General features: G+C 39.5%; 1 protein-coding gene across 2 annotated transcripts; it reads left to right on the plus strand.

Moving 5' to 3' along the window:
* The first annotated feature begins 14,093 nt into the window (after positions 1–14,093).
* LOC127623726 (forkhead box protein N3-like) lies at positions 14,094–60,535 on the plus strand. 2 transcript variants are annotated; one of them, XM_052098205.1, is made up of 6 exons: positions 14,094–14,266; positions 33,040–33,593; positions 45,495–45,643; positions 51,941–51,999; positions 52,919–53,027; positions 56,769–60,535. In XM_052098205.1, exons 2-6 carry the CDS (start codon positions 33,054–33,056, stop codon positions 57,271–57,273), a joined length of 1,362 nt encoding a protein of 453 aa, XP_051954165.1. In that variant the 5' UTR covers positions 14,094–14,266; positions 33,040–33,053; the 3' UTR covers positions 57,274–60,535. The 2 variants fall into 2 exon arrangements, with proteins under 2 accessions (XP_051954165.1, XP_051954166.1); XM_052098206.1 differs by lacking the exons at positions 51,941–51,999; positions 52,919–53,027; positions 56,769–60,535 and adding an exon at positions 45,741–46,724.
* Positions 60,536–71,325: the final 10,790 nt, after the last annotated feature.

A 71,325-nucleotide genomic window follows, 5' to 3' on the forward strand; every position in this document is an offset into this window, starting at 1 on the left:
TCAGGTTGAATGAAAAGCTGTCAGACACATCTATTAAAGTCAGGCTGACCATATTTGAGCTTACAAGATTTTGTCTTGTCCCTCTCTGTGCTGTAGAGCGCAAGTGGGCGCCTGATAACTGTAGTGTGGAGGCCTGCTGAACACAATATCCTGCCATCACTACTGTCATTTTCTGCTTCATTAAGGCCACAGATATTCATTTGGTATGACTCCTCCATGAGCAGCTGGGTCTCTACAAACTCATTACGGCTCCTGGACACCAATGACACCATCAGATGAGCCAAAATCCGCAAGCCTGTCTTCAGGATTTAGTTACATGAGTGATATCACATGTTGAAATATAAGTAATGATAGACATACTGTTACATATGACATTAGACATCTCAGGGTGTGTTTGTGCAAGTGAAGTCAGCAGCTCTTAAAATGACAGTCAGTTGTGCAAGCAGAGAAGGATCAAATGTGAATCTTAGGTCAAGTCACCAAATGAAATTGCAAAAATAATGACCCAAATAATGTTTCCCAAAACAGCCGGCATTTTACACATTAATCCAGTGTCATTAATCGCACTGCAAATAATGTGTTCAAATATCAGCGTAATTAATCATACCCCCTGTCCCATACATAAATTGAGTACAACAGGAGGAATTTAAATTCCATCAAATGGAATTGAGGTATCTTTATTAAATAACATTAAATAAAACTGACTTTATTGATTTAATTTAGTTAAACATTACACAATTCAATTTAATGGAATTATGCTATGAAATTTAAATGTTTAAATAATTCGTTTTTTTTCAGAATGGACATATAACAACATTATTTTAGTTACATTACACTATAATATCGATATTAAAGATCTCCAAACCCAACCCATTCCTAAACCTAAACAATTATCAACAATTTAAAACAGGTAACAGACAGATACATATTGTCACAATCGTTTTATGTACATGGCTTTTACAGTTTATAGATATTTTTGAGCACCTAACCCCAGCCCTACACTTTAACCTAACCAGTTCTCAACTACATGAAAGGGTTAACAAGCAGATACAAATGACAAAAATGACACAAAAAAGCACTGTTAAACTATTCCAACAACTTATGTGCATTCCAACTCTTCTGATGTCACACAATAGCTCCTTGAAACGTACGTTTTTAATTGGTGAAACTTGCTCTTTGTGAAGGCAATACAAAACCAGTCACAAGAAACCCAAAAGCTAATGACACTTGACATCACTGACGTCAAAGCTGTCGCAACACTTCTTGAGGTGGTAATTTTTGAACGTTTAAATGAGAGCGGATCGGAATCTGACTGTTAAGGCCTCGTAACAATTACCATTTCACGGCGATATTCCGCGGGTGGAAAAGACACGGGCTGACGTTAAGCACGTAAAACCAGAAAAAACAAACTGTTAAGAAGCCTTCTTTTTTAATGCTGCACGTTACCTACTCTGTGGAGTTTAGTTAATAAGAAACTCAAGGCTCTATTTTCGTGACCGGGCTAGGCGTAGCACTAAGCGCAAGAACTGTGCGCTACGTCTTATCCAATTTTCATGAGTGCGCAGCGTTGGGAGGGTTACTTTTGAAATGTATTCCACTACAGAATACAGAATACAAGCTGTAAAATGTAATTTGTAAAATATTCTATTAGATTACTCAAGGTCAGTAATTTATTCTAAATACTTTGGATTACTTCTTCAGCACTGGTTGATTTTTTTCACTTGTTTTGACTATAAAAACTCTGCCAGTACAGAAAGACAAAATATACATGTTACAAATACATTCTCTGAAAAACCAAAATATATTATGCAGTGTTGTTTCTAAAACAAGAAAAATCTAATTGATCTTGTTTTAAGGATTTTTAGATATTTTTACAGGAAAACAATGTAAAATTATTGTCAAGAATATGATTTTTGCCCTAATATCAAAGGTCTTACTAGAAAAAAATAATATTTTATTGGATAAAAAATAGTCAAAATACTTTTTGAATGTAACTGTATTCTAATTACCAATTATTTAAATTGTAACTGTAGTGTAATACAGTTACTTATATTTTGTATTTTAAATAAGTATTCCTGTTACATGTATTTCGTTACTTCCCAACCCCGTGAGTGCGCTAATTCTAAGTGCTATTTTCATGTCATCGCAAAGTGTTTGTGCCATCTGTGGGTGTACGCATGCAAACTGTGGGTGTATTGTATGTTAATGTGTCAAAAGCACAATTGACTATTTTCCTGAGAAATAGTTAATTGTACTAAGATGTCTAAGCAGCACGTCTGATCTCAGCACAAAGTCTGAAATCAGTTACTGCATTTGCATTTTGAGGATTCAACCAGTAGATGGTATTAAAAAGCTATCATTAACTTTTAATACTAGCCATGATTTGGGTGTCAGTAGATAAATAATAATAATAATAATAATAATAATAATAAATTTTGTATAACGTCTTTCCAAAGCTCAAGGACTCAGTACAGAAATTAAACATAAAACAAATAAAAATAAATATTACAAATATACATTACAAATCAATTAACAAAATGAGAGAAGCAAAGCTTACAGTTTTTCAAGCAGGTGAGATATGGGAGAGTGGGATGAGAGCCAACATTCCCAGAAATGCCAGTACATGTACAACACCTGCATCGCAGCCAGCAGCGCAGGCGGCAAATAGAGCAGTGGATGCTTTGCATACAGACCATTTACACTACCAAATTCTTACGAATAAGTGGCTGTCTTCATTTATATTGACATTGCTTGACAGCAAATTAAATATACAGCATAATAGGACACAGATGTTGCAATTACTGGAGAACCTCAGAACTGAACTGCATTTGGCCCAGCCCATTAGTGCTTTGCGCACGGTTTCACCAACCCACTTGCGCCTAGACTTAGCTCTAGCATGCAGGAAAATATCAAAGCCTCATGGCCATGCCCACTGACTTTTCACATATAATGTATCGCATTGCGCTGCTCTTAAGGAATTGCACCCTTAAAATAGGGCCCAGTGTGCTGATCGCAACTCAAGAGCTGTTCATCCACAACGTCAATTTGTAGGTCAACCCGGAAGGCTAATTTGCCATAGGTCCCCACTAAATTCCGTATGGGATTTCAGACTAGCAATTTTTGATTTATGAGTAAAATAAGCATTGTGGTTAACATTACTTAAAGAGACTTTCATGTTTTGGTGTACAACATAAATTGCACACAGTCATAAGTCCCATGTGATTTTTTTTTTTTTTTTTTTTTTTGTTAAAAGTTGCTAACAAGTTGCTTGATTCTAAAACCTGATTTTTTTGTTTGTTTTGTTTTTACTTTAAAAATTCTAAATTCGAATCAATTGCCAGCCCTACTATTTACCCATTATGGTGGCAAGCTCTGTACAGTCAAACACCACTCACATTTTCTTTAGAAAATAAAAAATGTACTTGTGTTTATGGTTGGTGATTTGTAAGTCCATTGAAGGTCTAGTATTGTCAATAAATCATATCTATTTCTACTTTGAGAGTAGAAAGAACAGCTGTAATAAAGTGCATTTAATTATCGCTCTCATTGAATCCGTTCTGATGAAGGATCTCATATAATGCTGAATGATATTTAATTAATGGCATAAACAGGAGCAATGTTTCTGCTAGGGGATGATGTCATCCCCTTACCATGAAATGAAGCGGAGGCGGAGGGCAGCAACTTGTATTTATATTTTAAAAGCGTAACTTGTATGAGAAATTGAGCATTATGCAATGATTATGTGACATCAATAATGAAAGCAATCCTCTTTCCTGTCATTATGGCTGAAAATTTCTGTCTATGAGATTAAACAGACCGATTGATTCCAGTGATTTCAGCTTCAGCTTTTCTGTGTAAACCTGTTCGGTCAAACCAAGGGGGTTGGAGGGGTCTTAAAAGTTTGATTTTTCCTTGTCTGCTGCTTTTGATTTCTTAGCTCAGCAATAGCTGTTAGTGTAGGACTTGGGTCGATGTAATATGTCATGATGTCATTTTCCTGAGGCTCCAGAGTAATTAGTCAAATGGCATTTACGGCTCAGGTGATGGGCTCAATAACTTGAAAAGAGTTCATGAGCAAATGGCAGCAAGCAGGTTGCATATAAACAGGGGTGCATGTGCCAGCAATTGCCATTGAGATGAATGGGAACGCTAATGTATAGCTTTCTGCAAGTATTATATATCTCCTTGATTTATACAGTACAGTCTGGTTGAAATGCATCATCTTCTAGAGTGATCTTGCACAGTTTATAGTTATTAAATATAACTCACATTAATTTTATCGGTAATAATAATAACTTTATTTTTATAGCACCTTTTAGCAATTTATCACAAAGTGCTTCACAAAACATAAAATCAAAACACATTCACTTAGTAGTAAAATCAAATCTGTACAAACATGTTTTTAGATGAGACTTAAAAACAGAGATTCGGCAGATCTAACATCCCAGGGCAAGCTGTTCCATAATCATGGGGCCTTCACCACAAAAGCTCTAGTTTTGCATCTGGATCTTAAACCAGCCCACAGTTCATGACAAGAAGACCTAAGAGGTCTAACTGTTTTAAAAGGTCTTAAAAGTTCCCTAAAATGAATTGGTAACCAATGAATAGGACTTGAAGACCTAGTTTGTGTCAAAAGTCTATTATATTAAAGTCTACAGTATGTATTATTTAAATTGTCAAGCCGGTTCTCGCCTCCTCCTTGCCCATCTTAACCCCTTTACAGCTTTGTATATTAAGGTATGCAAAAAATGTTCCTACTCCCTTAAAGATATAAATTAAGTTCTAAAAGATATAAAGTGTCGTGAGATATCTCACCGGTCTCTGTGACAGCTGTAGACTTTGTAAACAGCAAACAAAAATAGTTTGATGCGTTCCACCTGTCAATCATTTTGCTCGTTCTCATTTGGAGGGGATCATTGAGGCTATGTTCCATGTTTGTCAGTTGAGAGCCCTATTGTGCCACTGTTGAATTTGACAGCCATAGGAACAAACAATGCTGCTCTTTTGCTCGGTTTTGGTCACAAAATGATCTTTGGAGGGCGGGGTTTTAGAATGAGGGGGCGTGGCTAATTCAATGACTCAGTCATGTGAACGCTTCAGAACACTAACATCGCTTACAGCATGAATCACTGTAATGACTTGACTCACTTTTGTTGTCAGTTTCTTTGCCTCATCAATGTCAAAAGAATTGTGCTACTCCGAACAAGTCCTAATTACCTAATGTCCTCTGCAAAAACACTTTTGAGCTCTCTATGTATGTTCACATCATGTATTATAATATATATCGATCCATTAAACCATACTTTATGTGCATAGATTATTAAATATATAGATTATAGATATTGGCAACTCCTTAATAAATTATTCATATGTGTCCAATTTACATTAAGGTACATTATCTTAGGTTACTAATGTTTTTAAGTGTTATTAAACATTTATAACATGTAAGGTAAAATGGCTGACTAGTTGGCAAGCACTGCATGACAGTCGCCCTTTATACTTATGTAATTATAACCACATATCAAAGATTTATAAAGCATTTGTTACTTAGTTGTATGTCATTAATGAACCCCTTAACGAAGGGAACATTAATGAAACCTTTTTTTACCTTACAAAATAAACTTGCACTCATAAGACCAGCACAAACAAGACTCGACTCTTAAGGATGTCAAAGAATACAAATTGTTGTATCCACATGTTTTTTATAGAAATTTGATAGCAATTAACACCAGCTGAGTGTTTAGCAAATAAAATGGGAGAAACAAATAACTAAACAAACAGCAAATGACATCAAGCTCTGCAATTACATGTCGATGACCAGATTGGTTGTTCATTACTCCTCCTGCCATGCCCATCTCAGCAGATGGAATCATCATTACTGAAGCTTCTGCTCTAAGATCGCTTTCACACACACACACACACACACACACACACACACACACACACACACACACACACACACACACACACACACACACACACACACACACACACACACACACACACATGTTGTGTTTCCATGTTTTATGGGGACTTTCCATAGACATAATGGTTTTTACACTGTACAAACTTTATATTCTATCCCCTAAACCTAACCCTACCCCTAAACCTAACCCTCACAGAAAACATTCTGCATTTTTACATTTTCAAAAAACATAATTTAGTATGATTTATAAGCTGTTTTCCTCATGGGGACCAACAAAATGTCCCCACAAGGTCAAAAATTTCGGGTTTTACTATCCTTATGGGGACATTTGGTCCCCACAAAGTGATAAATACACGCTCACACACACTATTCCCTTCTCCACAAGATCTGTTTGCTTTTTCCTGCCTCATTGATTTTGTTTATTGTTTGTCTCGCGGCACAGGGAGGACTTTTTTAATGCACGTTTTAGAAGCATTCCAAATTGTTCTAATACGTGGGTCATCATTTCCTTTGGTTAACTGAAAGACAAAAGAGCCTTTGTGCATCTCTTCCTGCAGGGCAAAATCCCCCTGCCTCTGTTGTCCTTCTCTAAGCACATTTACAAGCATTTCTGAAATATAACCTAATGTCTATATTTATTAATGTTAGATTGGGAGGGTGTTTGAATACGGTGAGTTTATATGGATGCGTACCCTTGTGATGAAGCGTTTTGTGAATCTGAGCTGAGTGTGTCTGTATGCCACAATGAATAAAGTCACGTTCTGTGTGCTATCTGGTTTGAAGTTCTGGTTTGAGTGTTTAAAATGGACATTTTTGCCCCTGGAGCTTAAGTCTGTGGCAGTGACTCAGCCCTGTAACAATTACGTGACTGGAGTAGAAGCGAGGGGTACATGTGCTAACAAGGGCACTTCACTGTAGAGCAAAGGAGAATGGTTTCATCGAAACACAGTTCTTGAATTTCTAGATTGCGTTGGAAGATACAATCTACAATGACTGAAACTGGCTTTTGTGAAAAATGGCTTAACACGATTTTGCCAAGTAGGACATGTTCAAGGATTAACATCCTTGTTGCTCCTGGAACAACATTCCTATCAATCAATCAGATTTCAGGATTAGTTTTGGGGTTGAGCGTCCGCTAACATGACGCGTGACGCAAATTTCGTCATCAGCAGAATACTCGAGCATTGACTGCACGCATCCTCTGAACTCACAAAAGGTGCATGCACCTGGAATTATTTGCAATAATTAGTGGGTCCACAGTTGGTGGTGACACTCACAGTTGAGCCATTGCTGTAATCAAGAAGCTCTAGAAGAAGATGTAATCGTTGGTAACAACAGGAGATGAGGCTGTTGAAGCATACTTTAAAAAGGCTAGCATTCGCCTGTATGCAGATGCCTAGCGTTTGCATTCAAATCGAGGAATACTTAAGGCTTTAGGCTAAAGGCTGGAATTAGACGCCTTGTCAATCTTTCTTTTCTCTTATTTTAGGAGTTTATGGCTAAATGGTTTATGGAGCATGTCTTACTTGGCTAAATCACGTCGAACCTAAACGTCAGCTTTCTTAGTTGTTTCCAACCTGATCTTGAACCTGAAAATGAAACGAATGTGGGGACCTTTTTGGAAAACGATATTACGTTGTTCATTACACGTATTGCAGAAGAAGTCCAAAGGCGATGCGCTGAATCCAGTGTGCTCCCTGACGGCATATAATAGCATTGTGTGAGGTGGAGAGTAGAATTTAAATGATTAATTGCTATAAATCTTAAAGTGATATACTCCTTTAAAACGATGTATAGGGTTGCAGAATTCACACAGAACTGAATGAAACCATTCAGTCATATTATAATGTCAACTGTGTTAAATAATGGGATGGCATTTAGCTACTCTCATTGATTATAAATGAAATGTAATTAACTGATTAATTCTATGAATTATAAAAAGCAAACGTGACGTGAAAAACGCAACTGCTGAAGCAATCACGTCTTTTTGTGGTGCTTCTATGACACTTTCGGCGCACGTATCATCTCAAGTGCAACACTCTATTAGTTGAGCAACTGTAGAATTTGATCACACTCGAACAAGCTTGTAAATGTAGTTGGTTATGCAATGCAAACTTTGAAATGTATCGGTTTACAAGTCATGCACTAGAGTAAAAGTGTTTTGATGTAATAATATAGCATTGTTTGAGAAACAGGGCTAAAATAAATGTTTATGAACTGATAACTTGCCCTTATACTGCCCTTATATGGAATAAAAATACATTTTTGTAGAGCCTCTAATGTTAATTTCACCATACAACACACAACGCCACGTGTAAAAGTCATTTAGTAAAAATTTAGTTATAGTAACATGTTTCCATGAGACCAGTTTGCTTAATTTACACCAGCACTTTTCTGTTTAAAAACAGTAAAGCTCTATGCAAATGGGATAACTGCAGAATTGGCGCTTTGTTTCAGCATCCATGGATGAAGTGGTTATCCTTAGCTTTGATAATGTTATGGGTTAAATGACTTTGTGGATTCAAAATTGGAGTTTTGTGGCTTTTAGTAATGCTCATGTACTACTAAAAGTTGCCAAAATAAACTTAAAGTAGATATACACCTAACATTTTGGGGAAATAAACGGACTAAAACTAATGAGGATTCATATTCTTCGCAGGGACATATACAGTACAAATTAGCCTTAGAAAGTAGCAAATCATGATTTTGCCAGTTATTACAATTTTATTATAATGAAATATTAAATAGTTAAATATCAAATTAGCTTTAGAAAGTAGCAAATCATGATTTTGCCAGGTTGTGAAGTAAATTAAAGGCTAGTGTTGTCTGTTGACAAGCATTGAAAAGCTTTTCAATATGTCCCGCCTCTACCGATTTCAACAGGAAATACATCAACACGGGAAAGAACATTGCGTTTGTTAAACCATGATTCTAACCATGAGGAATAGTTCACCCCAAAATACAATTGTATCATTTACACTCATGTCAATCCAATTGTACTAGAACCGGTGAAGTTGTGACATGACTGTGGCAGGGCGGAGGGTGGGGCCGGGTCGTGATTCTACACACCCGGTCCCTTTTCAGGCTAATCAAGCCTCTGAGAGGGATAAAGGTCGACTGTGGAGGATGGTGCGGGAGAGAGAGATCATTTACGGGCATGTGTGTGTGTGTGTTTGTCTTTGGTTTAAGTTAATCATTAAAATATTATTTATGTCGTCATGCCGGTTCTCGCCTCCTCCTTTCCATTGAACTGCTTTACACTGGTGCCGAAATCCGGGAATGAGGAGGGATACGCCATAGTAGAGTTCTCGCCATTACTGTCCACCCCAAAGGAGCAGCCATCTGCCGGGGGATGAGGAGCCCGGCCGCCTGGAAGCAGAGGAACGGCCGCCGACCGCAAGGGGAGAAGGGACTCCTAACCGACCGCCTGGAGCGGTCAGGGTCGCTGCCAGGGGCAGAGGAGTCCCCTACCAGCCGTTGAAACGTGGCAGGGTCTGAGACCGCGAGCGGGGAGGGGCTCGCTGATGACCGCCTGGAGCTGGAGAACCGCTACCAGGGGCGGGGGAGACCCCTTCTGTTCCCCGAGAACGCGGCGGGGCATTCCGTCCGCCAGGGGCTGGAGGACTGCCTCTGATCTGCCCAGAGAGGCGTGGCTGTTGTCCGTTAGAGGGTGGAGGAGTGGCCGAGGAACAAGCTATGGCGTATCGGAGAACTGGCGAGTAAGTGTTTTTTTTTCATCTCTCTCTCCTCTCTCTCTCTCACTGCCGCTCTGCAGCCTGAGAGAAGGAGGGAGGAATGTGGCAGGGTGGAGGGCGGGGCCGGGACCTGATTCTACACACCCGGTCCCTTATCTGGCAGGGTGGAGGGCGGGGCCGGGACCTGATTCTACACACCCGGTCCCTTATCAGGCTAATCAAGCCTCCGAGAGGGATAAAGGCCGACTGTGGAGGATGGAGTGGGAGAGACAGATTGTTTACGGACATGTCCGTCATGTGTGTGTGTGTTTGTCTTTGGTTTAAGTTAATCATTAAAATATTATTTATGCGTCAAGCCGGTTCTCGCCTCCTCCTTTCCATTGAACTGATTTTCAATGACATCATGACGTTTGGTCACCAATGTTCTTTATTATTGATTTGATTTGAGAGTAACAACGTTTAATGCTCCTGAAGTTTCAAACACAGACGCTATTAAAATGTCTGTCCGAACACTCTGAAGAACGATATAGGATTGCTGTCTTTAGGGAACCTTTTGGCCAAATAAAAGCACATTAAAATAATATAGCTACTGATATTGGATACCAATAACTAAGCTGATCGAGAAGGCAGATAATCGAACAATTGACCGATAGTTTTTAAAACCGATTTATTGAATGTTTTGAATGCAAAAATTCACAGACTTTCTATACTGTGACAGGCACAGACAAAGACGTTACAAGAATCAAAAACTAATTAAATCCCATTTGCATTTCATTGTGCAACCATAGCACCAAAAAGCAACTGATCTAATCTACACCAATAAATTGGTAAAACCGATATATCGGTCAACTTCTAATTCAATCATCGCATTATTCATACAGGTTTGGAAGGAAATGAGGGTAAAGTATTATATTCCTTTATATCAAGGGCACAATTCATTGTTTCAAACACCAAGGAGAGTGACTTTTTGTCTGTGTGGCCATGCAACATACTGTGCAGTATCTAACTCCAATAAATGTCTTCGGGTGTTAATTTTAATGCGGATCTCGATTATGATCTGTGTGAGTGATTTCAAAGGATAAATGTATGCATCAACCTTGCTGTGTAAGCCACAGCTTTGTAATGCCTGACTGCCCCCACACACGTAAAAAGACACAACACAGAGATGTACGCTGGTTAGACTACTATAAATAGGACACTTAATGTTCAATTGTGCTATGGGTAACTTCAGTTTATATACAGTGCAATGCACAATGTAGCTTTCTAATTCAGTAAATCTACAGATAACCTTCATAAAATGAAAAAAAATGGTCTACCTGTCAGTGTACCCAAAGGACTGGTCGCTCTCACTACAAGATAACCTGATTACTTGCATGTCATGTAAGGTTTTCACATTGTTTAAGCTGACTGCAGAGGCTTTCAACAGCATACAGCGGTGAGGAGGTGTAGGGCTGTCCAGAGGGTGTGTGAACTATGACTACAGTAAGTCAGTGATGTGCATCTGCTGTGCGGTATGTGGACAGGCATGTGGGCACTGACACGCTGGTTCCTCCCCTCTATCTGATTAATGGCTATGTGAGGAGGCAGCCACCCTTTCAGGCCCCTCAGACTTTCCAAAATAAACAACTCCCGCTCGCTGGATTACTATCGATCGGAGCCGAGCTTTCTACCAACGTTGAAGACGTGCAAGCTTGCTAGGGCAACATCACTTTCCCTCCTTATATGCTTTCCTTGTAATCTCTTCTTCTTTGGCTTTATCTCCAACCTTTCAGATCATCATTCTGTCTCTGTAATTGTAGTTCACCAGGAGTTGATGTCTTTGTCATTTGAAGGTCCTTTTTTAATTTATATGATGAATGTTGTCCTTGACTACTGTAAAACCATTTAAAAGCACTACAAATAAATTTGGACTTCCGGTGGATTGATCGGTTTAGTAATGTCAGGATGCTGATCTACAATGCACTTGGTATCTTCTCAACAGATTGGTATGCCATCCTCTAGTGAAGCCTGTTATTATAGTCTCCTGAGAAACACAGAAATGCAGTGCAAAGAGAGCCCTATATGTCATACATGATGTTCAAAATAGATTGTTTTTCTACCCATTCGTTGCATATATTTCCCCCAGCCATTGTCTGAGTGTTCAGTTGACTGCTAGTCTCGTGTAGTCATATTTTTGACTATCAGCATAAAGTCCGGTCTGCTTTGCAGTTATTCTGCAGAGTTATTGTATTGGAGTACCTGTATAAACTGAGCTTCAGATGTCCGTGCATCTTATATGTGTGCCTGCATGTGTATATCAGGGATTAAAGAAGTTCTGTGAAGTGCATGTGCATCTATGCACTATTTTATGAAGAGACAGTGCTTTCAAAACTGCATGTAACTGACTAAGTTTAAACTCTTGTTTTAGTGCCATGATTGATTGACAGGCAAGTAGGCGGTGCTTTGCTGCTGTTCGGACACATTAGAATGAATGATCATTTACACTATGAGCCCGATGTGGTCACCAGTAAATCACTACAAATTACTACCACTCTACAATTTTATTTAGATTACTGACTTTACTGATTATTTCATGGAAAAAATAATCACATAACTAATTGATTTTCAGTGACTTTGGTTTTTCTGCTCAGTGAATCCAAAATAATATATTTCCTCCTTGTTCATTGACTCGTTAGGGGGCGCACATCCTTCAGCTGTCACAGAAAGGCAAACAGATGTACAGTACATATTGACTTAATTCATGTTTTAAATGTATTATGCATATACAGTATAGTAATATTAAAAAAATTTGTAACTGAAGTAATTAAAAGTAATTAACCTAATTGAAAGTCAGTAACTGTAATCTGATTACAAACATTTGAAATGTAATGCACTTAACTACTTTTTAAAAACGTAATTAGATTACAGTACTGTACCCAGCACTGGTGGTCACACAAGTTTTTAACCACCTTTTGTCCACCTCTGAATGTAGATAAAGTGGACAAATCTCAAAACATTTTGGATGTTCAGCGTCATCCCATTTCAAACGGACTGCCTATAACGCATCTTAATACCAGGCATAACGGGGCTGTAGATAGGAATAGAACACGTAAAGCAACCAAACAACCAGGTTTTATAAAAATACAGACTTAATGGCAAAGCTGTGTCAGTCCATGACTAGATGTCCAGAAAACACAGAAGTCGTTAACAGAACATTTTACAGACATAACTCAGAAAACAAATGTGGAATATAAATTGAGTTTACTTAAGCCTCACTAGCAGACTTCAAATCAGGGCTGGACTTGTAATCTGGCATACCGGGCATTTTCATGGTTGGCCGACGCACACAGGGGCGGACTGGCCATCTGGAGAACCGAGAGGGCCGGTCGGTCGTCTGCGAAACGTGCCGAATGGGCCGTGATAAACTCAAATGTGCCGCCACACTTTATGCAGTACGGACCGCAGAATGGCGCCACGATATGCAGATAAAGGACAATGAACACCCCCCACCCCCCTTTCAACTTTCGGATCACCATCAACAACCCCCCAACCGATTTCTTTTCCCTGTCCAGCCTTGCTTCAAATAACTCTATTTTGGCAGAAGCTGTCACAAATGACTGTTTTGCTTAGATCTCGCTCTCGCTTTGAAGCCATCAATTCATCAGGGAGTCCCGATGGTCAAATGATTAACCTCCCACTGGCAGACTCTGATGCGCATTTCTTCTCCCACTGCCTGGGTAGCGATTAAGCTCACACCTGAAAATCACTGGAAAAATCAGCTAGTGTGGCGCCGGCTTTAAGTGCCTCAAACTAAATACTGGCAAATGATTTGCTCTTCCTCTAAAGTGCTCCCCAGTACCTGGTCCGAATGTATTTCTAGGCAGACTGATGAACAAATGTACTATATTTTGACTCCAAGATTTAGTTTGAAGCTAGCCAACCGGATAGTGCTACGATGTCTGGATTTCGCCCGCCAGAGATAGCGAGCGTGCATTGCTACGGCACTCCAACATATACAAGTATGTGCATACCCTACCGCCCCACCCCCACACTCAGCCAGACTGTGGTGGGCCCATTAGGTATAATTTTTCAGGGACCCATTTGGGAGTTTTGGTGGGCCTGCGGCAGTTACAACAAATGTTTCTGTTGATTGTGCAAAACCATAATTTTGCTAGAAAGCTATTTTGTTGTTTAATGCCCCAATGCCATCACATAATATTGCAATCAGGACCTAAAATGTGTTCTCTACTTCTGTCATCTGCATAACTGATTGTACTCAAATCAAATCTTGTAGTGCTGGCACACCAATGGTAATGCCACCTGCAGTCACTGTAGTAGTGACTCTAGTGAGCAGGGCTTCCCCCTGAGCCAGAGACAAAGGCATCTGTGAGTGTATTTGATGAGCACTAGGACCCAGAGAAAGATATATTTTCTTCCAGGGGTTGCCTAAGCCTCAGTGCACACCCCTGCCTAGGAAAGCTGAGAAAGAGAGAGAGAGAGAGGAGAAGCAAGAGGGTGAGACTACAGGAACAGCTCTGTTGTTGTGGTCACTCCAAGAAGCCTGCTCCTGCAGAGATGGAGGGACTGAAGTGTTGGAACTGACACTCTGTTATCAGGAGGAGAGGAATACATGTGGTAGGGCTTACTAGTGGATCAGCATTAAAAGGTGACCTGATTGTTGATCTTTAAGGAACGTATGCATGGGCAAGATTGTATGAATAATAGTGTACATGCTTTTGTGAGTGAGTGTGTTTATTGTACGGGCTTCAACAAAGGAGTCTGGATGGAGTGTGTTTGGGTATTGTGGCATAGGAATTGTCTTCACATACGTCTTCAAAGGAATGTGGAAGTGAGTCATCACTATACATGAGGGGAATACTTGTGTGTGTGTGTGTGTGTGTGTGTGTGTGTGTGTGTGCGCGTGCGCGCGTGTGTGTGTGTGTGTGTTTGTGGGGATTTTTTGCTGTCTGGACGGAAATATGGCATTGTTTATAGGGGAAAGAGTTGTCAGAAATTAACTTCCTCAAGTTAAGTCCAATATTCCCCCCCCCCTAAATTGTTTTATCAGGGGCATTTAGAGATTTTAGAAGGGATTTATTTTGACCATACTAAAATTAAATCAATGCTTTCTAAATCAGACTAATCACAATTTGGACTAGAATAGAATACTCAAAAATTCCCCTGAATTTTGTATTTAAGAGGCATTTTTGTCACTTTTCGTGGCATTTTTGCCCCCAAACTCCCGTTCATTTCTGACCTGAAAAGGAAGAGTCTGATTTCTCCATTGACAATTAGGAGAAGAACTGGAAGGGATGAATGTTTGCAGACACAAAAGTTTGCTGTGGCTATAAAAGGAAATTCCACAGTGAGTTCATTAACTTATCATCTGTTAGACCATCTGAGGATCCTCAGCTCTGTATCAACATTCAGAATAAGGAGGGTTTCATTGGGGAGAGACTGTGGCGAGGGCAAGTTTATCTCAGACTGCTTGTGATCTAGCTTGGACAGATGGCGATAGGCGTGTGTAAGCGTGTGTGTATGTGTGCTATGTTGTGTCTGTCGGGCGGAAAATTAGTTAAGAGAGGCAGATCTGATGCGGAGCACAGAAACAGAAGAAAGAAGCCTCAGTCTCTCAACACAGATGATTACACACTTTTTTAATCAACTGCCACGTGTGCCTGTCTGTTTGAGTGTGTTTGTAGAGGCTGTTTGCACACTTAGCGTGTAGACTGCACTGAACTTAGTAGTTAACATTGTGATGCATGTGTGACTGATTCAGGCGTTGTCATCCATAAAGAATGTTTTCCATTCTTGGTATTATGGCTGTGTGGATCGTTTTGTTATAGGCTATATGAAGTATGTGTGTTGGAGTGTTTTTGTGAATGAGTTTGTGTGTATTTTAGTAAAGTAAAACAAGATTTTTCCTTCGACTGCCACTGTTTTCTGAAGTCATACAAAATTCACCCCAGAACAAAATATAAGTAAAAAAAATCAAGAATTATTTGTATTATTATTATTATTTGTAATTTTTTATCAGTGGCTTCCTTAAAAACACAATCAAGAAGGAATAAAAACTATTGCTCATCAATCTTTATATTTGGGTCTCTGATTAAATAAGATACAATTACTTGAGATGTAAAATTGCTGGCAGAGAATATAGAGAATATATTTTGATTGAGAAGATAATACTTTATTCTTGTTTTATGTACTAATCTGACTAAATAAAATCTGACTTAATTTTGTAAACTTTATGCTTAAAACAAGAAAATGAAAAACTCTGCCAATGCTGTAAGAAACATAAACTTATTTTCTTTTAGTAAAATAAATTTCTTAGCCCAATGGCAAATTTGTATTTTATTTTTCCTATTTTAAGCATAAAAAGCATATTTCTATGAAAATAAGAAGGTATTTTTATTGTCAAGTTAATTTATCTTGTTTAAAAAAATTCAGATATTTTAATGTTAAAAAAGACAAATAGTAAAAGAGAATTTTTATATATTTTTTTTTCTAATCTTAATCTGTTACATTTTTGCTTAAAACAAGATATATAACAACATATATATTTTCTGAAAACAATTCTTAATATCTTATGCAGATTTGCCTCTCAAATAAATTCAACTTTTTAAGGATGTTTAGATATTTTACTGAAAACTAGACAAGAAAATATTTAAAAAAATATTTATTATTATTATTATTATTATTATTATTTATTTTATGAAAGGTTAGTTATTAATTAGCTTAAGTTTATTGTTGAATCTGAAGCTGATTCTGGCACTAAAACCAAATCTTTCTGTCCCATAGAGAATATAGTTTTATAATGTCAGGATAGTGTATCTTAAAGGTTCACTCAGTAATTTTTATTCTTCATTTAATTTTTTTCTTTACTTATAAAGAAAAGAATAGTAATTTTGAAACATATGTTAAAAATGATGACCACTCATGTGAGTTGAAGAGTTCATTCATATCAGTAACCTTTTAAAAGCTCTTTTATTCTACATGGGGGAGAGGCACCCTCATAGGGGCAACCAAGTTACGATCACATGACCAGCTGAATAATACTCCCTTAATCTCAGTAACTGCCCTGTTATTGGACACTTTAATTCATGGATTAAATGTATCCTGGTTTAATGTGCATAGTGAATTTCTACAATGGCATCTGTAACTGAAACCTACTGTGTTGGAATGATGCAGCATCCAGGCCACTAGGTGTCAGTGTAAGCCATACTTCGACATACTTCAAAAAATGACTGAGTGCACATGTATTATGAACAGATTCAGATCGAACTGAATCAGAATTGAATCAGAACTCAAGTTGGTTTACTCATAAAGGATGTATAACAGTGCTCCAGTGTGTCTGAGTATGTGAATTCAGTTTATCTTAAGACACAAATATTGTGTAAAATACAATGAAAATTAGGGTGACATTGTAAATATTTGGCTATGTATTTACTGATTATGATGTAATGCTCCACGATAATGAGTTTCAGACCACAAAAACCTGCTAAACTGATTATAAACAGTCAGAACACTGTTTCCTTACTGTGTCCTTGAACTTGCTTCAGAGAAAAGAGCAACGTGCGGTGTTTAATTTCAGGGGGCTGATGTCATGACTCATGATGTCATGCTATATATAGTCTGACTGATTGCTCTGCAGCTCTGCCTCCAATTGGTCGACTGCCGCTTTGGGAGCGTGAGTCAGTGACTGATTTTGTTTGTATTTTTCATAAAGATTTACTGGCCAGTTGGTGCTGAAAATCGTTGGCACTTTATGAGTGACTGTGTATGCATGACTTGGTGTATCAAGAAAGCTGTATATTTTTAGGATTTATTGCACATGTTTTACTCAAAGTCCTACTCATAAACTTACCCTCAGTCTGCAGGAGATTGTAATGATTAGCTGTAGTTATCTTTATAATTGGAGCACACGCAGCAGTAAAACCCCAGGATTTCATGCGCCTGCGGCGTCTCTGAGTGATGATGTCATACTTTGTCCCTCATAAGTGATTGATGGGATCGTCTTCGCCACTGGGTGATTATGTCATTTTATAAAATAGCATAAACAGGATCCTGAAAATAATTCACATTGCAAGGAATCTAAATTGTTCATTTATTTGTATTTTTGTATTGATATGGGGTTAAGAATGACCACAACATTTTCTTAATAGGTTTCATGAGAAGAAATAGGATAAGTTGCTTTGGTAAAATGTTCTTAAGTGTCCTGAAAATAAAGCACAATGCAAAAAAAAAAAAAATGTATCCTAAAATTTGTCCTAAATTTAGGATTTTTTAAAGATGCTTATTAATGGTACTGACAGTGGAGTAGGTGTGGCCTTGGCAGACTAGATCTTCTTTACGCATGCTGCTGCTGCTTGACATAAGTCAATATGCTGCTGGGACAGAAGAGACATGTGGCTGCAACTGTTCAAACATCAAGATAAAGCCTCAGTAAAGCAGATCTAGCAGGTGGTGCTGGGTAAGTGGAGGGAGAACGTGGGACCATTGGGGAAGCCAAAGCGCCAACGTGGCAGCCGATGAAAGCCACTTGTGGACATTTTTGATCACTACAATCCTGCGATCCAGCTCAACTATGGATACTTTCATGGCATCATTGCTGCAACAATTGATCATTATTTGAAGATGTGTCAGGGTTTCGCTTTATTACCTGGAGGAATAGATAGTACCGTAACCGTTGAGGTGATAGCGCATTTCCTTGGTTATGGCTGTGCGTTGGCTGAGGCCGAGTCAGAACTGGAGTTCTTGAGAGGATGAATTTGAACATATATTTGTGGGACAAACCGGCTGGCAGATATATTTTCTGGTAAACAAATCCTCCAGGATTCTGGAAATTAGCCAATCAGCAATGGAAATGTGCTTTTGGGCCAGACGAGCACTCTGGCATGTTATACCCAAAAGATTTACGTTTCCCTCGTTGTCCACGGGTATGGAATAAATCCCATTGAGTTATCTCAGACATCTCCCATATCGGCTACAAATGTAGCCTCTTCTGGCTCAGAAATTTTGAGGTGAGACATTGTTCATCAAAGGAGAAATACAAAGGAGATGAAAACGGTGATGACTGTGACAGTCAGCATGTAAATACTGTATGAGATTGCGCAGAATGCTGCTGTATATAAAATAGTTTTATGTATTGTCACTAGAGGGAACATTTTCTGAATGGGTGCATAGAGAGAGGTGTGCCTGTACGACCTATAAGCTTGCACTATGTAGAGTTTCCAAACTGAAAATAATTGTCATATATAGAACTATAATATATAGGATCCAGCTCTTCTTGCACTATTTGTGTTACAGGTATGCATGATTGCTCAAATTTTGCAGCTTTGTTTGTGTGCAGTTGCATTTCTAAGCGATTTGACACAAGAGTTTATTGTTAAAGTAGCTGAAAAAATCCCAAAGACTTGCATTGAAGGAGGGGCACATTCCTAGGGACTAGAATAGCATAGAGAATTAGGCCAGTAAACAACCACCTGACATCCAGAATGCCTTAACAACCGCATAGCAACACACTTAAAAAAAAACACTCCGAAGGCCCAAACAACCACATAACAACCAACAACACCCTAGCATCATGGCAGAACGTTTTCCATGGGGAAGGACCACCTACCTTTTCTTGAAAAATGCAGAAATCAATTTATATTGTAATATAATATTTAGAGGACATACACAAGGGCATGATTGTGATGCTACCACCACAACTAGGCTCCTATTTTGGGCTTATGCGTCAGATTATTGTTCTAGGAACCATTTGAAAGCTGAAAAATTCCTTCACTGCATTCTTTTCTCTGTCCCTCAACTTTATTTTTTCTTCCCTCTCTTGTGGACTGTAAAAGTGAAAGTGTCAGCTCACTCTGAGTGCACCGTATGGCTGATCTCTGAGAATCTGTACTTTAAAAGAAATCCCATGGGCGAAAGAACAGCTTGGGCTGAACATTTCAGTTTTAATAGTACTATATTATTAACTTTTACATTTTGTGTGGCTTTTAGTCTATGTATTCCAGCTTTGAGGCCATCTACTGTGCAGCATGGCACTTGAAAGTACAGCGTGTTGTAAGAACAATCATCTGCTTCCCAATGTCCACTATACGAAAAATAATTGCACGTATGACTTTTTGTTTGGTTCCAAATCTATTATTACCTATGTACTGACAGTGTTGGGAGGATTACTTTTGAAATGTATTCTACAGATTACAGAATACAAGCTGTAAAATGTAATTTGTAGCATATTTCGTTAGATTACTCAAGGTCAGTAATTTATTCTAAATACTTTGGATTACTTCTTCAGCACTGGTTGATTTTTTTCACTTGTTTTGACTATAAAAACTCTGCCAGTACAGTAAGACAAAATATACATGTTACAAATACATTCTCTGAAAAACCAAAATATCGTATGCAGTGTTGTTTCTAAAACAAGATCAATCAAATTGATCTTGTTTTAAGGAATTTTAGATCATTTTTGTATTTTTTGCCTGTGAAATTATTATCAATAATACGATTTTGGTCCTAATATCAAAGGTCTTACTAGAAAAAAAAAAAATTATGATCCAATGTGAATTTTCTTGATAAACAAATATGATTGTGTCTGGAAACATGTGCATGTAAATGGCTAGAAATAACATTTTAGCTTAGCGTAAAGCTGACAATTTACACCAAGGTTTATTTCTATTTCTTCTGCTCCAAACTTACTACAAACTTTCTTCAAACGTTCTTCAAACGTACTTCTCTGTCTGCTCGTATGAATGTAACACATCATAAGAAAGTGTTTCACCTCTGTTCACTTTGGATCACATCATTTATATGTATAAATGTTTTCCATCTGAAAGGACTAAATATTAAATAAAACAAATGACAACAAAATGCAAAGTAATCTCTTCAGTAATCAAAATACTTTTTGAATGTAACTGTATTCTAATTACCAATGATTTAAATTGTAACTGTAGTGGAATACAGTTACTTATATTTTGTATTTGACATACGTAATCCCGTTACATGTATTCCGTTACTCCCCAACCCTATGTACTGATTACATCTCTGGGTTCTGAAGTGCACAGTTTCAAGGTTCTGTATGATAACTGCGAGCAACTGTCTTCCAGATCTCCATATCTCTGCTGCTGGCTGTCCCTTCGCTCTGTCTGGACCATGCGTAGGCCTGTTCTTTGGCAATGCAAAGGGGAAAAATTCCTTCCTGTATGATGTCAGAGTTTGAACACTAGAGTAAACAAGAACACAGTCTGAGAGGGGCCTATCTCACGCCTACGAACAACAGCAGGAATGAGGATCATCTTTTTTCTACGTCGCTGAATGGCTTAAGAGTAGTGTGGGGTTCATACTTTAATGGTCTTTTTGTTGAGGTTGTGTCTGCTCCAGAAGAGTACAGTCATCTAATTGCGTGTGAGTGTGGTCCTTTCCCGCAGAAGTGTTACTAGGGCCAGTAGCATTTCCCATGAGAGAAACTAGAGCTATGGTGCACTCATGACTGTCACAGCTGTTCTTTAAGGTCCGATCAGATGCCACATCTCAGATGACCAGCGCCATGAATGGAGTGTTGTGACACTCCATTCAAAGAAGAATTCAAAAAGTGCCAGCAGGAAACTAGTACCGAGTATGTTTTACAGAAGATACCAACAGCCATTGTCGCCAAGTACATTCATATGTAACAACTAAAACATAAAAATATTTTTTCCACACTGTTTATCACTGAATAAATCCAAGGATGAACTACTTCAGGGGTCGGCAACCTATGGCTCGTGTGCCAGCATTGGCACGTGGAGGGGTAATCACTGGCATGCCAGCAATGGCGAGAGAGGAGTAGACTATTTATTTATATAAATTTAGTACCTGCATTCCAATCTACATCTTGATGTAATCCTTCCTTATGATCACACAACTTGTTTTCATGAGCTGAATGGGAGTTTAAACAATAAGTTAAAATGTGACAAGACTGCAGTATACCCAACAGACTTATGCAGCGCTTGCAAGCCATTTGCGCATCACAAACCGGCAGGGCTTGCGAAGTAAATGTGCCCGCTTTGCTTCGGTCAGGCTGCGCAGATGACAGCCTACATTCTGTGTTTCATATGTTTGTTTTTGCATTCAGAACAACACATCATGTAATAAGGAAAATATCACTATTAATCCTTGAGATTTCGCATACAGGTACACCCTCCTTACACCATGGTCACACTCAAAATTACATTAAACGATTAAAAGAGACAACATAAACCCACATCGAGGGGTTACAAAATCTGAGTCTATTCAAAATATGCATTAAACCTGGAAAAAAAGTTTTAGGATTTTGCAGCTGCGATTCACCGAAAAGGGTTCAATACTTGATCAGCTGATGCGCGAATGGCTTGCATGCATGACGTGAGTCTCGTCACATTTTAAAAGTGTTTAGCCACGTGGAGACTTTCGTGAATATTTTTTATAGTAATGGTGTAACTGACTCATTGATTCAGAATTCAGAATTGATTCATTGAAACAGAAAGTTTTAAATGATTCATGGAAATTAATCGAATTTATTTACTCTAACTCTGATTATGTCACTAAAATTTAAAGCAGAGATGCAAATCTTAATGCTCGCATCCTCACCTGTCGTGACTCAAGAAATGATCTCTGTCTTTAGAGAATTTATTAGCCAAAATAAAAAGTGCATTGAAATTAGAGGTCAACCAATATTGGATTTTACCGTTACTGATAACCGATTAATCGGCTGATAGTTTTAAAAATCGATTAATTGAACGTTTAGAAATTCTAAGACTTTCCATACTGTGACATGCACAGACATAGAGGCAACAAGAGTCCAAAATGAATAAAACCTCAGATGCAGTTTATTGTTCAACCATAGTACCAAAAAGCAACCATTACACTTATTACAGGGACAATCTCTCTGGAGCTACCTTGGGTTAAGTGCCTTGCTCAAGGGCACAATGTTGAATGGCTCATGGCTAGCACCTTACAGGGCTTTAACCAACAATTTTCTAGTCACCAGTCCTGAACTTTTATTCATGGGTGCAACAAAGGGTCAGTTATACATGAGAAGCCATTACTGAGAGAGGGGGCGAGGAAATCTCCTATTCTGTCCCCTTATCGCGATGATTAAGTGGCTAAGACTATTATGTGAGGGGCCCTTATGGAGAGCAGAAGCTGAGCAGAAGTTGCTATCATGTGCTGCAGTTGAAAGCAGACTTGCTGACTCCTCTAATTCACGCTCTGAATACACTTAGATGAATTGGGTATTTGCAAAAACATGCAGTTCACATGCCGAACATCTTAGTCTATATATCATCATGTTCATTAGGACCCTACATAGCTGGCCACAAGCACATGTTTGTGTTTGAATGCTGGTCCCCATCAAGATTGCTGCAGTGGTACAGTAGATGTGAAAAGGACAAAAAGGTCTACACACTGGTCATTGCCGGCCATGCATTTCTGGGGGATACAGACTGGATTGTTTAAACAAACTGACATAACAAGGATGCAAGGGACTGCGACCTTCTTGCGGAAACAGGCAAGTTTGATGATCAGCAGAAGTGGATGGTGTCTCAAGTTTGACAGATGATCACAAAGGGCCTATTTGATGAATATGCATCTGGCACTGGACTGTCAGCTCTCATGGTCTCCATCTCATCTTCCTGTTCCAGCCCTCCTCCTGTCCTTTGTGCTCCGATCCACAGATGCAAAGCTTCTCCCTAGAGCTTCTGTCTAATCATGGTACCATCATCCCTCAGTCATATTACCCTGGAAGGGCTTTTCAGACAGCATACGCTGGAGGACACGATGACTTTGAAATGCTGCTAATGACTGGAGGATGTTCTTTGTGTTCCTCGTGATGGAGAGTGGTCAAGGGCCAGGAAAGAGTTGGGCAACAATGCTAGGCTGCTCTTTCTGTGGTGTTACCTGCGGGAACAAACTTTGGGTTGATGGCGAGCGAGCCATCCTCCTGTTTTCTGAAGATAAGCGCTGATGCCACTGGGCTGAAGTCTTTGTGTGTTGTCTTTAAATAGTAGCACACAGAGCTTTAGCAATGTCTGTTCCTGATTTACCCCTACTCCAAAGTCTGGATTGATTGATTGTCCTTTTATTGAGGTTTATCATTAAAAAAAGATTCCAGGAATAAATAAAGAGACACTGTCAATTCAGAGGTCAAAAGATAAAATGCTGCTTAAATTTGCCTGTACTTTATGAAATGTTTGATTTGTTTTGGCACCAAAAGATGTAGTTGTACAGTGAACAGGAATGCATAATGTGTTCATTATAACCCAAACCCCAACCCTAAAACGAAGCATTAGTGGAGTCAGTGTTATTTAAGGAGTGAAAATGCAACCTTTGAATCGAGCTCACCATTGTTTATGTAAACTCAATTACAGAACCCGAACCCAAGTTTTGGAGTGAATGAGATTACTTACTGGTTGCCATGGGAGCAGAGACCATGTTTAGTAGTGAACATGATTACCTCCTGGTTTCCATGGGACCAGAATCTGTGTCTTGGAGATTTTGTGCACAACACGCCAAGTGTAGCACCACAGGGAATGGTAAACGCTTTTGAATTGTTGCAAAAAACATTTGTCTTCATCTGTCTGTCCAAGTGTACATGACACAAGGTGTAATTGAGTATTTGAAGGAAGGATGTCAGCTAAGGAATTGTTTAATACATATTGCACATCACCTCTGTCTTAGGATCATGCACACAAAGCCAAGGCCAGTAATCGTCCGATTAATGTGTGTACATGCTGGACAAAGCCAAGCTAAAATTGCATTATCTAGCTTTGTTTGTGTGACTTTGCAAAAATCAAACTGGTACGATTTCAGTCATATGCAAGCGTTTTATGACATTAAAGCAATATCTCAAGAGCAAGAGTGCTGTATGGCCCTACATCAGCATGGCTGCTATTTGGCTGCAGGCACGCGGTCACGTGCCGTAGGTAATCACAGACGTGCTGATTTAGCGCCATACAGCACAATTGCGAGTATGATATTGCATACAATAGTTCAATAAACAAGTGAAAAAAACTTCTTTCTTAGGCCACAGATCAGGAGTTATGCAATAGACACATATCTAGATGCTCTTATCTGCGCTGCTCTTACACTTTAGTTTAGGATTTTACGAACACATCAGAGTGATACAAACAGTAAAGTGTCCAAGTGTTGCTGTTCTGAGACATCAACACTCCTGGAATGTCTCTTATCCTATCAGATTTGGGAACTGTTGTGTAATTCAGTATATCGACATACAGTGTTTACAATTAATGGGTAACCCTTACAAAAATTTGTTCACAGCAAATTTGATGCAAATTGGCCACAGATCATTTTCACATGCAAATGGGATTTGTGGCAAACTTGCAGAAATCAACCTATGAATGGCTGTAAAGAGATCAATGGAAAGGAGGAGGCGAGAACCGGCTTGTCAATATAAATAATAGTTTAATATAAAACTTAAACAAAAGACAAACACACACACATGACGTACATGTCTGTAAACGATCTCTCTCTCCCACACGATCCTCTGCAGTCGACCTTTATCCCATTTGGGAGGCTTGATTAGCCTAATACGGGAACGGGTGTGTACGATCACGACCCGGCCCCGCCCTCCGCCCTTCCACAATGGCTTACTTATATTTGTATCTGCATATTAAATTGAATATTTTAATATGGAACAAAAATGACACTATTTTTAAGGGTTTTGGTGTTTTATTTGTACTTGCTATCCTTTGCTAATCAATCAGATTTGGGTGCCAATCAACCAGATTTGGTTAAATATTCTTGATATGAGTATAGGAAAACTCTTCACATGCTTTGACGTAACATTATAAATTATTTGCTGTGCTGATAATATTGGTTATGCTAGATATAAAACCACAGGCTGCTTATAGTGATCGAACTCCTCTCCCATCAGTTATTTTACAGGTCAATGGCATCAACTATGTAATTGAGAGAAAGATAGAAAGAGAAAGTCAACCCTCTGCATGCTGCTAGTGTACTCTGTAGGGCCCAGGACCAGCAATGTTTTAAGCCTGACTTCTGAGAGTAGAGGTCTCCTCTCTGCACCAAACTTCAGTCAGAGACCCTCAGGCTGAGTACAGTAAGGTCACCTTCACTAAGCTCAGATCAGACAAGGGAGCGAGGGAACGGGTGAATAGAGGAATAAAGCAAATGTGTGCTGCTGCTCTTCCACTGGTATTTCCCTATGGGTAGGAGCGGTTCATATGGAAAGGAGAAAGTTCTTGCCCGTGGTCTAGTGTGTTTGCGACACCAGTAGCGAGAGTTGTGCGCTCCAGCCCCTTTGGACAATGAACCTTCACCTTGCTGTCATTGCTTATTGACTTTTCTGATGTTGCTAGCTGAGAGGATGGACCCTATACTTTGATCAGCAGATGGGCTGGCTGATTGGTTGGCCGTATGCACATGCCCTGGTGTGCCCTAACACAGTTGTCATGGGAACTGTGGAAATGGAAACTAAATTTTTTTTTCAGTGCTGGAAAAGAGAGGGAAACTCCGATCTTATTCTATGCTGGTGTTGACATGTAGCCAAAAGTCTATTATTTGTACTAAATTATAAAGTCAAAGAGATACTCATTAGAGTTATCTGAATACAGTATATTTGTTGGCGTTTGAGAAGAAACTATTTAGCATGAATTTCATTGTTTTAAATGAACTCAAGTGCATTGAGACCTCTGCTTGGTTTTCACGGCTTTGGCTCAACTTAGAATTAGCCCACATTTTTGTGTATAACTGATTTGTGTATTATTTAAAGGTCATTTAAAGGGCACTCAGTATTTTATGTATGTCATATAGTACTATACTTACAACTAGGGATCTGGATGCAGCATCATTCAAACCATCAAATCAGTCAAAATCAGTATTTCAAGTTATAAATGCCAGTGTAGAAATTCACTATTAAATGTCAGCCATGATTTTTAATTAATGAGTTGAAGTGTCCAACATCAGGGTGGTTACTGAGACTAAGCAAGTAGTATTCGGCTGGTCATGTGATCTTACATGGTAGCTCCCAAGAGGGGACCCTCTCCAGGTAGAATAAAACAGCTTTTATAAGGTTACTGATTTTACTGTAGTATTCATCTCCTGTGAGTGCTCGTTTTTTAAATATGTTTCAAAATAACAATTCATTTAATCAGGAGTAAAACTTTTTTTAATGAGGAAAAAAATGACTCAGTGCACCATTAAAGTGTCACTAATGGAACTGCAAAAATAATGATTGTTTTCAAACAGCTTTCCTGAACACTCCTTCACTCTGCTAATGAAGCACAGTTCTCTGCGGAACAATAATTGCCGTTTCTCAATCTGTGGGTGTTTTCAAATTGGGATGCCAGTGAAAGTAGGCAATATCAATGTAGTAATCATTGGGCGTTTCCAAACCAGGATTGGCATTCCAGAACTATCCAATGAAGGTAGGGAATCTCAGTGTAGTAAGCAAATCATGTAAAGTGGTTTAAAAATGCCCATACCAGTTTGAAACTGCTCATTGATTAGAAAATGCCTATTGACACAAATTGAGTCATCCTGCCATTGGTAGGGTGAATGGAAATTCCACCCCCAATTCTCACCATATTTAAAATCCAGAAGTATATATATTGTGTAAATGTCCAGTGTGAGGTGCCAAAAGCAAGTGAAATGGTGTCATGATCAGACAAGAGGTTTTAACAAGTAAAATGGACCTCCCTAACCTAAAACTTAAACTTAACAATACGTGTCCTTAAAGCAAACAAGACGTGAACAAAACAGACATCTTTACCCTAAACAATACCTTACCGATAGGGTTCCAAAATCAAATAAGTGGCAAACAAAACCGACATCCTTACCCTATACCAAAAACTGAGACTGTAATAAAAGCAAATGCGACATGCTATATTTTCTAAAGCAACCATTTCATTTTGCTTCTATTAATCTTTCGTCTCATGTAACAACTTGCGTGCTTGGCTGGGCTCAATCTCTGTCGTCGAATCATATTGTAATCAGTGTGTAAATGTGGGTGGGCCAGTAATACAAGTATTAAAATGTGTCACTTTTCAAATGATACATTGTAATAAAAGTGTTTCGATTTAAAAAGTGTCAAAAAAATTTTTTTACAGTCATAATCAGCCGTTGTAGTCTGATTTGTGTAAAAGTGAATAAAACACACAGTTGCTGTAGAGCCTTTAGTGTTCATTTCACCAGGAAACTGCAACGAAATGTAGAACTAAGTTTTGTTATAACAAAGTTCATTCGATGAGACTAGGTTGCCAAAAACATACCAAAACAATGGCACTTTTTTATATATATAAATGTCGTGGGAAGTGAATGCAACTGCATTTATAATACCTATAAACCAAAGATGCTAGGGTTTGAAGTTATGCATTTGTTTACACTGGGCTGAAATGGGCTGTAATCTTTACATCAGATATTAGACACTGCTGTAAAGGCAGCTGGTTGAGCTCTATTGTGCCTTTTCCCATTTGCACATCTCTTGGGTCATTTGTCAGAACTCTAATATAGTCTATTGCTTAAATTACTTAAGGGCTTAAACAAAAATTAGTGTTAAACTTTCCATTAGACTGTTAGTTTCTGTTAACTGTAAGAAGGTAAACAGTATGATTAGTTTATTCATAAGTGAAAAGGAAGTTCAATGGCAGCCCCAAATAGTTTGTTGTCATAGCAACAGTAAAATTAGCTGGCCATTTTTTGTCAGATGAAATGTTTTGTGGCAGTGCCACCATGGATACAATACAAGCAAAACAGTGCAGTGTGTGTGTGTGTGTGTGTGTGTGTGTGTGTGTGTGTGTGTGTGTGTGTGTGAGCGTGTATTTATCACTTTGTGGGGACCAAATGTCCCCATAAGGATAGTAAAACCCGAAATTTTTGACCTTGTGGGGACATTTTGTTGGTCCCCATGAGGAAAACAGCTTATAAATCATACTAAATTATGTTTTTTGAAAATGTAAAAGTGCAGAAAGTTTTCTGTGAGGGTTAGGTTTAGGGGTAGGGTTAGGTTTAGGGGATAGAATATAAAGTTTGTACAGTATAAAAACCATTATGTCTATGGAAGTCCCCATAAAACATGGAAACACTACGTGTGTGTGTGTGTGTGTGTGTGCGCGCGCGCATGTGTGTTGTTGTTGTTGTGTGGAGAACTTTCACTTCTATGGCCCTTCACAGGATACGTTAGCTGATGATTGGCCAGCCAGTCCACTGTGTTGGCCACTGATTTGTTTACTAGCTTTCTTTTTTAAGCCTAAAATGTTTGCAGGCCATTCGAATATATTATAGCCTGTTTTCTTAAACAACAACAAAAAAAAAAAAAGATCTCTCAGAACATGTGCAGTTTATTCCCACAAAGACTGTGAAGAAAGTGAGGTGGGTTGCCTTGCCTTTCAAAAAAGTACCATGGTATTACCATGTATTTTGGACATGGTGCCATAAGAGCATAACAGTGATCATCCACTTTTTTATCATCATTGTCTACAGAAGAATTTTTTTATATTTATTTCCATGCAAATTACAAAAACATCTTCCATAAAGAGTTGTATGCCATGAACCAAACCTACCAGGGCTGCAAAGTTGAAATCAAACTTGTGACTTATTCAGAAGCAAATGTCATACCTGAAGACATGGTAGGTCTGTCTAGAAAGGTTTATGACGAATGGAGAAAATGAATGGATTTTTACTTCAGTACCCTACTGTTGCACTCCCACAGTATTCTTTGTTGTACTTTGGAAAACCATGTAAACACATTATGGTATGTGCATGTGATAATATACCATATCAAACAACCATGGTGTTACCACCTGATATCATTACTATAGCATGGTAACACAACAGTATTTTTGTAAATGTTATTTTCACGTACATGTATTATTGGACCCATTCAAACATCAGGATCATATTTCATGTGACAATGAACTATAACAATTTCCTCTAGTACATTATAATTCATGATTTCCTGAGCCTATTGGAGGAGAGAGGACTGTAATATTTCAATAAAAACATATCAATAAGACTACAGAATAAGATAAAGAATAGATCTACTCATGATATTCAATCTAATTTCTTTGCACACTGTGTTCCCTTTTATGTGTTGTTAATTCTCTCTAAGAAAACTGGGAGTTTGTTTATCCTCAGTGTGATGTAGATGTGATGTCGTCCACATTTGTATAATCTGCCTTATAAATGCAGCCATGCCTTGACTGACCCCAGGGAATCACTGCTCCAGATTGCGAGGCTAGATAATATTCTCGCTCCGTTGCTGTGGATACAGATGCTGTATAAACCATGCAACGCTAGCTGTCAGCTGTCAATCAGTGCAAGTGAAGAGAGGTACAGCTTTGACATGCAAGCACAAGTGTCAAAAGCAGCCCTAAGGCATGACCGTGCATTTTCCAAGGAGTACTCTGCTGCATATGCTGTTATTGAGTGATTGAATCGCCTTGTCAAGGGGTTGGTGCCCCTGGCATATCAGTTGACATGCACATGGATAATTATAATTGTGTGGGGGTACAGGTTGGCATGTTTATGAGAGAGCTGAAACTGATGGGTAATGCTGTAGGGGGAGATTACTGAATTTCCTACTGTGACTTGGGCAGTGTGTGATAAGTTCTTATTTAGATAAGCATCTTCTGATAGGGCCAGGCTTACTTTCACTAAAATCCAACCTTCTCCTAACCTTACCTCACAACAAACAAACATACACAAAGCACAGACACAAACATGTACACACTTTGACACAAAGATGCACACACACACACACTTCTGCTACAACAAAGTGGAGAAATTAACCAGATGTTTTAGAGTAAAATATTATTCAATCATTGTGTTATTATTAGGGCTGTCGATTTAACACGTTAATTCAGTGCGAATAATTTGACAAAAAATAACGTGCTAAAAAAATTTACGCAATTAATCGCAATGCCCACGGACCATAATAAGGAAGATTCCTGAGAAATGCAAGCTTGTAGTACCACCTGTTTACTCCAGAGGGCAGTAAGTGAAATTTCAGCTGTATGAGCAACTCACAGTTTATACAGTGAATAAAACACTTCAGTTGGCAGAACAACACAGACATGCGTTACGTTCTTGCGTTCAAAACACTTGAAGGAGCGCAAATGCGAACTAAGGGATCTCAAGATGTGTTTAAAGATTGAGTATTAAACTATATTTAACTTGACAGTGACTTAAACATTTTATGTTTATGACACAACGCACCCAAGACGTCTGACGTAGGTGTTAGTTGATGGGCCCTTAAACAAGCCCTCATAATAAAGCTCCAACTGATTGACAAATTCACTTGTGAAATGGATTGATGTGAACTGTATGTCAATGACTGACTTATGTTCAATAATATGGTAGTAAACAATACATTGTTTTCTAAAGCCGCTTTTTGTATTGTCTTATCAATGATTAAGAATGTAATGCATTTTAATTATCTGAATATTTGTTATTTTATATATCTATATCTGTATATTTATATGCGATTAAATGTGATTAATCACGATTAATTAATCGGGACACCAAGTAATTAATTTGAATACAAATGTTAATCGATTGACAGCCCTAGTTATTATATAATATTTGTTTCTATTTAAATTGTCAAAATAATTTGTCAGTTCTACTTGAGTTTTGAGTTTTCACACTTTAGAACTTGATTTTTTTCATCAGTGCAATGTGGCCAGATAATAATAGTCCAATAATAAAAGCGATAGTTCACCTAAAAATGGAAATTCATAACAACTCATGAGCAGGCAACAAGATTTTTACTACAAAATGGCTTAAATTGCAGTTTGTTTCTCACCAAAACCTACCTTGGAATATGATGCTCAAGTTGCATATTTATATCCTTTTTGGGTCATTTTTAAAGTAAGTTTTCGAATGCATCGCGATCTTGAGTTCATGTATGCCAAAATGTGACAAAAATGATGAAAAACTAATAAAATTATAATTAGTAAAGTTAACATTATCGTAATGTACCTAGTTAGAAGGTCTTCTGTATAATTAAAAGAATAATCTAGAAGAGAATTTAGTGTATGCATTACATATGTTAAATATGTAAGCAAAAGGGACATTAAAACGGAAATGTACCCAAATATATCGATATAGAATGGAATCGAAATCAGAATTGAATCTGAAAGCTTGTGAATCGTAATCAAATCAAATCAGGAAATCTGTATCAATACCCAGCCCTATTTTAAAGTGATGTGCAATTGTCTGCCATTGAAATGAAAACACAGAAAACAGCAAAAGAAAACATTCTTTTGTGTTGTGCAGAAGAAAAAATGTCATATTGGTAAACTAGTCCTTAAAAGGATAGTTCACCCAAAATTGAAAATGATCTCATCATTTACTCACGCTCATATCATCCCAGATGTGTATGACTTTCTTTCACCTGCAGAACACAAATGAAGAATTTATCAGCTCTGTAAGTCCTACAATGCAAGCGAATGGGTGCCAAAATTTTGAAGCTCCAAAATCCACATAAATGGTGCACATAAAATGAATCCATACTCAAGTCTGACTCAAGAGGTTAAATCCATGTGTTCAGAAACCGTATGATAGGTGTGGGTGAGAAACTACAGATAGATTTTTAAGTCATATTTTATCATAAAATCTCCTTCCTGCCCTGAAGGGGGTGATTTACATGAATAATATGAATCACCAAAAACAGAAGGAGAATGTGAATGTGAAAGGGAAGTGGAGATTGACTGAGAAGGGAGGAGAATTTATAGTAAAAAAGGACTTAAATATGTTTCTCACCCATAACTTTCATATCACTGAAGACATTTAACCACCAGAGTCGTCTGGAGCAGTGGTTCTCAACCTTTTTTGACTCCAAAGCCCCCCACTGTCCAAGACAATATTTGAAGGCCCCCTCGCCCAAAACTAGACATGTCTGATTAAAATAATTAATCATGGATCATTTTTGATTCTAGAAGTTTCAGAAAGAGTCTGTTTGTAATTTTAAGCACACATCTTAAAGTATTCTTTGTGTTTTAGTTAAGTTTAATTATTTTAATGTTTCTTATTTTAAATACATTTTAAGTCAAATTGATGCCCCCTTGGAAGTGTGCTGAGGCCCCCTAGTGGGTCCCGGCCCCCTGGTTGAGAACCACTGGTCTGGAGTACTTTTATGCCGCCCATATGTGGACTTTGGAGCACCCATAACATTTTGGCACCCAAAAAAACATTTTGGCACCCATTCACATGCATTTTATGGACCTACAGAGCTGTGAAATTCTTCTAAAAATCTTCACTTGTGTTCAGCAGATGAAAGAAAGTCATACACATCTGGGATGACATGAGGGTGAGTAAATGATAAGAGAAATTTCATTTTTGGGTGAACTATTCCTTTAAACCGATAGCCCAACCAGATTCAGCTTATATAACAGTTATCCAATTAATGTAATACTTGTAATGCAAGTACTTCTCTTCTCTGTGCAGGCGCTGAGGGCTGCATGGGTCCCGTGGTCATGCCCCCAGGGAAGAAGGCAGAGGGCCCCAGCAGTGGGAGTGTTGCTCGGGGTCTGAGTCAGCTCTACCAGGACACCGAAGCGGCTGACCTCTCATTCGCCCTGTCTGCCTCTCTCAGCCGGGCGGAAGACGAGGAGCTGACCAGCCTCAGCTGGCTGCACGAGAGCACCGATCTTCTGACCACCCTAGGCCACTCTGGCCTGCGCAGCGTCAGTCCCTTGCAGGATGCTAACGGTAGCCACGAACACTCTTCCTCCTCACCTTCATCCTCTCCTGAGCCCAGCGATCCACCCTATCACCTGTCCATGGGTCCCAGCCGTAAACCCCCCTACTCCTTCAGCTGCCTCATCTTCATGGCGATAGAGGATGCTCCCTCTAAGCGACTACCTGTGAAAGACATCTATGGTTGGATACTGGAGCACTTCCCTTACTTCGCTAGCGCCCCTACTGGCTGGAAGAATTCAGTGCGTCATAATCTGTCACTCAACAAGTGCTTCAAAAAGGTGGATAAGGATCGCAGTCAGGTGAGGTCTTGTGTTTCACTGAGGTTTACTGTGGGTTAAGATGTAAAACAGTTGGTTGTTTTTAATGGAACACACACTTTCATCTTCCTAAGTGATTTACTATTGATTTTTCATTCAATGGTTTTTAAATACTTCTCATGGAGGCAAGCTTATGTTTTTGAGAAAGCGCTCTGTCTGCTTTTCTTTTCTGCACAGTATGCAATGTATAATGCTTACTATTTTTTTATAGTATTAACACTACTACACCAAAGTCTACAGATGCAAGTACATCTCCTATTGACTTAATTGGGGAAAGACTGAAATCTCCAAAATTGTAGGTCAATGATTATATTGTAAATTGTACTTCTTTAGTTCTCAAGTTAACTGACTGACGATATCTCTATCAAAAAGGGTATTGGCTCTTTTAACTTTAAGGTGGGATTTCCATTCCTGAAGCCACATATTCAGTGTTACGATTTCTCCAGTTCATAAGTATACCAGTCACCCATCAATAATTCAGCGTGTGACATCCAGTTATCTCCTTGGAAATAAATATGGTTATTTCGCATTTATTAATTCTGTTTTGTGTGAAAAGGTCTGTTCTGCAGTATGTTCAAATAATGACTCAAGAAAAAGACGTTAAAATGTGCAACTGATATTTGTCACATTGGAATGGAAGGTGAACTAAGGCGCATTGTATTGTGAAATTAAGTATTCCATGCAGTATGTTCTGTTGTAATACTGTGGATTTTATACATGTGTAAAATTGGCATATTGTGCACAATACATGTACTATAAGCTCAAGAAATAATAACAGTAGTATGGTAATATACAGTTTCGAACACAGCACAGGAGTTTTGAAAATGTTAACACTGTTCCAAAACCTTGAGAGCTGCCTTGCTGTCTACTACCTACATAGACAGCCACTTTCTAAAGCCAGCGTTTCACTAGCCGATTTTTCCAATGATTTTCAGGTGTTAGCTTCAATAACACAATCACCGGCCTGACAGAGGGAGACAAAGCATGCATAAGCATCTCTCAGTGGGACGTGTTACTCGACTGTCAGGACTCCCTGCTGAGTTAAGTCTCAGTCAGCTCCCTAGCTTCCTGTGTCGTGAATCAGTATATAGTGAAGGGCATCCACTGAACATTGGGACACTTATGACTCAATCACCTGAATCCCTTTCATTGTAATTAAGGCTGAAAGACATTACTAACAACATCTCTGTGACGAGGAGGAGGGTGAGGCCGGGCCGTGACTAAACACGGAATAACGGCAGCTGCATGTGGCTCTCTCTCTCCCGAACTGCCACGTTCCGCCACATTTATCACTCTCCTCGGCTGATTAGCCCAATTTGGGGCCAGGCATGCAAACTCTTTTCGGCAAGCTTCACGTGACAGGGACCAGAGAGAGATGGTTGCGGGGAGTCGTTATGTGTGTCACCCCTCCACCATTTTGTGTTGGGAAGTGTGACATACCTCAGAATTGAAAGTGCAAGATCTCTGTAAAACAGTCTGCAAGTGTGACACCCTCGGCCAAATTTGAGTTGACTGGAGTCTGCAAGTGTGGCGGCAGAATCAGGAAGCATCCTAACTCCTCATAATCCTTACAAAAAACGATAGTTCTAGCAAACTTGCTGCAAACTTGACACAAATTTGCCGCAAATTTCGACACTCATTATTTTCACATGCAAATGAGCTTAGCTGAAAACTGAAAGTTTGCTGAAGGTTCACCACTACCGGTGAAGAGCTTTAAACTTCTAGCAAACATGCAGTACCACCACTCCCTATACGAATATTGGGCAGTCTGTGTAGGGCACCAACTACCTAGGGGGGCATCATCTTACCCTTGGGGGTACCAGAAACTCCAACAGCTGCTGTTCCTCGCATGTTATATGTTAGTGAAAGACCCAATACAGCCACAGAACACAGACGATTGCCTTGCTGTTCGCACCATATCACATTATCGTCTTGCATCCGCACCACGTCACACAAATAGTAGCGGTCGACCGATATATCGTAGAGGCTGATAAATCGGCCAATATTCAGACTATTTTCATTATCACGTATTCTATCAGCCTCTCCTCAGCAGTTCTCTGTAACAACTTTCTAATGATAAAAGGCAAATATCAATAAAACATCTATTTTATACCGTCTGCAAATATGCACATATCTCGGTTAAAGAGATGTAATTCACAAACCTCATGAAAATCCAGCGTTTTCTTCCCGTCGAGTGCTCATCTAATATCTTCCTCAGAAACGTATATTCTATCAACCAGAATCAAAATTTCAGGATCAAAAGTTCCTCTGATGCACAAATCATGACGGTCAGTCCGTGACAATCCAAGCAGGTGATCCAGGCCGTTTAAACTGTCAGAAGATTGCTGCTTCTTGCTGGATCCACACGAGCGCGTGAGCACATCTACATTCACTGAACATATGAATATCAGGATTGTTTTCTCCGCAAAGGAAAGAATTTGGTCTAAATGTGGAATTGTGTAAGGCTGCATAATATTGCTCTCTACCATTTGGAAAAGTCTTTGCTCAGGGAGCATGCAAATGTTGCCTTAAAATGGTTGGTAAGTAGCTCACTAGGTTTTGGAATAGTGCTATCGGCCTTAAATCAAACTCCACTTTCTCTTTGTTATAAACTACAACATAGTGTTTGCTAGGTATGCAAAAAGTACAGGTACTTCGGTACCAAGTCGATACTAAAATAAAAAACATTTCACAATATCAGTATTTATGCAGTATCGGTAGTACCAAGGACCGACTCAATGCGATACCTGTACCTGCAATTGTTTTTTATTTTAGACCATAATATTTGAGTTACTTTTTTTCAAAATGCATTGCTTTTGTACACATCTACTATCCCTGTCTTGCGAGAAATCAGGAGTAAAAATTTGCAAACTTTGGGGAGGAGATGCAGTGCATGATTGGCATTGTTGTTCTATAGAGTGTGAGGCCAGAGACTATTAAGCAGATAGAGACTCGCCACTACTATTTAAAGGAATGGGAGAAATTGGAGCACCCAAACAAAATGTTCTAGTACCCAACAGTCAATGGATGTTGAAAGGAAGTTCCGCCTTGCAGGTAAAAGAGCCAATCACCTTTTCGATACAGACATCACCTGTCAATCAGGTCGCTAACGTGCATGCACGTAATAATAAACAAATAGTTTGATTCATGAAACAACCCATTTTTATGAACCCGATTTGGTAGCATTAAAAACTATTCCATTCAAGTTGTGTCAACATGCGCCTTTGGCGTCTGTACTCACCGTGGATCAACTCAAAACAAGCGTGCACTGAGATGACTTAAGTGAAAAACATTCATTTATTCATCAGGCTTATTCCTTGAACGTGTTAGTCTGCCATTCCCCACTGAATTTTACCCTGACTTTTGAAAAACATCTTAAGTTGACTCTGACATTGTCGATGGGCACCACATATGATGTCAGATATGATGCAGATTCAAGTGTTGGACTTTGCTGTTATAGGTTATTCTTCATTATTCATATTGGCTGCCATGGTGATGGAAAAACAAATAATGCATATTCATGTTATTGATACTTTATATTTATTTATTATAAATATGACACGAAGACCTACTTTCTAAATATCTATTTGTTTACTATGTTGTTTTGACATGAGTGTTGTACAGTAGCTAACATGACCTGTAATGTCTCTTGAATGGAATGCATAGCAGAAGAGAAAGTGGCTGTGAGAAAAAAGTAACACAAAAGTAAAGTAATGTCTGTTTGTACCCCGCTTATGTTGACATTATATATTTATATAAGTATATTGCACGCTGGGCCATGTAGTGAACTGCTTGTCCAAAGGTGTGAAGCTTCTGTCAAAAACACACGACAAAATAAAAGCTTGATTTAAAATTAAAGCTTGACCCATGAAATGAAATAACTGACAACAGAAGTATATTACAGTATAGTAAAATGTATTATTCACTGAAATAACAACAACAACGATGATGTTAATAACAACAATATTTAATCAATATATCACAAGCAAAAGTGCTGTTGTCCTGAATTAAAGTTTTCATAAATATTTTCATTTACACTGTGATGATCAGCAGTTTATTTAACAAAAAATATATTTTTTTGATTATGCTGTGAGTGTCTTTACAGAAGCAGATATAAATATTATTGAGTGCATTACCACATACACCTAGCGTCTGTGGAGGCTTGCTTTATTCTCCGCAGCATCCATCCACAACTCAGCACACGAGAACCACTAAGAGCGAGAACCACATTATAGCAACCACGAGGAGGTTAACCCAATGTGACTACCCACCAGTGGCGGCTGCTGGTCTTTCAAAGAGGGGAAGCTCATTTTCGTCCTACATTATAAACTTATTTACCCTATTTTTTGCACTAAATCAATCTTAGGTGTTGATCTGCCCTGCTGTTTAATTCTAATGTTTTCCTCGTAAGGAAGACTTTCAAATGGCTTTGCCAAAATCAGGTCAACAATATTAGCACCGTCTGCCATCGTGCGCAGTTTCACCCGTACGACGCTAGCCTAGCCTACTGTATGAATGAATGAATGAACGAACGAACGAACGAACGAACGAACGCTCTAAAACAAAATATATTAAACTTGGTAAAACTGAAACAAGGAATGTGGTGTATAATTGTGTGAAATGTATTATGCAAATTGACTAGCAATTTCGCCAAACAAATATAAAGAAATAGGTTGCAGCAGTTTGTCTTTTGACTACACTTGAGAAATCCGCGATGGGACTGAGCGCGAAATAGCTTCAGTGACTTCTTATAGTACAGATTCGCTGTCAATCAAAAGGAGATGCAGTCTTTCGACAGATCCTCCAATCATCACGCGGAATCCCGGAGTCCGGGCCAGCCCACTCCTCATTCACCCCCAGAGACGCTGAGCGTCCGTGGGCGGGACATAATCGCAGCATTTATCCAATGACCGTCTATTTTCGGAGCACTGAAAAAACTGTTCAGAGCAGCCCCATTGAAGTCAATGGACGCTCGGCTTCAACAGGGAAATGCACTGACGCTACGGGAATGTATGAGAAGTAAATCGAGTCAGCCGACCTGCTATATGTAATGTAGCTGATTCTGAACGAACTCGTCTTCGAGATGAACGTGTTCTAACGCATTTTTAGTCAATAAATTCTTTACACAATAGTACATATTTGACCATTATTTTTTTGACATTATAGGGGAAGCTGAGCTTCCCTTGCAGTCTTAAAGAAATCCCCACTGCTACCCACCCTAGCAACCAGGCCAATTGGTTGTTTAGGAAGCCTGACTGGAGTCACTCAGTACGCCCTGGATTCAAACTTGTGACTCCAGTTGTGGTAGTCAGCGTCTTTACTTGCTGAGCTACCCAGGCCCCCACTCTGCAGGGGATATGTAAACAAACCCATGATTATAACCAAACATAGTTTGACTTAAATCAAAGTTTTATTATAATCAAAACATGATAATGCTTTCTGTTTAGATTGCCAGATATTTTGACCTTATTTAAAGTAGATAAAAAGATTAAGAAAAAGCAGCCTGAGTGTGTTTGCATGGGTATGCATGTGTGCGTGTAAGAGAGTGTGTTTGTACCTGTTTGAGCTGTCATGGTGTCATTTAGTTCTTAACAACGACCAAAAGAGTTTTTCTTGTGTATATATTCCTATAGCAACCGAGCTGTAGTTGACATAAGCATGTGGTTTCTGTAGCAACAGCCAAACTGATTGGTTGCGTTGTTATGTGTGTGTGTGTGTGTGTGTGTGTGTGTGTGTGTGTGTGTGTGTGTGTGTGTGTGTGTGTGTGTGTGTGTGTGTGTGTGTGGGTGTGGGTGTGTGGGTGCGTGGGAGGGAGGATTTCAGAGAAGTGGTATAAAGCATGGTGATCTGTTTAACGTGGCTAAAGTTTAGGTTACTTGGCCAGCAATGTCAAATTATCACAACAACACATCAAACAACAAAAGTAATTCTCTGGCAGGACACCAATGTGTGTTGAAGGTATGAAGTAGTATTGTACAAAAATTATCTACAGAATTTATCTTAGATAATGTTAATTAATAAATAATGCTTTATTGCATGATTGAATGTGTTGTTCCCAACCCATATGACTTTCTGTTTTTCTGTAGAACATAGGGCAGAATTAATTCGTCTAATTGAAAATGTGTCTCCCTGAATGGCCTGTTTTTGTTCACAAACACACTCAAACCATTAAAAGCCTCTCTTGACTTTATTGTAAAAAAAAAAAAGGATTAATCTCGCTGAAACATAGAAGGGTGTATGTAGGGAAAGAGCAGACTATCATGTCAACAGCAGACTGAGTGTAATGATTCACACAGTCTGGGGCTTCAATGTCATGTGTTACTCAATATCAGATGCTCATAAAAAAAACTTCAAATCTGTGGTAGATCAATCTAAGCTTTGTTAAAGGCCTCAGACTTCAGGGGTCCAGCTAAGCCCCACAGGTTAAAGATAACAAATGTATCCATGCAAAGGCAATTTTCACTGTGTGTGTGGCTGTGTTTTATAAGGGACCATATTTCACACTTTTTTCCCCAACTTAAGTCTACTTTTTATGTTCGTCAAAGTTTCTTGCACCAAAAACATCCTTTATTTAATTTAGTTCAGTTCATCTTTCTTTTTTTATCCCTATGCCTGTAATTCGTGACACTTATAATTGAACAGGCTGTTTTGGCTACTGTTGCTTTAAGCCCTCTATATGTAAATGGCCAGTTGTTTACAATGTAGATGGGGTGTAAAACTTACACTGATCAGCCACATTAAAACCACTGACAGGTGAAGTGAATAACATTGATTATGTTGTTACATGGCACCTGTCAAGGGTGGGATATTATTAGGCAGCAAGTGAACAGTCTGTTCTTAAATTTCATTTGTTGGGAGCAGGAAAAATGGGCAAACGTCATGACAAGGGCCAAATTGTGATGGCTGGGTCAGAGCATATCCAAAACAGCAGGTCTTGTGGGGTGTTCCCGGTATGCAGTTGTTATTACTTACCAAAAGTGGTCCAAGGAAGGACAACCGTTGAACAGGGTCATGGGCACCCAAAGCTCATTGATGTGCGTGGGGAGCGAAGACTAGCCCGTCTGGTCCGATCCCACAGAAGAGCTACTGAAGCACAAATTGCTGAAAACTTAATGCTGGCCATGATAGAAAGGTGTCAGAACACACAGTGCATCGCAGCTTGCTGCATATGGGCTGCGTACCTGCAGACCGGTCAGAGTGACCATGCTGACCCCTGTATACCGCCAAAAGCGCCTACTGGGAACTGTATTATGGCGCAATGGAACAAGGTGGCCTGGTCGGATGAATCACATTTTCTTTTAGATCATCTGGACGGTCGGGTGCGTGTGTGCCGTTAACCTGGGAAGAGATGGCAGCAGGATGCACTATTGTAAGAAAGCAGGCCGGTGGAGGTAGTGTGAAGCTCTGGGCAATGTTCTGCATGGAAACCTTGGGTCCTGGTATTCATGTGGATGTTTTCAGAGGAGGGGAGGATTTCAGAGAAGTGATATGAAGCATGGTGATCTGTTTAGATGGGTAAAGTTTAGTTTACTTGGCCAGTAATATCAAATTAACATAATATCACATCAAAAGTAATTATCTGACATGATACCAATGTACCACCTACCTAAAGATTGTTGCAGGCCAAGTACACCCCTTCATGGCAACGGTATTCCCTGATAGCAGTTGCCTCCTTCAGCAGGATAATGCGCCCTGCCACACTGCAAAAATGATTCAGGAATGGTTTGAGGAACATGACAAAGAGTTCAAGGTGTTGACTTGGCCTCCAAATTTCCCAGATCTCAATCTGACTGAGCATCTATGTGATGTGCTGGACCAACAAGTCCAATCCATGGAGGCCCCACCTCGCAACTTACAGGACTTAAAGGATGTGCTGCTAACGACTTGGTGCCAGATACCACAGGACACCTTCAGAGGTCTTGTGGAGTCCATGATTTGACAGGTCAGGGCTGTTTTGGCGGCACGAGAGGGACCTACGCGATATTAGGCAGGTGGTTGTAATGTTGTGGCTGATTGGTGTATATTTAAATGACTTTCAATTGGTAGATTAATCTTATTAATAAAATTGCTGAGTGATGATGACTATATGCAGCCTGTGCCAGCCAGACTTCACTTCAGTTTACTACGATGGACTTCACAGAGGTGTCACAATACATTAAGTCATATCTTTTTTTAATAGTTGCAAAGCAAAACATCGGGATATGCAAGGACTGTCATCACTGATTGGTGCGTAGCGACAGGACATCTGCTGTATATTCAAAATGCAAACTGTGCACTTCATTGAGCAGCAAATTTGTAATAGGAGCAAATGATTGCATAAACAGAAAATTTTACACAAAATGGACTGATTCCTAAACTGCTGCATGCAATTACTATGGGAGAGCATGTGCCTTCTGAATTAAGAATGAATTAGTGTGAAATTGTTTGTTTGTTATCAACTTAAGTGTAAGTTAAAAGAATATTGCAGGTTCAAAACCAGATCAATCACAGCATGTGTGGCATAATGTTGATCCTGACCTTTTTGATTGACTCCTATATATACACTTACTATAGTTCTGGCAAATGAAAAGGGGCTTTGTTTTGATGAACGAGGTGTTAAAAAATGTAGGCTGTCCAAGGCATAGTTTTGATTGTTGCTTACTGCATTTTTTAAAAACAAAATGAAAATGAATTGTCAGTGCTCTTCCCAGGTTATTTTATTCACTGGCCCCTAGTCACCCCACACTTTCTAAACATGGACCCAGATCTATGAAATTTAAGTATCCCTGGTCTTTATAGTATAGAAAATGTGAACTATAGAAGAGCAGAGAAATCCTGTTTTCCATGAAATGACCCCATAACATTCATGCTAATATGGTGCTTACACTTTATAAGGCATAATGCATGCAACAAGGCATGTATGGAAACCTTCTCTTTTCATGCAGACAACCATATATTTCATGGTTCTCTTAGCTTAAAATATATGGCTGTAAAATCTCCTTTTCTCATTTGCTATGGTTGGGAAAGATTAGCACATGAGTTTGCTTTTAAAATGGTATCATTGTCTCAGTGTAGACTGAGAATACTCTTGCCAAAAATTCCAGCCAGACACCATCCCCTCCATATCTCTATTCTGCTTGTTGCCTTGGAGACCAGTGAAACCACAGGTGCATGTCTGCACTATCCCTTGCCCCTGTAGAGAGTGGTCTTATGGTTCTAACTGCCAGGTGAGCTGGACGCTGTACTGGAGCAGGTGAATGATGTACGTTGGTTTGTGATGGTGTTTTGCAAGTGTGTTGGTAGCTAATTGAGGGCAGATGGAAGACTGGTGGGGGAAGTTATGAATGAAGTCATGGGGAGTGTGTTTGAATTACCATGCACCCCAGGTGGAAACAGCATGCTGGGGCAATGGCTTCTCCAGCAGTGTGAAAAACACAAACACACACACAGAAATATGGAATAAAGTCGCTTCCCCCCACGTTTTTGCAATAGCTAATTTGTTGTGGCGTCTAATCAAACCTCTGCTTTAATTGTCACAATTGGTGTGCCAAAAAAGACTGTCGATCGTCACTCCACTGACTGCTATCTAACTAAGATAATATCAGAGCTCTTTCATCATCTCGTCTCACTTATTTGTGTGCTTAATACAAGAGCTGAGATCAAAGGCACATGGGTTGAATTTCATGGCTCGTGTGAGCTGTTTTTCTGTAAAGTGAAATTTGGCTCTGGAAGCCTCTGATGGAGGGCAGACATCTTAATTAGGTGGAGAACAGCTTCTTTGATCTAAAAATACACACCAGTGTTGTCTGTTGAGGCAGTTAAAGGTACCTCTGCCTTCAATAGACAACGAGGGTCTCGAACTCTAGAGAGATGGATCTAATCCTCCACCCTGCTGTTCAGCTTCCTATCAGCTTTGCAAAAGTTGTATGAAGTATAAGGAGATTAATATTATAATGGATATTTACTGTAATGTTGGACTGTAGCTCTTGAAGTCAACAAAGGCAACTTGACCAAACCTGATGCTCCAAATACACTAACAATATACAATATATTACAAAATATAGACATTTTAGTTTGAAAGGTTATTGTTAGCCTCAAGCCTTGGTGCTAATCTAAATCTAGGTCTAGAACTGGACTGCATGAGGTCCCGGTGGAGCCACCGACTGCGTAGTCTGCTTAAATGGAGCAGCGCTACTGGGTCCCGGGTACCTATCTCAGATGAGCCCCCAATTTACTCTACAACCCCAGCTACCTTAGAGGGTTAGTTCACCCAAAAATGAAAATTCTGTTATCATTTACTCACCCTCATGATATCCCATGTATGTATGAATTTGTTTCTTCACTTTGAACACATTTGAAGAAAAATAGAAAATTATCTTTGCCGGTAGGTCCTTAAAATTAAAGTGGAGGGTGATCCGATCACTTTTGGTGTGGAAAAGATTAATATTGATGTACTTTTTTAACTCTAAATCATCCAACTAGTGGCCAGCAGCAGTATACGCATGGCGTAATCACGTTGGCGCGTGCGACACACATGGAAAAGCAACGCTGTTTTAAGTGACTAGGAAGAACGTAAGAACAGAAGCTTCATCGGATTTGGTGTAGATCTATAATTATCTCTTTCTTTACTCACAATGGTGTGTTTGTGTGCTGATCATGGATACCTCAACAGAGAGAACATGAGATTACATCTGTAACATGGCAACATGAATACATCACAGGAGAGATTGTGTGATCTCCACCCTCTCGTAAAGCTTACCGAAAGCATTGGATTATATTTCAAAAGTTCTTTATAATATTTATAAATATTTATCTTTTTTGTACCAAAAGTGAACGTATCGCTTTAGAAGACATTCATATATCTGCTGCAGTCGTATCGATGATGTTCATGTTGTGACTGTCTGTGATTTTTGGAGCTTCAAAAGTCTGATCAACATCCACTTTGATTTTAAGGACCTACTGAGCTAAGATATTTTCTATTTTTCTTCAAATGTGTTCTGGTGAAGAAATAAAGTCATACACACCTGGGATATCATGAGGGTGAGTAAATGATGAGATGAATGATTTTTGTGTGAACTATCCTTTTAAGGCTGTGATACAGTAATACCGAAGTTCTTCTTTGTTCATCGTTTAGAGCTATAAAGGAGATTAAAACAGCTGAGCAACATCATACTTTTTGTATACTGTATAAGAAGTTTATATACTGACACTGTCCTGCTAACAGACTACATGTAAAATTGATGTAACATTAAGATGTGTTACATTAGACTACATGCCTCACTATTAATAGAATCCACATGATCAATACAAGAAGGTGTATTAACCACTCACTGATGATTTAAAGTAATATACTGAATATGCAGTAGGTGGAATTTGTCATGTTAACATTCTGCATCCATGGTGCTAATACCATGGTGCTAAAAACGTATGTAGCCTTAATAAAAAAAATCAGATGATATGGTTTTGGAAAATGGATCGAACACATGTAGTAAAGCTTTCATCAGCTCTGCTACTCTGAACTTACTGTGGTCATGTTGGCTGATCTTGTCTGAGTTATGAAATCAACCTGAAATAGATTTTGGTGTCAAAGTAGGTGGAGCACCTGGTCACACCCACCAATCAATTCATAATTTTGGACCTATGGGAGTTGTTGAACAGCCGGTACAAAGTTTCCTGAAAGTTCATGCTGGCAAGATATTTTAAACAACTGCAACAAAACCAAAAACAGATTCTTTTTTTGCCAGATTTGGTTTTTGAAATATCTCACACACGTTCTTACTTTGATTTAGCTAGAATTACATTGGTGCCTTTAGAGTATCTTATAATATTGTTTCTTCTTACCTTAATATCTTAAAAAATGTATAATTCAACATGACAATAACATTGCTTTCTTTGTATTTCCAGACCATAGGAAAGGGTTCTCTCTGGTCAATTGATCCCGACTACAGACACAATCTGATTCAGGCACTAAAGAAGACTCCATATCATCCGTATTCCCCTCGGCTTCCAAAACCTTCTACCTCCCCATCTGCTTCACTTCAGCAATACCACAGGTAACACATTCATTTTTCACTCAGTGGTCATCCATTATTTTCTTTCCCCCTTTTCTTGTCTGTTCTTTTCCAGTTATTGCTTTTTTGTCTTCATCAGGTTTTCCTTCAGTTATGCTCACACTTGCCATTTTGTGTGGCTCTTGAAAATCCAAGTGCAGACTTTTCCATCTCCGGAGAGCATGGGTACAAGAAACTGGCTTAGCTTTAAATCGCAAAATGTGACTGAGAGGACATTAACTCTACCAACCTGGCCTCATAGAATCACTTTACTATACCTACATTTTTGCTAAATGATTTTTACGTGTCTCGTTGTATGTATCGCTGTAGTTTCCTGGTGAAATGAACACAAGAGGCAGTTAAACATCTTTTATTCCCTTTCCACACAAGTCATGGGGAAATGACAGATAATGTAAGGTATAATGTTCAGTCAGCCGGTTGTTATTGCAAAATAAACCTTCCAGCAGGGTGATCAGAACCCCGATATGAAGCGGCGGGGACTTGTCCCTTACAAAAATCGAGAGTTCATGGCAAATTTGCCGCAAATTCGCAACTGATAATTTTCACATTGCAGCAAACTTGTGGCCAACTGTCCATTGTTCCCAAAGTTGTTTACTGCAAGTTCACCACTAGCGGTGAAGAGCTGCAAACTTCTGGCAAACGTGGCGAATCACAAGCTCATTTGCATGTGAAAATAATTTGCAGCAAATTTGCGGCTAGTTTAGATTTATTTTTGTAAGGGGTATCACCCTGAAGGTTCCCCCAATAACACCCGGCTGACTGTACATTATCCCACTTACTACATGACTACTGACCAAATAAATAAATACTTGGACATTTTATATTGTAAGATTTTATTATATTTTATAAGAAAGAAATCGCTGAACAGCTCAAATCTGTTAAAGTTCTGTTGGTGTATATTTTTTATAATTAATGAACTTCTGGCTGATCATTATGCATCTTATTACAAGACTACTTGCCAAACAAATAAATAAATGGTCTTGAAACATTGATTTGTGATTAAATGATTATGTTAACTGACTTGTGGAGATCGCACAGCGATCCAAGAAGCAGGAAAGAAGGCTTGCAATACCCGGATGAGCGGTCTAACTCACTCTTATATGAAGGGCCATGAAACTATTCTCGAAGAGCATGTCATTCTATGACATGAATGTGTCATAGAAGCATCAAATATGACGCGGTTGCTTCAACAATTGCATTTTTTTCATTTCATATTTACTTTTCTGACACTGTCAGTTAGGTTTAGGTTAGGGAGGTAGGTTTTTGTTGATTTAAACCTTGAAGGAGCATTAACAATCCATCTATTTAGGATAAAATTTAACTCCTAATTTAGCACCACTCAGTGGACATTTCACCTCAGAACTGTCGCAATACGTGTATGCAAACATGCTATCATTTTGCAGAAACGTAGCCACAGTCACATCATTTTCATGAGACCAGACTGAACACTACCATGGTGTAAATAATATAGACAGCAACCCTGCTGAAAAGAAATGCAGGTCTTAGCTGTTTTAAGCTGATCTAGCTAGAACCGCTAGGAGACCAAGTGCCCAAACCCCTCTTAAACCAGTTAACCAACCAGCCTGGGGGAACAACTAAGACTGGCAAACCAAGCTGGTATAAGGGAAATAAGTCAACAGAGCTGTAATCAACATACAACCATGTTGAGAAATCCATTTGCCTCAAGGTTGTTTGCTTTGATTCCTGAAAAAACAAAAACTGTTTACCTCCAAAATAAAGAGGGAGAGTTAGCGGGGGAGAGACTAAGAAAGATGATGTACATGCCTTTCTGTGATGTCCTCTCACATTACCTTCATCTGTAGAACACATGATCAATTGTATGAGGGTATTGGGTAAGTTCCTCACTCGTGCCTGAACACTCCATCAGCAGACGGTCTTGTTTCACTGGGGAATCAGAAAGATAAGGGAAAAAAACCCATTCCTGCCCTGTTTCTCCTGCTCTGCTGTTGCTGTGACGACCAGAGCACCTCCATGGCAACATGCAAGAGACAGGTGGAATAGTAGCACAAAGCTATTTGTCTGGCAAAAGCAAAAAAACAAACAGAGATAGGACAGACAGTTATTGTAAACAAATACATTATATTCTTAGCAACGCTAAACTGCATAGCAACAGTACCTTTTTCTTGATTTTTCTCCACTTTCTCTTACGGGATGAGGGAGCTGTTCTCGGTTGCTTGTGGTCTGTAGTTCTCTTTGGAGAACTGAATATCGGTTAGAGCATAAACAGTGGTGCAGTTAATTATTCAGTGACTTGTGTTTATAAACACAAAGCTTATTCATTCAGAATTGGTGGCTGTTTCATAGGTGATGAAAGGACATCAGCTGAAAAAGTGGTGGTGGCGTAGTGGACTAAAGCACATAACTGTTAATCAGAAGGTCGCTGGTTCGATCCCCACAGCCACCACCATTGTGTCTTTGAGCAAGGCACTTAACTCCAGGTTGCTGCGGGGGGGGGATTGTCCCTGTAATAAGTGCACTGTAAGTCGCTTTGGATAAAAGCGTCTGCCAAATGCATAAATGTAAATGTAAAAAGTGGTGGTGGCGTAGTGGCTAAAGCACAGGTCTGTTAATCAGCAAGGTTAATCACCAAGGTTGCTGGTTCGAACCCCACGGCCACCACCATTGTGTCCTTGAGCAAGGCACTTAACTCCATGTTGCTCCGGGGGGATTGTCCCTGTAATAAGTGCACTGTAAGTCGCTTTGGATAAAAGCGTCTGCCAAATGCGTAAATGTAAAATGTAAATGTAAAAAGTGGCGTACACATTTGTCCGGTTGTCATAGTAGCAAGTTGACAAAGTCAGCTAGTCAACAGTGAGACACACATGCATTTCTTACATTTTACATGTTGATTTTGGTGTATATCAGATGTATGTTATCCGTTGTGTTTATGGTGGTGTCCGAAGGCAAAAGAGGACACTGTTTGCTCCTGGATTGTTCTAACTATACAAGCTCTGGTTGGCTTCACTTTCCTCCTTATAAACTCTGTGTAAAGCATAATAATAACATTAAGTCTGAGGAGAGATGTCGTAAATAAATAGACATTTAAGAAAATACATTATATGGTTTGTCTAGATTTTCCTAGCTTATCTGGTATTTAATAGGTTTGTTGTCTGAATACTTGAAACAGTTCTGTGTCTGTACCTGTTATTTGCTTCAGGGTACATATTCAATAAAAATCATGCTTTCTTCCTCATTCTATGCAGCGAATCCACATAAGATCAATCTAACAAGCTGTTATACCACTTGATGATAATTGGAAGTACGATATATGCAGTTGATGTGTAATTTGTAATGTTTACTTACGGCATTCATGGTGCTAATGCTAATGCTAATGCTAGCTTGCAAAGCTTGTCCATATTATGCATATTTTTCCCTGTTTTATTGTATTTTATGATGGAATTTGTGAAAATAATCCATGTAAGTTTTTTTTAATAGTTGTTCTTGTTTTTATTTAGTTTTTTGTTTTTTTATGAAGACATTTAATACAGCAAAGGGGAAGGGAGAACGGGAGAACAATCATGATAGCTACACTGTAAGATTGTTTCAAACAGAATATCCAGAAAAAAACAATTACTTAAAACGTGAGTTCTGAATAAACATTATTTTTGACCCCCACACCTTTCAGCTCTCCAAAACTCTCACAGTGGATGGTAAAGTCTGTAAAGGAATAGGGATGATCGCTATTATTAAGTATGTTGTTGTTGCTTCTTCTCTGCTTTTTGTTGTATTGGACTTCAGGGTTAAATCCACATCGCACGGCACCTCTATTTTTCAGAGCATGCGTATAATGCCGAAGCCAATTGCGATCTGATTGCTATGCTGGATAGAACCGATCTCACACTATCTATGTCTGGTCTAGGTATGATTTCAGCGGACTAATGCGTTTACACGATATAAAGATGAATTATTGCTTTAATCCAATTGAAATGAAACTTTTAAAGTGCATGTAAATGCACTCACTGATAAAGGGGACTAGCAACCAAAATTCTGATCCAATGTGAATTTTCTTGATAAACAGATATGATCGTGTCTGGTAACGTGTGCATGTAAAATGGCAGGAAATAGCATTTTAGCTTGGCGTAAAGCTGACAATTTACACAAGGTTTATTTCTATTTCTTCTGCACCAAACGTACTTCTCTGTCTGCTCATATGAATGTAACACATCATAAGAAAGTGTTTCACTGCTGTTCAAATGCACTTTGGATCAAATCATTTATATGTATACATTTTTCCATCTGAAAGGACTAAATATTAAATGAAACAAGTGACAATAAAATGCAAAGTAATCTCTTCAGTAATCAAAATACATTTTGAATGTAACTGTATTCTAATTACCAATGATTTAAATTATAACTGTAGTGGAATAGTTACTTATATTACATATTTTAAATATGTAATCCCATTACATGTATTCCATTACTCCCTAATACTGCATATGTACTGGTCCAATCAGATTCCAGGACTTTATTCTTTAAACTTTATTTATTCAGTTTGCATTCTGCACCATCAGATTTTCATTTTTCACATTCCCTCATATTTTCCTCTTTGCTTCATCTCTCAATATTGACGGGGTTTGCATAAGTTCATGATGTATTTGAAATGTGGTTTTATCATTCTGTTTTTACCCAATATCATTCATTTTGGTCATTCAATTAAATGGGTGCCTTTTCTAGTTTTATAAGGTGATTAATAAAGTGATCTTCTTAAAAATATTTCTACTAGTAATGCACGATACACATTTGTGTTCCGATTCGATATCTTATTATTTAGATCAACATCTGCCTCTACCGATAGTTGTACTTTCTATGCTACCTTGTTCAAATCACTGATGATTAATTACACAACTCACATTAACATACTAAACTCACATTAACTAAATCATGAAGCTCAGAACTTTTTTTAAACAGTTGGCTGATGTCCAGTAGTGCAGATAATTGGTTTTATTGGCCGATACCGATGTTTGGCCGATATATCGGTGCATGTCTAATTTCTACAAATATGCACTTTTCAGGTCTTTGTTACATTCTTAGATCACCCCCTACTGACAAACATGACAAAATATAAGATTAAAGGGGTAGTTCACCCAAAAATGAAAGTTCTCTCATCATTTACTCACCCTCATGCCATCCCAGATGTGTATGACTTTCTTTCTTCAGTAGAACACAAATTAAGATTTTAAGAAGAATTACTCAGCTCTTTTGGTCCATACAATGCAAGTGAATGTGGCCAAAATTTCGAGGCTCCAAAAATCAGCATAACAGTAATCAATAAGACTCCAGTGGTTAAATCAATGTCTCCAGAAGCTATTTAATAGGTGTGGGTGAGAAACAGATCAATATTTAAGTCCAATTTTACCACAAATTCTCCTCCCTGCTCAGTCAGTCTCCACTGTAACTTTCACTTTCACATTCTTCTTCTTGTGTTTTTGTTGATTCACATTCTTCATTCATACGCCCCCTACTGGGCAGGAAGAAGAATTTCTATCAAACAATTACTTAAATATTGATCTGTTTCTCACCCACAACTCTCATATTGCTTCAGAAAATATTGATTTAACCACTGGAGTCATATGGATTACATTTATACTGCTTTATATGATTTTTGGAGCTTCAAAATGTTATCATCCATTTACTTGCATTGTGTGTATAGAGCTGACATATTCTTTTAAAAATCTTAATTTGTATTTTGCAAAAGAAAGAAAGTCATGCATATCTGGGATGGCATAAGGGTGAGTAGATGATGAGAGAATTTTCATTTTTGTGTGAACATATATTTTGTCATGTTTGTCAGTAGGGGGCGATCTAAGACTGTTAACACTTTAAGATCTGAAAAGTGGATATTTGAAGAAATTAGACATGCATCGATATATGGGAGTAAATAATGAGCTAATTAAAAGTTTTGGGTGAACAGTTCCTTTTAAGTGATTAAAAGAGAAGACTTTCTCTTGTCCTTGAAGAGGAAAGAATTATGGAATAGTTTTTATTACTTTTAAAAGTTGCATGCATATTTGCTGATACGGCAAGGAGGACTGGCCAAAACATGCATACTAATGATAAAAGAAAGAAAAGAAATATACAATAAAGTTACTGATGTTTTGTTGATGTGTGTTGAAAAAGTGTCTATAGTGGCACAACATAACAAGAGTTGGTATGAGCTGTTTTTTGTTCATGTCATTTTTACACACATTTAGGCTGTTTCTTAATAAGACCCATTAAACTTTCTCTCTCTAATGTTCTCTCTCTGTCTTTATCCCTCAGTCCTCTACTATGGCCGGGTAGTCCACTCTTCAGAAAAAATGGAGGAATGCTCTTGCAAGGTGAAACAGTTTGTCATGCAGACTTATTTCAACTGCCTTGATTTTAAAGAAACAAATTATATATATATATATATATATATATATATATATATATATATATATATATATATATATATATATATATATATATATATATATATAATTTGTTTTATATATATACCCATATATATACCCTTTATAGCTCAAATTGCTGCTTTGAGCCTGTAGATTACATTTTGTTATCTCTTGGGAATCATTCTTGCTTTCATCACTCGTTCTCTCGATTCCCACAACTGCTCCTTCATCTCTCTTTTAGTCCATCTGTTTCTCTCTCTCTCTCTCTCTCTCTCTCTCTCTCTCTCCTCATTCCCTGTTGGTGTTCCAGCCGTTTAAATGTCCATTCGATTCCAATCAAGGTGCTCTCTTTCCACTCCACAGCGAGCAGCTAAATGGAAGGAAATAAATACATTATCTGTCTGTAGTGGCTCCTCTCTCCTTCTCATCTGCTCTTGATAATGGAATAATGGAGGCAGAGCTGCCTTTGAAAAGTGTCTGAACAGGGCTATTGGCTTTTGAGTGATGTGAATGGCTTGATGGTTGTCCACATAAAAGCCAAGCGCTCGGTATGTGAGTATGTGTGCCAAGCTCTCAACTGGACAGTCTTAGCTCGAGGCCACTTCACTAGAGCTTGCAACCAGCCAATGCCATGATGCTTACAGTTTGTGACTGGACACCTGTGATGGCCATCCTCAGTGTCCATAACTCACCCAAAAATGAAAATTCTGTCTAGATAGATATGTGCTAAGCATCCAGTTACACTATGCCACACAACCCTGGTGAATAAGATCTAAGTTCTGGTCATTATACTGTACACTATTAGGGTGATATTGTATTGCTTCTGTATGGTGTGAGATGTAACTGGGTATTTATTGTGTCACAGTTCCACAGAGAGTGATACAGCATGGCTCATGTGTGACCGCTCAGGGGCTCTTTCCAGTAATCAGACCCCTTCCATTGAGTCCTGTGAGCAAGAAGACCACTGTCGTGAGGTTGGTATTCTTCTTGACTCTTCAAACACTTGTAAACCAAGCAGATTTCATAGGTCTGCGGGAAAACCCCTGAATCGCTAATCTTATAGTGTAAGCAATAGAGTGACAACTGTGAACTGTACCAGCCAATCGCATCAGTTTATAACATACAGTATGTAACTTTATACTGTATACAAATTAACAGCTTTGTCTTAGTAAAACAATATGTCCGTTGCATTCTATTCATTCATTAACATTAGCGGCTGTCTATCTGTGAATATTTCATATATTTGGAACCCTATTTGCAATGCTCTATTAATCTGGTTCACTGACTGAATGTGTGGTGCACATTGCCCACAGAGTGCCCTCTTGTGGTGAAAAAAGTAACACCATTACATGTATAGGATGCAATGTGTGATTATACTCATTATACTGTATTTCCAATAATGCTCACTATGTACTACACATGAGTGATAAAATGTCATTTTATCAGCATGTGAGGAGTTGCGTTTGGAGTTGAGTTCTTTGTAAAGGCAAAATACACTGAATAAGGAAATGTAAATGCTACTACCGTCTCTATGACTGATGTTTTCATCTGTTTATGTGTACAATTATGTGTTTTGTATGCATGTATTTGACCACCTTAGCCAATTTAGACTCAGTTTTTCCAAATTCCTGAAATCGTAGAAAACATTCCATGTCTTAGGTCAGTTAGGATCACTACTTTATTTTAAGAATGTGGATTGTCAGAATAATAGTAGAGAGAATTTATTTCAGCTTTCTTCACATTTCCAGTGGGTCAGAAGTTTACATACACTTTGTTAGTATTTGGTAGCATCTTTAAATTGTTTGTACTTGGGTCAAAACCTTGTGGGTAGCCTTCCACAAGCTTCTCACAAGAAGTTGCTGGAATTTTGGCCCATTCCTCCAGACAGAACTGGTGTAACTAAGTCAGGTTTGTAGGCCTCCTTGGTCACACATGCTTTTTCAGTTCTGCCCACACATTTTCTATTGAATTGAGGTCAGAGCTTTGAGGTGACCACTACAGTACCTTGACTTTGTTGTCCTTAAACCATTTTGCCACATCTTTGGAGGTATGTTTGAGGTCATTGTCCATTTAGAAGACCCATTTGTGACTGAGCTGATATATAACCACATAATTTTCCGTTTTCATGATACCATCTATTTTGTGAAGTGTAACAGTCCCTCCTGCAGCAAAGCTCCTCCACAATGTCATGCTGCAACCCCCATGCTTCACGATTGGGATGGTGTTCTTCGGCTTGCAAGCCTCACCCTTTTTCCTCCAAACATAACGAGGGTCATTATGGCCAGACAGTTACATTTTTGTTTCATAAGACTAGAGGACATTTCTCCAAAAGGTAAAATCTTTGTCCCCATGTGCACTTGCAAACTGTAGTCTGGCTTTTTTATGGCGGTTTTGGAGCAGTGGCTTCTTTCTTGCTGAGCAGCCTTTCAGGTTATTTCGATATAGAACTCGTTTTACTGTGGATATAGATACTTGTCTACCTGTTCCCTCCAGTATATTCTCAAGGTAATTTACTGTTGTTCAGTGATTGATTTGCACTTTTTGCACCAAACTACATTAATCTCTAAGAGACAGAATGCATCTCCTTCCTGAGAGGTATGATAGCTGTGTGGTCCTTTGGTGTTTATACTTGCGTACTCTTGTTTGGACAGATGAAAGTGGTGAATTCAGGTGTTTGGAATTTGCTCCCAAGGATGAACCAGACTTGTGGAGGTCCATAATAGTTTTTCTGAGGTCTTGGCTGATTTCATGATGCCAAGCAAAGCGGCACTGAGTTTGAAGGTAGGCCTTAAAATACATCCAGAAGTACCTCCAATTCAGTACACCTCCTATCAGAAGCTAATTAGATAAACATCTAAAGGATTGACATAATATTTGGGAATTTTCCAAGCTGCTTAAAGACACAGTTAACTTACTGTATGTAAACTTCTGACTCACTGGAATTGTGATATAGTCAATTAAAAGTGAAACAATCTGCCTGTACAATTGTTGGAAAGATTATTCAAGTCATGCACAAAGAAGGTGTCCTGAACGACTTGCCAAAACTATAGTTTGCTAATATTATATCTGTGGTGTTGTTCAAAAAAAAATTTTAATGACTTCAACCTAAATGTATGTAAACTTCTGAATTCAACTGCATATAAGTGGCTTCTGAGAATAAGTCACAGGACCTTTCAGATGATGAAACAAACCCAGTAACTTATTTTCCGAAAAATACGGTAGTTGCAGCTCTAACATCTTATTGGACGGCTCCCATTCAAAGCCGTTGTAAAATAGTCATTAAAAAATTAATAGTCACGACTTTAAATTCTGACTGAATGAGCCACATTCAAAGTCAATGTACAATAGCAGATATATAAACACCTGTAATTGCACATCAGTTAAACTATATATTCTATAATTCTATATTGTTCCCGCACCATTTAAGGAGCGTTTGACATGCTATAGATATAAATATCTCAAATAGTGAAGCTTGTTGAGGGAAAGGTGTGCTATCCAACTTTTTCCAAAATGTGAATTTTCCTAAATGTATGTAAGAATAATCTCTAATAGTCTGGGTGGGCCTTGGTCTAATTTGGGTGAGTGCAGGCCCACCCCGGCCAACTCTTGGCTACGCCATTGGTTAAGATGCCCGTCTTTTGACAGTGCTTTATCCGAGATGGTAGATGACATGAAGCTATGAACCGGGCAGTACTAACGCTGGGTTCACACATCCTCCATGAGCAAGACGTGAGTGGAGCGTGAGCAGCGTGGTCAGGTTGGGCTTTCACATTGGCTCTGCGCAGAAAATAAAGCTATCTCTGGGTTCCTATACCAAACAATTGTTTTTTATTTTTTAATCCTGAAAACAACTTATATGATATGATATATATACATATGATCTTTGGAGGGGCATTTTTATCTTTTGGGTGGGGAAGTAGTTGTCTCTTCTTTGGAAAGCGAGGGGTGTCAAAAGTTTCTGGGGGGCACAAGGAAAATCTAGGGAGCAATGCTCCCCCTAGCAACCTGCCACCCCCCTTAGACCTAGCCATACTTCTTATGAACACTGGAACCAGAAAACAGTCCAGCTGTTATTATGGCACCACCTAGTGGTTGGTCAGGAAAATGTGGATTACTTTTCTTATTCATTAGATATTCAGATTCGATTTTCACCAGTCTTGCATAAAGGAAAGGAACCAAGTGATATCTAGAGACATGAGTATCAGAGATACTGCGGGTGGACTCCTCTAACTTGAGCCAGTACTCAACCACCTAGCAACCACCCAGAACAGCCTAGTAAATGTAGAGCAACATGTTTAAAACCACTCAGAGCATCTTACCAACTGCATAGCTACGCCTTGCATTATGGCGGAAGTATTTGCACGGGAAGCACCAAACACACTTTCTTCATAAAATTTAAATATCTAGTTCTGATTATTATTATTTACAATTATAACAATTAATTGGACATTGGTGTCTTTTATCATATTGCTGTTGCAATACTTTTTTCTATCCCAGCTTATTGTGGATTTATAATACAATTAAGCCATTCGTTGGTTGACTCCCCTGAAAATTATGTGGTGTATAACATATGACCAGTCTAACATAGAACCACATTGGCTCAACCAATTGAGTTTGGACCAGAACTATCTGTTTGTCCAACCTTTGACAGACGGGGTGATTGTTTGGAGCAACTGTTTGAAAAACCTTATTTTTCTCCCCCTTCCTTTTATCAGATCAGTCCTCTGCGACTACCTTACATGGGGTAAAAACGGAATGTGCAGTGACTCTCCTCCACCCAGCGATGATCAACAGGAGGATCACACGTACAGCAGCTCTCAGTCCCTGAGTACAAAGATGGACAGTTCTTCCCCCATCTCCTCCTGCTCCACTCAGGAATCCCTCTCTGCCTACAGCCATGGTCAGAAGATAACAGTCGCTGAGGTCAAGGAGGAGCAAAAAGACTTTCTGCTGGATGCTACGCCACCTCCTTCCCAGCTGCTCCAGCACAGAAGACTGCTGTGGACCAAAGGTTACCTACGGACCCCTGGCGACACACTTCCACTGAAGAAGAGGAGGGCGGAAAAGCTCCTGAAAAACGATGAGGAAGACGAGGAGATGAAGGAGGCCGCGGGGTCATTGCTTCACCTGGCTGGAATGCGCACAGGGTTGAATAAAAACGGTCAGCGTGTTTGTAAAGTTCCAAAGGAGCTGAAAGAGGAAATGAAAGATGAGCAATGAGCAAAATCCCGTTAACACAGATCTAAATACTTATGTTCCAGGATATCAGGTGAATTGGAGTCAGTTTTTGCAATATCAATAAAATCAGTCGTCCTGTGTCCAGTTTCATTTTCCGGCTGAATGATTCTCATGTCCATGTTTTTTTGTGTGGATTGTGTGTGAGCGTGCGAAGACAGAAAAAGCCATAGTAAAATTTTGATCATTTGGGTGCAAAATTGTTGAAATGTTAGTTTTTCTTCATTTGTTAAGCCTAGCAAACAATTATAAATTATTAAAGGTGAACTCAGTAATTTTTAGTTAATGTTGCGTTGACTGATATGGCAGTCATCTTGGACTTACACTGACACCTAGTGGTGTGGATGTAGCGTCACACATAAGCAAAGTTTGTAGTTACGGATGCCATTGTAGGAATGCGCTGATTGCAGTCAGCCATGAGTAATTGATTCCATGAGTGTAAGTGTCTGATAGTGTGTAGAATTTGACTGGTCATGTGATCTACACATGGCGGCCCCCATTAGGCAACCCTCACCTTGTAAAATACAGCTTTTATTAGGCTACTGAAATGACTGGAGCCTTCATATCCACTGAGTGTACTTGATTTTAAACATAAATAAGTAGTATTCAGGGGCGATACTAGGATGTGATCCTTGGGGGAAAATTTTAAACTTTAGGGTGGGCAACTGTTTATCTATTTGTCGGACCGGAAGGTACTCCTCCTTTATAATTTTGCTTGGGTTGGTCCCCCCCGATCATGTACCGATGTTTGTTGGGGGGGAAGTTATTTGGGGGGGGGTATGCATAAGGAAAATCTAGGGTGCCAGTGCCTGTCTAGCATTAGCTACTCATTTAAGGGTAAACCTTTTTATGGAAAAATTACTGAGTGCACCTTTAAATATGTTGTAGCAGTTTTTCTAGTTGCAAGTATGAACGCTGAAAGATTTTAATGCTGCTCTTAAGTGTGCCAAAGATGAAACCTGTTGAAGAGAGTGCAGCTAATCCATGCACACTTAGTAAGATCAATAATAGTTTCAAAAAGTAGTAATAACATCCTATATTACTAAAAGAACTTTAGGGCAAATGTTTATTTATTAAGCAGCATTTTTATTTTTATTTTTGAGGAAAAATGACCTGTGTCCAATGGATAGCAAATCTAAAAGGTCAAATGCAATATGCCAATTCTCTCTTAGACGCCTAATGTTCAAAATATTTATGGTGTTAGTTCCTATTTGAAGCACACTACAAACTGATCTTTTTTGAAGCAATGTGTAAGAAATGCCTATCGTGTTAATATCAAAGTTTTGCCAAAATATTGGTGTTTTTTAAATTCGATTTGCCTAATTATTGTTATTATCATTATTTTCCATCATGATCCAAGCAATTTGTCCTGCCAGGATAACACTGTATAAAGTTATTCCCTATTTTTTTCACGGAAGGCAGATTTTGCCTCAGATCTTTTTCAGTTATATTGCATGGGTGCTTGTACATAAGAAAGAAGTATTTTCTTTTTTGAATAAAAGATCATGTAAGATAGATATTTAGCATGAGGCATGGCTTATTTTCTTACAAGAAAACAAAAAGAGGGCCTAGTGGGTGCCTCCAAAAGCATAAGTTTCCTTCTTTACTCTTTTTTTATTACTATTATTGTATCTCTTCTATGGCAGACAACTCTTCCGAAGGAAGAGACTTATTGTAAACCCATTTACAAACAGATCTGCCTTGTATTGAATATCAGGTGAAACTGATTTTGCCTTTTTTGTGGTCCTCGGTTTAGTGGTCCTTTTCAATTCATTGATGTAAGTGTTCAAATGTTGTTAATACTCAGTGTTAAATGACCTATCACTCTGTACACCCTTTAAGGTTGTGCCTGCCTTTAGTTCATGTGCTTGGATGTCTGTTCTGTTATTTTGTAATGGTTAACTACTTTTCATCGTGCAGCCTGTGTCATTGGTATCATAAATTGTACTGAAATAGTTTGACAAGGAATTAGAATTGGCTTCCATGAGCGAAACGGAATAATCCCAGATAACTGCACTGCTTGACTGATGGAAGTGTCAAACAGCCTTTAAGTCTAGATGAAATGATTACTAATTTTGAATACAGTTAGTAAGTCAGTGATTGAACAACTAGCAAATTATGCCTTGGCCTATGTCTGTTTGTTCCCTTTATTTCGTTGAAGTACCCCTCTCTGCTTCCACCTCTCACAAACTTGAACTTCATCTGTGAAACTGAATGTCCAAGTAAGGGTCCCATAGTGGTCTTAAAGGGACAGTTCTCCCAAAGGTTTTCTTTTATGGGTGATATAATGCTGTTTTGAAATGTTGTTGGATGCTCGGGTCATTATTTCTTATCATCATCGTTCATATGTTTGTTGTTATGCAGCATCTATCATAAGTGTTTACACTCCACTTTTGCTTATATGAAAGTCTTTCTGAATGTTTTGTGACTCCAGGGTGAGGAGCATGGATATGTTAATCATTTCCAGTCCTTTAAAATAATCCTATCTCCAGCTCTACATCCCTTCAGCATGTTTCAGCACTTTCTTATATGGTAAAATAGGACTTTATGTCTTCTGCAGGGGATCTAGTGGTGTAATTGGTGGAGTGGCACTGCAAGTGCTGGTGTGCTGTGTGAGGACTGTTTAGATGAATTGCTCCATGGCAAAGCCATGCAGCGGGAACAGACTTTTGTCCCTACTTTATTTGATTAAATAGGCAATAAGCTGCTGCTACAGTTTTGCTTTAAATTTATGTCAGTTCCATATCATGCCATTTGTTTTTGTGTACCTAACTCATGATTTGTTTTGGCTAACTAAAAAAAGAGGGAGAAAATATGCATGAACTATTTAATGGTAACCCGTCACTGCCTCTGAAATTATATGTGAAATAATATACGAATTTTGTCAATGTTGATGTTGTCTGATTGTTTTTGCCAAATATGTTAATGTCCTTGTACTTTAAGTCACTAGTGGTCTGCTATGATTTCTAGAGCACAATGGAGTCATAATGAATATGTACTTGACCAGGTCTTTTTTCAATACACTCAGATGCCAGTGCTGTATGAGTATAAAGCTGTCTATTTCCTTGGTGTGCAATCATATTGCCAAAGAACAATATCAAACTATTTCATCAATATGTAAATAACCACACTGTCTTTGTAACAAAAATGTCACATCATGTTGTTACTTTTCCACATATTTCTCCTGAAACTTAAAACAATGTTTATGTAATGTATTGTCTTCCAGTTGCAATAATAAAAAAAATATCAGAGTTTTAAATGTGAAGTTGTTTTATTCAGTCATTTCATTAGTGATTCATAGTGAACACGTTGTGTGATTTGGTATGGATTGCCTGCAGCCTTCACTGATGCCCCCCGTATTTAAGGTGACTGGATTACATTAAGCTTGGGTGTGGCAAATGGGACTCAAGTTGCAATGATGGCTTATGTAGCTGGAGCTCTATTCATAATTAAAAGCAATACAGGCTTAATCAGCAGCCAACAGCTCCCTGTGTTCACTCTGGAGAACCGGTGCCAGCTCTGTTGCTATGCAACTCCAGCAGCCAAAAGCATGCAATCTGTGCATGATACATTTTATTTGACTTTGTGTTGAGTCCTTATGAGTAAAAGAGTACAAGTGAATTTCTATACCTTTAAGTCCTGTATAAAAGAGTCTTGTCTTGCTTATGGAAGATTGAAATTTCATAGCAGATAAGGAATTTTGTATTGAGAGATTCATTTCCATGACTTTTTCATTACCTTTCCAGTCGTTTGTGATTAGTGGATAAGGATATGTCAAAATCATTTGATTCAGATAATTGATTTTATTCACTAATGAATAATTTAGACTGACTCAAAAGCACAAACCAAACAGAATGACATGTATTTGAATAGATAACACCCAAAGCAAATGCATAAGAATGTTTAAAATGACTCAGTCAATATAAAGTATAGAGCTTGCTTGTGGAGTGGTACATATTGCCATCGTGTGGTGAAAACACCATTACAGGTATACATTGCTTATGCTCGTCAGTGGCGGAGCTAGGGGGTGGCCAGGGCTGGACCACTTGCATTTTCTGTTTTAGTCATTTATTTTGGTAATTGTTTGGCACAATTTATTTCTTTAGAAGTGAAATCATCTCTGTACAAATGTACAAACTTAACATGTGCACACACCAAGGCCACCAAACCTTACTGTCTGTAAGTACTGTACTGTCCCGGGTGTCATTGTATCCACTCACCCCCACCCCCCACCCTGCCCTGCCCCCACAATCCGACAATATAAAAATGCTGCATTTTCTTATAATCCTGAATAAATCAGACAATGTCACAGTCAGCTGTAAACCCTTTCCCACTTCCTGCTCATGGTGGATGCAACAGTTGGACACGTGGTCTGGTAAGCTTTGTATTTTTCATATTTTAAACGAACAATGTTTAAGTCTCTGTGCAGGTCACAGCTTCAGCATGTCAACTTCATCACCCCATTTTGTTAGAACTTTCTGTTAAAACTGTGGGATACATTTTGGCATTTTAGTTTAAGTTATCGAAGCAGCTTCAACTGAGGTGGAACTATCTCTTTGTTTGGCCAATGACAGACAGGGGGCGTATTCAATTAGCCATTTTTAAATTTTGATATATGTTTGACTAAAATATTCTATATTGTTAGGACAGTGTGTGAGATTTCAGAACAATGTGAAATCAGAAATACATTTATATAAAGTATTTTATCACTTAACTCCTTCACTGAACATCAATATTAGATTATTAAAGACTTCACACTCTTGTTGGATGGATCAAATTAAAATAACATACTTTTTAGTGTGTCTGACTGAGTTGACACAAATTACAGTAGAATGTATGTTATGAAGAGAATGTCAATTTTCAGAAAAAAGCATTTTTATAAAAACCTGTTCTCACATGGTTCGTTATCTGAGACCTTTGTCTACAAATATGTCAATTTCAAATTAATTTAGTATTAAAATAGAACAACTAAGATTTAATACGAGTTTTGTCCCTTATCTTTTAAATTTAAATAAAAAAATGTCTTAAAGAATAGTTCACACAAAATGTTTAATTCTCTCTTAATTTATTCCCCCTCATGCTATCCCATATGTGCATGACATTGTTTCTTCTTCAGAACACAAATGAAGATTTTAGAAGAATTTTTCAGCTCTGTAGGTCCATACAATGCAAGTGAATGGGTGCCAAATTTGTGATGCTCCAAAAAGCAAATATACCCATTATAAAAGTAATATGTATGATTTCAGTGGATTAAATAATGTCTTCTGAAATGAAATTATAGGTGTGTGTAAGAAATATAAAAAAGTACTATAAAATTTTGCTTCAGCCCAGCTCGGTCACCAGGGATGAAAACACGCTGCCTCTCACATGACGTAAGCAGGTTGAAAAGTTTACAAATGAACTCACTGGTGAAATACGGAAAAATATGGAAAGGGCAGTGTTGTTTACAACAAAAGAGCACAGATATTCATACATATATGCCTCATTCGGCTGGTTTGAATAAGTCAACTGCGGTGCCATTTTCGAACGGCCAACAAGCATAAACGGTGTTTCAGTGGAAACAGTATCGCGGTCCATATGTACAGCTGCTAATAAGGGATCTATCTATGAATATTTATGCAGAGGAGAGTTTCACACTTATGTCACATGAGAGGCAGTTTGAACTCAACCTTTGTCAACAAGCTGGCCGGAAACAATCATTTTAGTAAAAACACTTTTAAAAAATGTATCTATATCTTACACACACACACACACACACACACACACACAGCGTTTCACTTCACGAGTCATTATTTAATCCACTGGAGTCGTATAGATAATTTTATGATGGCCATGTGTGCTTTTTGGAGCTTCAAAAATGTGGCACCCATTCAGAGATATTCTTACAAAAATCTTTGTTTGTGTTCTGCTGAAGAAAGACAGTCATACACATCTGGGATGGCATGAGGGTGAGTAAATAATGAGAGTATTGTTTATATTATCTTTTTCTCACCCACACAGAGGCGGAGCCAGAGGGGTGTCCGGGGTTACAGGTTAATCAGATTAGAGAGATCGTTTCCCAATTTAGCATAACAATCCTTACGATTACATCAGCGCTAGTAATACATGCATATATCGTGCAGTATGGAAGTTACAGTAATGTTTAGCTAATGTGGGGAAGTAGGATACAGCTTCAGCGAGTAAACATTTAGCATTTTGAAATTGATTAGCTAGTTCAGTTACTTCAGTTCAGAGGAGGGCTAGCAATGATCAAACTGGTAACTTAGACTGGTAGTTGATTTTAATGTACAGTTATGAAAATGAGGATTTGTAATTAAGATAAAATGTTGGTAATTGGGTGATTAGATGTAACCATAGGCTGTCATATTTTTTGCACAGGATCAATTAAACATGAAAAGAAAGGGAGAGATATATTTTTAAAGGGAGAGTTATTTTTAAAGAAGCACAAACAGGCAGATCAGGTACAAACAGACCCCAGTCCTTGCATCACCACTGGACCCCAGAGCAGCTCCCTAGCTGAGGCTAGTCAGAGTCAGTGTGGTCAGACTTCAGGACCACCAACAGGTCAGAGCATCTACCAGACACAGGCAGTCAGTCACGTGCCAAGTTCAGGAATTTACGTTGAGATGATTTTGTCAGATTAAAAGGATAGTTCACCCAAAAATAATATAATAATCATTTACTCACCCTCATGCCATTCCAAACATGTATGACCTTCTTCTGCTTAACACAAAAGAAGATATTTTGAAGCATGTTGGTAACCAAATAGTTTTGGGTTCCCGTGGACTTCCATTGTATTTTTTTTTTTTATACTATGGAAGTGATTGGGAACCAAAACTGTTTGGTTACCAGCATGCTTCAAAATATAATATATTGTGTTCAGCAGATGAAAGTCAGTCATACAGGTTTGGATGTTTAAAATGTTGGTTCATGTGTGCTCTTGTTGTTGATGGCTGTGGCATTTATATTGTGATTATACACTAATGGTTCTTGTGTTATAAATAGATGTATCAAGGGATGACACAGAGACCTCTTGTTCTGAGAAAGACAGTGAGCCAGAGCTGCCAGGAGATGTTCAACACTTATAAACACTTGGAAATTCTTTCCTCTCTGTAAGTACTGTGTGAAATTCTTTTATGTATTTTTTTGTAAATGTGAGGTTTTTTGTAACTAAACTCAGCATTTAATGTAACAGACACATGGTACTGTATCTTGTCTCCTTGGTACTTAAGCTTTATTTTCTGAAAATATTTAGGATGTTCAACACTTGTAGACACAAACAGAGTGACCCAATACTTTCCTCTATGTGAGTAAATCATACTGTCACGATTCCCCGTTGTCCTCACTGTGTTCTCTGTTTCTCTTGTCACGTCTCCATGTGGTCCGTCCCGTGTTTTCTGTTTCACCCTCGCCAGTCACGTTCCATGTCGCCCTTCCTTGTTATCCGTCCCGTGTTTTCTGTTTCACCTAACACGCTCCCTGTCATTTCTTCCTTGTTGTCCGCCTGTGTTTCACTGTCTCTGTTAAAAACTACACTTCCCTTCTTCCTCACTCCTCATCACCGCTGTCACAGCGTTATTGTCCGCACCTGTCGCTTGTTTTGTTATCACTGTGTCTGTCTACTTAACCCGTCGTTTCCTCTCTCCGTTGTCGATCGTTACCGTTTCATGTTTGTATCCTGTATGTTGTCCAGCCTGCTCTCCATACTCATCACCCGAGTTCCTGGTTTGGTTTTGTGTTTGTTCCCTCGTGTTATATCAGTTTCATTGTGTTTTCAGCTTCCAGTTTTTTCGTGTTTTGTTTTCATTTTGCCCATCGTGGTGGTTTTGTTTGTTCTTACCTGTTCGTTTCAGTTTATGTCAAATAAACCCCGTGTTTGGATCCTCACCCCTTGTCTGAGGAGGATCCTTCGTTACAGAACGATCGACCTAAATATGGATACAGCGGTTATCCGGGCATGCTGCCGCCTCCTGGACCTGAAGCAAGGAAGCCGCCCGGTGGAGGAACACATTAGGGACTTCCTGTTCCTACCGAGCGCCACCGACTATCCTGACTCCTCCCTGGTGGTGTTCTTCAAGGCTAGCCTGACCGGTTCGCTCCAGGAGCGGTTGCTGCCGGCGACGCGTGGCTGGACGCTCTGTGAATTCATGGAGGAGACACTTCTGGCATGCGGCTCACTGCTTACTGTGGAGGTGGTTGAGGATCCTGCCTCTCCTCCCACGGCGGTGGCCCTCCAGTCGTCCTTGGCTTGTCCTCTTCCACCTGCCCCACCGATCTGCGAGCCAGAGCCCACACCTGCCTTGGTCAGTGAGCCTGCACGGCCCACTTCGTCTGCCCGGAGGAGGAACAGAAGACGGGCTTCCGCCTTCCGGCCAACGTCAGCCACGGTCAGCGAGCCTGTGCCCACGTCAGCCACGGTCAGCGAGCCGGCACCTACACATATCACGGTGAGCGAGCCAACGCCTACGCACGTCACTGTGAGCGAGCCTGTCGCCCCTGAAGTCAGTGAGCCAGCGCCTGTAGCCTCGACCGTCCCTGAGCCAGAGCCTGTAGCCTCGACCATCCCTGAGCCAGCGCCAGCGGCCATGACAGTCCAAGAGCCAGCGCCAGCGGCCATGACCGTCCAAGAGCCAGCACCAGTGGCCATGACCATCCAAGAGCCAGCACCAGCGGCCATGACCGTCCAACAGCCAGCGGCCCTCGAACCTTCTAGGGCTCTGCTTCCCGAGCCTTCCAGGGCTCCACCTCTCGAGCTTTCCAGGGCTCCGCCTCTCGAGCTTTCCAGAGCTCCGCCTCTCGAGCTTTCCAGAACTCCGCCTCTCGATCTTTCCAGAGCTCCGCCTCTTGAGCTCCCCGAGCCTTCCAGGGCTCCGCCCCTCAAGTCACTCGGGCCATCCAGGGCTCCGCCCCTCAAGTCACTCGGGCCTTCCAGAGCTCCGCCCCTCAAGCCTCCTATGGCTCCGCCCCCCAGAGCCTCCTACGGCTCTGCAACCAGAGACTCCAGAGCCTTCTAAAGCTCCACCTCCCGAGCCTCCTACGGCTCTACTCCCAGAGCCTTCTGAGCCCCCTATGGCTCCGCCCCTAAAGGCCCCTACGGCGCCACCTTCCTCGGCTCCGCCTCCAGGGCCTCCTACGGCTCCGTCTCCCGAGCCTCCTACGGCTCCGCCCCTAAAGGCCCCTACGGTGCCACCTTCCTCGGCTCCGCCTCCTGAGCCTTCCTTGGCTCCACCTCCAGAGCCTCCCTCGGCTCCACCTCCAGAGCCTTCCAGAGCTTCGCCTCTAGAGCCTCCTACGGCGCCGCCTCCAGAGCCTTCCAGGCCTCCGCCTTCAAAGCCTCCTACGGCGCCACCTCCCTCTGCTCTGCCTCCAGAGCCTTCCAGAGCTTCGCCTCTAGAGCCTCCTACGGCGCCACCTTCCTCGGCTCTGCCTCCTGAGCCTCCCACGGCTCTGCCTCCTGAGCCTCCCACGGCTCTGCCTCCTGAGCCTCCCACGGCTCCGCCTCCTGAGCCCCTCGAACCTTCCTCGGCTCTGCCTTCCTCGACTCCGCCCCAGAGCCTCCCTCAGCTCCGCCTCCTGAGCCCCCAGAGCCTCCCTCAGCTTCCTCTCAGAGCCCCTCGCAGCTCCGCCCCCAGGGTCTCCTGCGGCCTTGCCTGCGCCTCCTTCGGCGCCACCACCCAAGTCTTCGACTGCGCCATCTCAGAAGTCCTCCTTGGCTCCGCCAGCTCCCCTAGTGGCCACTCCTCCTCCCAGGCCTCTTGAACCTGTCCCTGTCCGATGGCCACCTCCCAGGCCCCCTAGACCTGTCCCTGTCTTGTGGCCGCCTCCCAGGCCTCCTCGAACTGTCCCGGTCCTGTGGCCACCTCCCGGGTCCCCTGAACCGGCCCCTGTTCTGCAGCCATCTCCCAGACCTCCTAGACCTGTCCCTGTCCTGAGGCCGCCTCCCAGGCCTCCTGGACCTGTCCCTGTCCGATGGCCACCTCCCAGGCCCCCTAGACCTGTCCCTGTCTTGTGGCCGCCTCCCAGGCCTCCTCAAACTGTCCCGGTCCTGTGGCCACCTCCCGGGTCCCCTGAACCGGCCCTTGCCCAGTGGCCAGCTCCCAGGCCCTCTAAACCTGTCCCTAACTGGGGGATGTTCCCCAGGCCACCCGACCTGGTTCCCTGCACACACCCCCAGAGACTGCTCACCTGCCCTCTCGGCCTCCGTGGTCTGCCCGTCTGCCCTTTGTGCCCCCGTGGACTGCCTATTTGCCCCTTTTGCCTCCTTGGACTGCCTAATTTCCCCTTGTGCCCCCGTAGTCTGTCTCCATGTCCCTGGTGCCCCCTTGGTCTGTGTCCCTTGTGCCCCCTTTGGTCCGTCTGTTTTTCCCCTTGTCTAGCCCCTCTCGCCTTGAACATCTGTTTATCCCTGCTATTGTTTCCTGTCTGTGTCTTAAGTCTGTCTGGAATCCGGTCCTTTTGAGGAGGGATTCTGTCACGATTCCCCGTTGTCCTCACTGTGTTCTCTGTTTCTCTTGTCACGTCTCCATGTGGTCCGTCCTGTGTTTTCTGTTTCACCCTCGCCAGTCACGTTCCATGTCGCCCTTCCTTGTTATCCGTCCCGTGTTTTCTGTTTCACCTAACACGCTCCCAGTCATTTCTTCCTTGTTGTCCGCCTGTGTTTCACTGTCTCTGTTAAAAACTACACTTCCCTTCTTCCTCACTCCTCATCACCGCTGTCACAGCGTTATTGTCCGCACCTGTCGCTTGTTTTGTTATCACTGTGTCTGTCTACTTAACCCCGTCGTTTCCTCTCTCGATCGTTACCGTTTCATGTTTGTATCCTGTATGTTGTCCAGCCTGCTCTCCATACTCATCACCCGAGTTCCTGGTTTGGTTTTGTGTTTGTTCCCTCGTGTTATATCAGTTTCATTGTGTTTTCAGCTTCCAGTTTTTTCGTGTTTTGTTTTCATTTTGCCCATCGTGGTGGTTTTGTTTGTTCTTACCTGTTCGTTTCAGTTTATGTCAAATAAACCCTGCGTTTGGATCCTCACCCCTTGTCTGACTCTGTCCTCATTCGTTACACATACATTCCACATTTATTTACATTTATATATTTAAGTGATGGATAGGTTTAGGGGATAGAAAATACAGTTTGTACAGTATAAAATCATTATGGAAATTCCCCATAAAACATGGAAAACCAACATTTTGTGTGTGTGTGTGTGTGCACGCGAGCGCGTGTGTGCGTGCGCGTGTTTGCGCACACGTGTGTGTGTGTGTGTGTGTGTGTGTGTGTGTGTGTGTGTGTGTGTGTGTGTGTGTGTGTGTGTGTGTGTGTGTGTGTGTGTGTGGACCCCCGAAAGTAGCAGTGGCCACCCTCTGGCCACCCCAAATATAAAACTCTAGTTCCGCCACTGCACACACACCTATCATATTGCTTTTTTTTTTTACCTAGTTTTGTCACAATAGTTTTCAGTTACAGATGTCATTGTAGAAATTCAGTATTCACAGTTATCCATGATTAATTAATTCCATGAGAGAAAGTGTCCAATAACAGGGAAGTTACTGAGATTAATGGTGCATTCAAAACATGTCGGAATTATTGTAATTACGAGATGGCAACTCGTAGATTCTACTTGGAGCTATTAATGTCCTCAGACCTCATAAGTTATTGTTTCTATGGCAATACTTGCAACGCCATAATAGCAAAATGTTTATAACTACATTAATTCACCTCTATGGGTCTATTTTTGTGAGTATGCAAAGCCCATCGCTTATTGCAATGGCTGTGCGCTACATCTTATCCAATTTCCTTGAGAGTGTTAATTCTATGTGCACATTTCTAAGTGACCGTGGGTGTGATTTTTTGCGCTATCTGTGGGTGCATGCACGCAAACAATGGGTGTATTGTATTTGAATGACATGGCACAAAGCACAATTTGCTATTTTCCTGAGAAATAGTTAATTGCACAGAGCTTGTGCAATTAACTATTGTTAGATAGTTAATTGTTAGAGACACAGGTCTGTTTTTAGTGCAAAGTTTAAACAGCTCCTCCATTTTCATTTTGGAGATGTCCAAACTCTGAAAATATAGTGGAAGATCAAATCATGTCCCTGACTATCAGAGATGTTGCCGTCTTACAAAACAAACAATTATGAGATTTGTGTTAAACTATCCATAGGTCATGATTTATTTTCAATTATTTGTATAATTATTTTGTTTATTTTTGCAAATGTATTTATGATTTTTATTTCACTGCAAAAGATACCGGAGAAAGAATTTGGTGTGGATTAAATGTTCTGATTTGTTTTATTATTATTATTATTTTAACATTTCGTTATTTTTATTAGATTTTCATTTAGTTTGAAGTGTAGTCTGAATTTAGAAATGTTTTTATAAAAATGTTCAAGTTTCAATCAATTAATTTGTGGTATTGTGAGGGGTCCTGAAGGAACATTTGCCAATCGTCATCCAACAAATGGGTTCTTAAGTCTCAAGAGCAGGTTATCACTTTACACGGCACTTCACGTATTCGAATGACGAAATAAAAGTAGCATGTTCACATATGAACAGAATAGCCCCTCTCGTGGTCATTAATGTGCATTGCACTTCTTGCATTTCTTCTTACATATCAAGTTACCACAGAATAAAAGTGTTTACTGATACAATCACTATTAAAACTAGCCATGATGAGTGTACCTTTAACTTTTACCTGATTCAATATTACTAAAAAACAACTTCACATGTGGTTTCTACACATTCAAATCTTAACAAATGGAAATTTCATTGTCCAAATAATAATCTAACAAAAAAAAACAACAACAATAAGATTTCACTTCAAACTAATATTGAATTATTTGTAAGCGCAATGCCTCTTTTATTTCTGGATTAAATTCATAAACACAATGTAGCTGAGCTGCCTGATTTGAGCACAGCCTTTATATTTCCTTCCTATACAGAAAATCCAATCAGTCGCGGATTAAACTGAACCAGGATCCACTAGTCGAGTCTGAGCACGCGGTCTCAGTCTCGCGATATTTCTTTCAGTGCGGGTTTGACCCTGCCCTGTCTCGCTCAGCTACGTATATAAACGCGGAGGACTGAAACAGATGGACTTTGGATGGGGGAACGGCAGACCTTACCGTGAATCACTGTGTTGTTATTTTCAAAAACGCAGATCGGCAACTTTTAAACAAGCATCTTAAGTGTTTATATGTTTCCGTGTTTTTTATTTTTTTTATGCTTTTTGGGGTTCTTGCTTTATATTTGCGGCGGATATTTCTCCCCCACTGCTCTCATAATGGCGAGCTCGGCTTAACTCGAACCTAGTGGAAAGGATCATACAACCGGCACTCATCCTCGAAATCCCACACGTGTCCAAGCATTGTAACCAACACCATACTCTTGACATTTACAATAATAAAAGTTATTAGCTACGCACACATATCAAAATCTGATCCATTTGCTCTCTTTGCAGGGAAGTATTTGTGTTTACAGATAGGGGACGCACGGCTGATACTGGAGCAAATACAGTAAATCAGGTGTTATCCTAGTATACATAGGCGGAAATTGTCGGGTGGGTCCTTGACCCCTAAAAAAATATCATTAAAATATGTGTATTGTAAATAATATAATGATATATTCTTAAATTATTGTTTAAGAAATAAAATAATACAAATGCAAACGGGGCAACATCAAAAAAAACCTTGGTGTCCCCTACAAAAATTGCTCTTGAGAATTGTTATGTTTATTGTCCCCCCCAACATTTTGATGAAATTTTCACCCCTGCTAGTATATTAAACTTTAGTATTTGTTTTAAAATGGAATGTATATAAAATTAACAAATTAATGTAGTACATCTTGGTTCCGGCTGCGTAAAAATCCGCATTTGATGTGGAAATTAAATATATCATATATTATTATTTTTTTATGGTAACTCAATATTACAACATGTAACAAATGCAAATTTTGATCCTAAAATGCATCTAAAATTGAGCCAAAAATCTAAATAAAGGACCGAATTGAATCGTGTGTTTTGTTGTCCTGTGTGTTGACCG

The sequence above is a fragment of the Xyrauchen texanus genome, chromosome 30 (assembly GCF_025860055.1).
Source record: "Xyrauchen texanus isolate HMW12.3.18 chromosome 30, RBS_HiC_50CHRs, whole genome shotgun sequence".
Lineage (NCBI taxonomy): Eukaryota > Metazoa > Chordata > Actinopteri > Cypriniformes > Catostomidae > Xyrauchen > Xyrauchen texanus.

What these genes read in the sequence shown, in the direction of transcription:
- LOC127623726 (XM_052098205.1), top strand. Translation starts at nt 33,054, where the DNA reads ATGGGTCCCGTGGTCATGCCCCCAGGGAAGAAGGCAGAGGGCCCCAGC. An exon ending in TCACTTCAGCAATACCACAG is followed by an intron (nt 45,644 to 51,940) that starts GTAACACATTCA and finishes TTTATCCCTCAG; the next exon opens with TCCTCTACTATGGCCGGGTA. An exon ending in TGGAGGAATGCTCTTGCAAG is followed by an intron (nt 52,000 to 52,918) that starts GTGAAACAGTTT and finishes ATTGTGTCACAG; the next exon opens with TTCCACAGAGAGTGATACAG.